General features: G+C 35.7%; 1 protein-coding gene across 1 annotated transcript; it reads right to left on the reverse strand.

Moving 5' to 3' along the window:
* Positions 1-23,278: 23,278 nt before the first annotated feature.
* On the reverse strand, positions 23,279-55,780 carry LOC136030010 (uncharacterized). Its single transcript, XM_065708628.1, has 2 exons — positions 55,689-55,780; positions 23,279-25,846 (listed from the first exon to the last, which is right to left on the reverse strand). Exon 2 carries the CDS (start codon positions 25,844-25,846, stop codon positions 23,483-23,485), a length of 2,364 nt encoding a protein of 787 aa, XP_065564700.1. The 5' UTR covers positions 55,689-55,780; the 3' UTR covers positions 23,279-23,482.
* Between the last annotated feature and the right edge of the window lie 3,222 nt (positions 55,781-59,002).

Here is a 59,002-nt window from a genome sequence, read left to right on the forward strand (position 1 = left end):
AACTTGACAAAAAAGGAAATTAAAAGTTTAGATGAAAAGAAATAAACAGAAAAGAAAACAGAAGAAGAAAAAAGAAACAAAAGAGAAAAAGGAAAAAGAACCGTACATTCAAAATACCATGGTTGCAGCCACTTTTTTGATTTTAAAGCCAAAGTATTTCCCTTTTTATTCAAGCCAAGGGACGGTAAGTATCCTATACAGGGGTTTCGGACAAGGCGGTTCTAATAGTGTACTTCTTGTTTTGGTCTGATTTTATTTTTAGGAGTTATTGCTTATTATATTTCTTAGTACTGGACGTGATTGTCTCTTACTAGGTTGCTAGCTACTACTGCAGCCTGGACCCATACTCTTTGATCTATACATCAAGATTAAATGGTAAAATATATGTATACCATCATTAAATCACTACAATTGAGTTAGTTAAACACAAAACATAGGTGACTAGTTAGGTCTTGGGTAATACATTAATAGCTCTATTGTATATCTGTTATGTTTAATCGTGATATTATTCCCATGAGTTTGTTTTTATTGTTGTTTTAATTTATCTTCTTTTTCTTCCTTGGCAGCAAAGATGCCTTATTGATTGTGCAGACAAAATACTTAGAGAGCATATTTCCTCTATGAGCTTCACTAGCCTTGGACCCTTTTTTCTTTTTTTTTGGAATTCAGTATGCACCTTCTGAAAATATTTTCTTTTTGGTTGTATCAAGTATTATAGTATTAATTTGTCCAGCAGTGAAAACAGTTTGAAAATTAAAACAAAAGACTTTAAGAACTGAACTTTAACTTTCAAAAAAGGAAATCATCATTATGAACTAAAGAGTTCCTACAAGATTGTTGTTAGAAAGTTTGAGTCATATCATTTTCCTTTTGTGAGCTTTTACATTTCTTACAGAAACTATCTTTTATCCAAAAATTTAAAAGACAGAAAAGAGAAGACAGAATTGAGAAGAGTAAAGTAAAAAAAAAGTTTCTCATTTCTAATAAGTAAAAACTTGACAAAAAAGGAAATAAAAAGTTGACATGAAAAGAAAAAACAGAAAAGAAAACAGAAGAAGAAGAGAAACAGAAACACAATGAAAGGTTCAGCATATCTAATGTACAAAATGTTGACAAAAAAAGAGAAAAAGTTGACAAAAAAAGACGAAAACAAAAAAAGAGAAAAAACTAAATTGAAGAGCGAAACAAAAAAAAAGAAATAAAAGAGAAGATTCTTCTTAATTTCTTATATGGCAAAATTGCAAAAACGCTTTGAAGCTAAGCACAATAGTGCTCTTCTCCCTTATACTGTGATGAAATTTTCAAAACCCTTAAAACAAAAACAATCAACACAAAGAAATATTGCAGGATTCCTGAAATATCTTGCACAGCCTAATACAGCCCATGCAAATCAAGAGGCTTAGCAAACCTGTATAAATTGTAATTTAAGGTATAGTCAGATCTTAGATAATCTATCCCAACATTTTCAACTCAAGGAACTTTAATAGGCTGATTATCTGAACTATGGAGGTCTTAATCTAGTCTAATGTAAACCACAAAAACCAAAAGCCTTAGTAAACCTGTATGAATCTCCATCTCTGTTATAGTCACATAATAGGTAATCTTTGCCAACACTTTTATCTCTAGCAACTTTAAGGGGCTGATCAACTGAACTAAGAAGGTCTTCACATAAATCAGGAACAAGGTCAATAAGGTCACTCAAATTCTTCTCAATCTGTTGGGGAGGGAGTCTTCTCATCAAATCAAGGGCTCTATTTAATTGTTCTTCTGACTGAAAGAAAAAACAACTTAAATGAGGAGGCATACATAAATAGGATGATATACCTAATATGCCCTTACCAGTATGAGGCCTACCACCAGAATATCAGGATTTTGGAGTAGTAAATTTTCGGTGAATAAAGTAAGAGTAACAGAAATAACGTAAGACGCTTTGGAGTTGGAGTTATGGAGACACATACAGTCCCCCACTCAAGTCAGTGTTGAAAGACTTTTCTCGGCATTGAAGTTAATTAAATTTGATCTGCAGGCATCTATGAAAGAAAATATTACTAAGGCAATCTTGTTTCAGGAATATGAAATAAACATGATAGCAGGCTAAATAGCCAAGGCTCAGGGTATTTTTTCACAGTTAAAAAAAGTTTGGAAGAATTAGCTCCAAAGTGCAAATTAAGGTAATCTGCAAAAACTCTTCTAAGTTTCCATTGCTTATTATTCCCCATGAAGTTCCTATATCCTTTTGCATTGCTTCTTCTGACCTCTTCCAACCTCATTCAAGAATATTAAGTTTTTGTTTGGCCCAAGCTGGATTCACAAAAATAAGACTGATTTTTAGCAACCAATCATTCTTTTTTTCACATACAACCTAACCATCTTAACCTTTATTTCCTTATACAACTAGAAAGTTAAATTGAGCTGTATTTTCATATAGCATATTGTTTGATATAAGGTTATTATAACAAGAAAGTAAAACTATCCATAGTCCCACAAAGAAACAGCTAAAAAATTCTACTATTTCATTTCTCAGGATATCTTTAAAGACTAACTGAAAGCATTTTGGATGGTTCCATTGCAACTGAACCCCTCTGTAACTGAACCTCTGTGCCACTGGACCCCTTTGCAACTGAACCACACTGCATTTGAACCCTTGTACAACTGAACCTCATTTAACTGAACCCTTGTGTAACTCAACCCCATTTAACTGAACCCCCTGTACTCAGTTTTTCTGTATTCTACAAATGTAAGGTAACATCATGGGATAAATCACAAGTTAGAATCTTTACATGTTCAGGCTTGTTGGAATTGTTTGTTCTTTAGTCATTAAATAAATTCCAGTCAAGAAAATCCTCAAAAAATCTCTGTTTTGTTGTCAACACTGATAGACTCCAGGATATGAATGTGAGAATCTTCTCAGGAACAGGTAAATAATAAACTGGAGAGTTTAAAATTTGACACTATAGAAAATGAATGGAATAATTTTAGGAAACTAGAATGTGAAGTTGCTGATAGTGTCTTAGGGAAGTTATCAACACAGTTATCTTCCTCATATCACCCTTGTTTTTAGTTGTGGTCATAGTAGTAGCAGTAGTCATAATAGTGGTAGTAGCACGCACATTTTCCCTTTTGGTCAGTAGAACACACAACTTATCTAATCCTGTAAGTTTAAACATAATACCCAAAACCATTTCTGAAATGTTACTGATATGGCCTTTTTACAAGGTAAATGGACATAGTGTGTTTTGATTGAGCTAGACACTCCCCTTAAGATTCCCAAAGAGCTTCACTTCAATATCCTTACCCTTTTTTTAACCAGGAATCAAACATACCCCCCATGTAATTAGTGTAATTTGCTATTTGGCAATTTCCACCCTCCCACCAACCCCAGTTTGCCCTCCCCCTCGCTCACCAAGCTCAAATTTAGTTTTTTCAAAAATCTTATCAAGACTAAGATAAGCCTACATAATTAAAGCATCCAGAGAAATGGGGTCAGTTTTGTTTAGTATATATCTCTGTCTTTATGGTACTATGTGGCTCATATTTCACTGTCATTTCCACTTGATTTAAGAAAATTGGCTCCAACTTTGCCCTACGTCCAGGACTTTTACAAAATTATGCCATTTCCCCTTTTTCAAATAATAAATCCCATTTGTAAACAAGGAACAAATTGTATAAACTACAGCCCTTATCTAAGTGTTGTGGAGGGGGGTCTTGCCATTGCCAGTGGCATAGTTATTGGACTTTTCAGCTCTGTTGAAAAAAAATGGCTATCTTGAAATTTGAAATTTTTTACAAAAAAAGGCAAAAAAAGAAAAAGTCTTTCAACGAAAAGTAAGGAACCCTATTAAAACAAAACAAAGAGAAATAAAATCGAATAATCTACCAAGGGCAAAACTACCATAAATCATTCACCACAATTTATTATAAATAAATAAATGAAACCCAAATAAACAGAAATTACAATAAATAACCAATACAAACTAAAAACAAGTAGAGATTAACATGAGTAGGCTAATTAGATCTAAAATCAAAAGTTCTGGTTTGCTTTTGAAGAGTTAAACCACCATTTTTTACCCAAATACATCCAATAAAATTTTGAAATAGCCATTTTGTTCAAAATAGACCAAAGGTCAAATAACCATACCTCTGGAGTTAATAACCCTGCCAGCAGCTCCCACAGCAAGGGCTGTAAGTTAAGCCACTTGCTCATTGCTAACACATAAGATCCTAAAGGAAAAGGTTTTTGAATCAAATTTGGAGGGGGCTCATTTGATTGAAAGCAAAAGTTACAGTGCCTTTTTTAAGAGCCAAAAGTGATTAGAGGGCTTCCACCCCCCTCCCCTTTTACCCAAATACATCTGATTGAAACTTCGAGAGCAATTTTATTTAAAACAGTCTAAAGTTTAAATAACTATGCCCCTAGGGCTCACAACCCTCAGTCCCTGGTGCAAATGGTGTAAGTTATGTAAGTTGTTTATTGCTAACATAGAAGGTTTTTTTTTCAAGAAAAGAGGCTATGTTTGATCCTGGATATCTGAAAAAGCATACACAAATCTGAAAAAGTTTAAACAGCTGAGTTTAAACTTACAGGGTATGTTGAGGAAATGTTGAAAATAGCTGGAGTACAACTAATGCACCTCCAAGATTCTAATATATGTTTTACCCCATAATACTATCTCATATTTCTAAACTGCTGAAACACTAAGTCTGGGGTTTCAGTTGCACAGGGGTCCGGTTGCATAGGAATTCAGTTACATGGGGATTCAGTTACACAGGGGTTCCATTAAATGAGGTTGAGTTGCATGGGGGTTCGGTTACACAAGGGTTCAGTTGAATGGGAGTTCAGTTAAATAGAAGTTTAGTGCACAGGGGTTCAGTTTCATACACACCACTTTGAATATAATATTATGAATTCGCATTTTTTTTGGGGGGGGGGGGAATCCAAGGTGGGGGAAATTTGTTGTTTCTTTTGATTTTTCACTGAAAATTAACAAAAAAAAGGTATTTTTCAATGAGAATTCTAAAAAAATTCAAGATATAGAGGGTGCAAACAAATCTGAGGGGGAGGGGGGCACATGCATCCACCCTACAATATACTCACTCATCTTATTAATATACTCGGTTTAAGAATAATATACTTTCTTTTATGCTGTATGATTAGAGAGCTATCATTCCTATTATTTTAAGCACTTGACATGCTTTTACTCTGTATTACTTCTAATCCATATCAAACATACATGCAGTAAGTGGTTCAAAACACCATAGCATATATCAACAAGGCACTAGTGACAGAAAATTTTCAAGTGAATTTAATTTCTAAGATCACTAAGAATCACTGATTAAAAACAGGGGCAGATCTAGAGCAAAATCTTGGGGGGGGGGGGGCTAATTTGACAAAGGTGCAAATGATTGACCAAATTGACAGATTTGTAAAAGAAAAGGAATGAGGGCACCAGAAAAAAAATCTTCAATTCCTCCCCCCCCTGGATCCACTACTGAGTAAAAACATGAACTGTTTACTGGAAAATTACTTTCATTACTTATAGTTTCATACTGTATATATCTAAAACGCCTTCAGTAATGGTGAAATATCCTTAAAATTTTAGCAATAATTTGCTTTTAGAATATAAAGTTAACTCTCTTTTTTCAATAAGAAAAAGAGCCTGGCCATTTTTTCAGGCATAATGCAGTCTGCCTAATTTTTGAGCAAATTCCTGTATGATGCAGCTTTAAGGAAGTTCTTTTTTGTTAATATAGGCCCACACTCAGAACTTAAACAATACAAAACCCAAATATGGGGATTTTCCTCTCCTAAAATGTAGAAATTAATTTTTATGACTAAAACCATATTTTGTAAAATTTTTACATTGAGATAGTAGACATGCACATCCACAGATACTACAACAACAAGGACAGCCTAAGAATATCTTCCTTCTACCTCTAAATACTCACTATAGGCATTGAGCTATCTAAAGCCAATTTGCTTCACAATTGGATTTGCCAAAATCTTCTTAACAAGCATATACACCACTCACGGTTCCAAATATACTGATGGTAAAATTCTACTTTAGCAACTTCTTACTATTTTGAAAAGTAAGCTAGACAAATGAAACTTTCAGTAATGAATCCAGGATCAGAAGCTACTATGTTAACCCTGGTCAGATTTCTAAGCCTTAGAGATTTTCTTACTTGACAGGTATTGACCTATTGGGATTTTAACAAAACACTATTATACCTTATTTACATTTTGGTTTTTCATTTACATTTTGGTTTTTCATTTATATTTTCGGTTTTGAAAAGAGTAGGGCAGATTCACAAAATGTGAGGGGGGGGGCAATGAGTTTATTTTCAATTTTTTTTTTAGTCAAGAAAGAAAAATGAACAGCATTGAGCAAATATATCTAAAACAGAGGGTGATAATTAGCAGCTGTCCAGCAGCCACAATTCACTAGGTTGAAGCTACCACTATAGCAACAATTAAAATTACTTCTATTTTTTGTTAATTAAAAAAGGCATTAAACAGTTCTCTCTGATGTGTAATGCCCTTCCAGATGCAGAGAAATGAAAAAAGATGCTTTTGAAGCAAAATATTGTTGCTGCAGCCAAGGGACTGTAAGTTTCCTTTATAGGATGTCTTTTAGTCTGTATTTTAGTCTTTCTATATAGGAAGCATTAAGAATGTTCAGTTTAACTTTGTCTGACCCTTGCACTCAAGGGCTGGAGAGAGATAGTTTTATTTTTTAGCTAACAATGGCTGTATTTATGTTGTACTGGCATGTTTTATGCCAGCTTTCAAAATAGATTTTCATTCTAGGCATTCTAGGCTAGTATTCATACCTTATTGTTTTGGATTTTTCCTTTTATATCCCATTGTATATTAATAGTGTACTAATATCCAACAGCAATATGTATTATTAAATATTTCCACTGTCATATATTTTGGATTGGGAAAGGAATTCACAAACTGTAAATGAAAGAACATATTTTTTAGGGGAAGGGGGGTATACCTACAAAAACTTTAGGTTCAGACAAGAAAGTTTTCAGCTGAGAGCTGAAACTGTGAGTGATTCTTTTATTTATTCTGATAGTGGTTGGTTGAGCATGTCTGTTTGAAACTCCAAATGGGATCTGAATCATTTATAATAGGTGTAGTTTACTATAGTCTGTCTACCCTTGATCAATGTATTTCACATCTAGCTGTATCTGATTTCATATCTATGATGAATGCCCATGAGCATTCAAAAATCTTTTTGTTTGGAGATTTAAAATGCCTGATGTTAAGTGGGTTGAAGGTAAAGAATTCCCCCTGAAAGTAGTCCTTCCTGTGTCACTACTAAATCCCTCACTGACAGCCTACTGATGCAGATTATTGACCAAACAACATGATTTAGGCACCAGCAACACCCCTCCTTACTAAGCAGAGTTGTCACAAATGACCCTGAAAAAATCCTTTCTACTTCCTATCACCCTGCAATTAAAAGCAGCAAGCAAAAGGAAAATAAAAAAGGAAAAGCAAATTTCAAAAAGGAAAATAAAGTGAAAAAATCATTTACAGTTTATGAATACACAGCAGAACCTGTCAAAGATCAAATGGGAGAGTATGGTTGACAGTGGTAACAAAGAAAAAACCTGGGAGGCACTTAAGACAGTAGTACTAGCTGCAGACAACAAACATACCCAAGTATACTGGTTGCCCTCACCAAAAACACTCCCTTTCCTATGCAAAGAAGTCATAAAGGCTAAAGGGAAGAAAAAAAGAGCATGGGCCAAATACATACAGCACAGATGTGATAACCACTATGATACATTCAAGAAATGCAGAAACAGGCAAAGAAATTTGACTTAGAAGATTGTAGAAAGCCCATGAGGAGGCAATTGCAGCTGATGCAAAGCAGAATCTAAAGGGATCCTGGTGCCATGTCTCAGTAGCTAATCCCTCTAAAAACAATATCCCAGATCTCATGAAAGAGGATGACATAAAGACCTCAGAGGCTGAAGAAAAAGTGGATTTGCTGAACTCTAGCTTTGTTACAAATTTCTCCACTCAGCCCATAGCAAACACTCCACCCACTTTACCAGAGCAACCAATCAGAGAACCAGTATACATGATAATTATAAGTATAGAGAATGGTCTGAAAAGGCTTAAAAGCATGGATGCAAATAGAGCAGCTGAAGAAATTTGTGAGCCAATAGCAGTAATGTATGGGATGTCACTCAATTCCACAGTGCTCCCAAGTGACTGGAAGCAGACCAACATTAAGTCCATTTTCAAGAAAGGGAGAATGGACCAAGCCAGTTTTATTGCACAGTAAGTCTTACTTCTGTTGTATGCAAGGTCCTTGAGACCAGTCCTTGAGAGCATCATAAATGGTGCACTGGTCTCTCAATTTGAAAGAGATCAGTCACTTTCAAAAAGTCAGCATGGTTTCTGTAAAAGTCACTCAATTGAAACAAACCTCAGTTAATCATATGACTTTGTGACCAGCCTCTTGAATAATGGCCTTTTGGTGGATGTCATATTGCTTGATTAAGCAAAAGTCTTTGAAAAAGTACAGCATCAACTTCTTCTCCTGAAAATGAGCAGGGTGCATGAGGATATAGTTGCCTGGATTGACGCCTTTCTAACTGAAAGAACTCAGAGGGTACTAGTTTATGATACCACCAGTAAAACTGTTTATTCTGATGAAATTCCTGTAATTAGTGGAGTCCCACAGGGCACAATCCTGGGGCTCAAGTTGTTTAGCATATACATTAATGACTGTACAACTCATCTGAAAAACCCACTGACACTATATGCTGACAATTGCAAGCTCTTAGGACAGGCCCAAATTAGCCCTAATCACTCAACAATGCAAAAAAATTTAGATCAACTATCTAGATGGTCATCTGAGTAGGGTTTGCAGTTCAACATGTCAAAATGCAAAGTCCTGTATCTTGGTCAAAACAAACACAACATGACAATGTTACCATATTGGAGATGACCTACTTGAAGCTATAAGTTAGGAGAGGGACATGGGGGTTGCTGTCAAGGACAAACTCAGGTTTCAGAGCCACACACAAGCTCAAGTTGCAAAAGAAAACTGAGCCCTAGGGCTCATAACACAAATATTTACCACCATGAAGCTGTGTGGAGTCATGAATCTGTATGAAGCAATTTTACATCTACACTTGGAAATTGGAATGATCCTAGCCTCTCCCCATTATAAAATGGACATTAAAGCACTCAACTCAAGGGTGTCCAAAGATAAGCAACAAAACTCATACCAGCTTTGCAAGCCAAGCCATATGAGGAATGCCTTGTATCCACCATGTAAACATCTATACATAATGTTGAAGATTACCAGTCTGTTGTCTATGTATAGGAAAGATACCTTTCAAGAAGAGTATCAGGCCAAGATTAGGCATTGACTGAGTAGGCTGCTGGGGGTCTTATCCTAGCCTATTGAATAGGCCTTTCTCAGCCTAGTGCTAGGCCATATATGATCCTAATATGGGGACTAAAGTGACATTTTCATGGTAGCAATTAGTATATCCAATTTCTGTGGTAGCATTTAGTATATCCAATCTCTGTAAAAAAAAACCACATCAAGTAATGTATTTGTCTTTCAGTCTAGCTAGGCTATTTAATTATTAACAAAGCTTACTGCTGATTGTTTCAAAGAAGTGAAATTCTAATTTTTACCAAAGATGATTCAGAAATATCATCCAAAATAATATATTTTCTTATTGTAAAGGAATGGTGAGAAACATAATTACCATCTCTGGAAAGCTATGGACAAGCCCTATAACAAAAATTCTAAGCAACTCCTCTCGATTCTATAATATACGAGTATAATTGTTATTTTGGCCAGGTTAATTGAGATGTAATTATTCAAATACATACTTTATATCTTGTTAAGTGATTAATATGACCATTATTAAACCAATAAAATTTTATAATTGAGTGTAATATCAAATAGTTGACTATTATAATATGTCGTTAAAAAGGTTATTTATCGCCATCAATACTACATCAAACAGTTCGTAGTAACGAACTGTAGTAAGGAGGGACTCAGCTCAAAAGTGATCGAAACTCTAAAAAAATGGAATTTGTTTACCAATAGTTACATCGAAAGAATCGCATTTTAATGCTGATTTTAAATATATAAGTTTCATCAAGTTTAGTCAGGCTCATCAAAAGTTACGAGCCTGAGAAATTTGCGTTATTTTGGAAAATAGGATGAAACACCCCTTAAAAGTCATGTAATCTTAACGGAAATCACACTATGAGATTTAGCGTATCAGAGAACTCTACAGTGGAAGTTTCAAGCTCCCATCTACAAAAATGTGGAATTTTGTATTTTTGCCACAAGGTAGGTCATGGATGCTTGTTGATTTTTTTTCTTCTCAGGGGTGATAGTATCGACCCAGTGGTCCTAGAATACTGCGAGAGGGCTCATTTCAACGGAAATTAAAAGTTTCAGTGCCCTTTTTAAGTGACCAAAAAATTGGAGGGCAACTAGGCCCCCTCCCACGTTCATGTTTTCCAAAAAAGTCACCGGATTAAAATTCTGAGATAGCCATTTTATTTAATTTAGTCGAAAAACCTAATAACTGTGTCTTCAGAGACGGCTTACTCCCCCACAGTCCTCATAGGAGGGCTGCAAATTACAAACTTTGACCAGTGTTTACATATAGCAATGGTTATTGGGAAGTGTATAGACGCTTTCAGGGGGATTTTTTTTGGTTGGTTGAGGAGGGGGGAGGGGGTTATGCGGGGGAACTTTACATCAAGAAATTTGTCATGGGGAAGGATAATTTCCATGAAGGGGTTACGGGTTTTTTTAAGATTTAAAAAAAAACAATGACAAAATAAATATGAAGAAGTTTTTTCAACTGAAAGTAAGGAGCAGCATTAAAACTTAAAACGAATGGCATATGAGGGGGCAATCTCCTCTGAATACCTCGCTCTTTACGCTAAAGTAATTTTATTAATTTCAACTATTTATTCTATGGTCTTTGTGATTGAGGGCTCATTCTTAAGGAATTGGAACAAAATTTAAGCTTTAGTGTAAAGAGCGAGGTATTGACGAGGGGGGCGAACTCCCTCATATACTTAATAAAAACATCCGAATATAGAAGTTTGTTACGTAAGTTTATTCGTAAGTTACGTATATTTTTACTAATAAAATCGTTCGTAAAAAATTAAAATTTCTAGTTGCCTTTTTAAGTAACCAAAAAATTGGAGGACTTACTCCGCCGCTCCTTTTTTCTCGAAATCGTCCCATCAAAGCTATGACAAAGCCATTTAGCCAAAAAATAAACTAATATGTAAATTTCGTTTTAATTATTCGTATGCGGAGAGTCGAAATCAAAACATGTATTAATTCAAAAACATTCAGAAATTAAATAAAAACACAAGTTTTTTTTTAACTGAAAGTAAGGACCGACATTAAAACTTAAAACGAACAGAAATTACTTGGTATATGAAAGGAGCTGCTCCTTCTTCAACACCCCGCTCTTTACGGTGAAGTTTCTTACCATTTTAAGAAGTAGAGATAAGAGAAAGAGTCAAACTTTAGCGTAAAGATCGGGGCGTTGAGTAGGGAACAGCCCCTTTCATGTACGGAGTAATGTTTGTTCATTTTAAGTTTTAATGTCGCTCCTTAATTTCAGTAAAAAAAAAAACTTTTTTTTTTAATTTAACCTTTATAAGAAGCGATTGCGCTTTGACTCGAAACGAAAAATGATAATCAAAGCATATGACCTATTGGTCGAACGCGTCATACCAAAAGCAACAAACAAATAAATTAAGTTGGTGATATGTAAAAGTTTACAATAAAAAAAGGCTTCGTATGGACCTCATCAGGGATTTTGAAACGAACATTCAAAATTCTCTATAGGTAAAGGGGGACACCCCACTCCTTATATCTACTTTCAGCAAAAGTTTTTCCCTAACTATGGATTGCCTTTTAAAATAGGTAATACAATTTTTGATTTTGGTAACGCTATTCTTCAATAAAATGCAAAAAAGACATTTTCTTAATGAACAACATTCCAATGAGACGTTTCCCAAAATCTAAAAGTTTTCCAATTTCTGAATGTGGCTGTCCCTTTTAAAAAGTTGAAACTGAGTAAAAATTCAGTAAAAAGTGAGTTTGTATCTAGTTTTTATAGTCTTGTGAGGTTTGGCCTCGCTTGCAGCTAAGAGACTATTATTTTGAATTATTTATTTATTCGTTACTGACCCGTCATACAATATAAAAATACACAGACGGAGAATATTTAAAAAAAAGGAATGTGAGAAAGAGAGAAAAAGAGTCATCACATCTATCAGATCAATTTATAAGGAGCTGAACAACTTTTACATAAATACAACTTTTAATGTAACTGCACAAGAAGGGGACACCACGGGTGAAAACTGATGTTGCGATTGTGTTTCGAAATACGTTTTGATAGAGCTATTGCTGGGTCGGCTATTTTATAATTATGAATTAATGCTTAATTTCGGGTCCACAGGGGTAAATGGAGTAAATATTTTGCAAATTTGAAGTATAATGAACGGAGTATACGTATATCTGTTTGTGAGAAAATCTTACAAAATGGTGCTGTGTATTGAAAATGTGGTAGTGCTGTTGAATTTCATAGTTTATCGAGGATTATTTGGTTGAAAGGTTTATTTATTTCGGACAACTGAAGCATAAGGTGCCCTACAATTTTTTTTCAAGGCTGGAAATCAGCAACAAACGGGTTTGCCTTAGGGATGGGCCAATTGGTAGACCAAGATGAACAAGTTTTTCCACTGACTTTCCTAAAGAATATCCCAGTTAAGTAAATTTCAAATTATTAACTATTGTAATATGTTATTAAAAAGGTTATTACAGCAATTAGGACGGCATTTATACACGAAGTGATCACACTGAGACTCAAAAAAAAAATCCAATTGGTGATATTTGTAAGTTTAAAATAAAATAAATTAGTTTATGGCAACCATCAGGGACACAATCTAACATTGCTTTATATGTATGGTTGATGATTCATCCTCAATGCTTATTTTGAACAAGCTACCCCGCATTATAAACCGTCTTTAAAAATATTTTTACCGAAACAACGTGAGGTCAAACCAAATGCAATGAGACAGAATATAAACTGATTTCATTTGACATATCTTGTCTAATAAATTTATTATTTTTTGCGGTACCATTTCTCTTCAATGAAAATAAAAAATAAGGCATTTCTAAAAAAAAAAAATTCAAAAGAGCTGTTTCTCAAAATCAAAGGATCCTCCAATTAATGATGCTATACCCTTTTAAAAAGTGCACTGCCATTAATATAATATATTGTCAAGGGAGGATCTAGAGGAAAATCTTGGAGGAGGTCCAATGTGACCAAGGTGCCCACGAGAAAAATCTTTGGGGGCAAAATGTAACAAAGGTGTCAATAATTGACCAAATTGATGAATTTATTCTACAAAACTAAAAAAAAACAGGATAAGAGGGCATAGAAAAAATCTTGGCCCCTGGATCCGCCAGTGTACATTTCGCTATAATTTTAAAGCTCAGGTTGGATTTAGTTTTCAGAGTCTAGTGATATTAGGCCTTAATTGCAGAAAATAGATTAATATTTTGAAAAAACAGTGGCACGTAAAAGTCAGATGATTAACTATTATGATACGTTATTACAAAGGTTATTGCCAGTATCAAGACTGTATTTATATAAGAAGTGATCGTGCTTTGACTCACAAAAAATATAAAAAGTTGGATATATTTACGAGTTTACAATAAAACAGGGCATCTTATGGAACTCAAAAGAGATTTTAAAGGGAACATAAGATTTGCTCTGTATGTATAGAAAGATGCCCCTTACACCCCTTATTCTTATCTTCAAAAAGAGTTTTCCTCCAGTATGGCCTTTGAAAATTTTTGCCGAAAAAGCTAGAGAAAAAGTAAATAACAGCTCATTTCTGATGCAAAAGATGAAATGCTTTTGTTGGAAAGAGTGCCCATAGATTTTACGATTTTTCCAGTTGTCCAAGCATTTTGATTGTGATCCATTTTTTCACATTATGGACATAGAAGAATTATTTGCTTACAGTTATTTTTCGTATGACCATGCATCAGACAAACGTTTTCATCAGTCACTGAAACATTTTTGCTTTGCATTGTTTGTACCAAACATTTTGGTCATATAATTACGTAGCAATTTGATCTCGTTTTGAATACTAATCAGAATAGCTGTCAACTAGATCATCATCCTTCTTTTGTTCCGCTCTAGTTACAGTTGCTAGTTCTACTTGCAATCCTGAAGTATCTTGTAGCTCAAGCTGAATTTCTTCATTAGAGAGATCCAGGTCATGTCTGTGCTGCACATATTTGTGGAAAGCCTTCTTATTATGATCTATATTCAACTGGAGCACTAGCAAAAGATACCATGTCCAACTTTTGAATAGAAATATTTGCAAGATTTTTATTGCGAAAATGCATTTCAGCCATACATGATCCAAGCAGACACATCAAAATTATCCCTTGTTGCAGAAAATATTAGTTTCCTTAAATGTGGGTTCTTGTCTTGTTTAAATGGCTGGCGATTAGTTTTTCTTATCAATACCAAGATAGGATCCGTTTTTGTTGTGTTTTTTTTTAACATGTGGCTGCCTATTTCGTGAAAATCTTGATCTTTTTCTTGGTGGTGTTGGTTGAAGTAGTATCTGGAAATTCTCACTCTGAGTAGCTTAGCTTGTTTTTTTTTTTTCAGCTGTTGGGATTTTTGCTTAGCCAGTTCTTTTGCTTCTCAGTTGAATTAAGTCCAGGTTTCAGTAATCATTACTCTATTTCAAACGCTTCAATTTTTCCAAGGATTATAGGAATAGTAATTGTTTATTGGATCCAAAATAATTTTGAAAATAATTACCTGCGGCATACAGCATAGCATGTTTTTAAGAAAAATAGGTCTTGTAATATTTAGTCAATGGAGGTAATCAATGATTTTCTAAAGATGGCTGATTTAGCTCAAATGCTTGATTGTATTTATATTAATTTTTGCAAGGCATTTGATAATGTTTAAGTACCTCTGTTGTTGAAAAAATACCAAAAATTATGGAATTGGTTGCATAGCTCTGGCTTGGATCATATATTTCCCAACAGATAGGTCACATAATGTTAGGGATGGTAAGGTCTTATCGAAACAATGCTGTGTTTTCAGTGGAGTTCCCCAGGGTAGCTGCTTGTGATCAGCTCTGTTTTGTGTATTTATACATGATTTGCTGCAGGTAAGTCACCATAGAACAATCAATATGTTCCTAGACCACGGGGACCCTTATGTAGAAACACACTTTTAGGTTGGGGCAACCGGCCCACTCGTTAAAATAATTGTTTCCGAATCAGTTTGAAATTCCCTATACTTTACCTTTCGGTTGACCTATACATATATACAGGCATATGATCCCTCGAGCTCATAATTGCAAAACAAAACCTTAATCTAGCTTCTGTTTAGTCTGTGTTTACGCTGTCCTCATCACACAAGTACTCCCCATTGCTACGTCATTCGGCACAGAAGTTTGTTTTAACTAAATGCTCATCAATGGATGTCCGAAAACACCATTTTTTTCTCACTTTCACTCAGAAATTCTATATTAAATTATGTATATCTCCTTTCAAGGCTATTTTTAGGAACCCTCCTCATTTTAAAACTTCTCTTCTTATTTTTCATTTTTCGTGTTTTAATCCCAACTTGGTCTTTTGTGTTTTCTCTACTTTATTTATTTCCGATTATAACTATTAGTATTATTAGTAGTTTTATTTTTAGTTTTTCACTGTACTCTATTGTATATTCTCCCTTTTTATATTTTGTATGTATTTCGTAATTTAGCGTATTATTTATGGTTCTGTGTGTGTTTTACTATTGTATTGTGTGGCCCACAAAAAGCCAAGGTTCTTGGACCCAATTATCTTTTCGTGTTTATAATATTGTTTGGGTGTGAATAAAACAATTGTTGACTGATTGATTGATGGGTTGAATGCAGTTCAATTTAATAACTAAGAATTTCATTAATTGCTGAAATTTCATTAATTGCTGAAAGGACACCTTTGGTGTCCTAAAAGATGAAATTGAGTCCCATAACCAATTAATTAAAAAAGTATAGCCTGTATGGGCCCAGTATGTACATTCAATACCTTAAAAGAGTTCACGAAGATGGCTTCATTGTCTAGTGTTACTATATAATAGAAACTATTCAGTACACAATTTGACCTGTGAATTTTTTTTTACAACATTGAAAAAATTTTACCCGTGAGCCTCAAGCCCCCAACCTCCTGCATACTAGAAAAGGGCTCAGAACCTTGGCCGTGATATTGTAGCTGAGAGTGAACGTTATGATTGTGTTCAGCCAGTCAGGTCAGATGATGTACTCATATAACCTCATGAAAATTGTAATTATCATTTGTAATATCTTTTTCCATGTCATATTGTTTTGCGAAAGCCCATCTTTGTTATTCTATTCCTAGACTTCCTTAACTATTTTTAAAAAACTCGCTTTCTAAAAAAAGCTAAAACTATTCTGTATGATTGTTTTATTTTAGTGAGAAGATTTCTGGGTACAAAGATGTAAGCATTAAGATTTACTATACAGCTGAATTTCTTCACACTTATCTTGGAATAGACATTGAAGACGAAGACCACAAGAAAGAGTTAAAGGATAAGATATGTTTTTCTTGTCTTTTGGAAAAAAATACAATAGACTTATTTTTGTCATTCTATTCCTAGACTTCCTTAGCTATTTTTGCAAAATCTGCTTTCTAAATAATCTGAAACTATTATTCATGACTGTTTTATTTCAATGAGAAGATTTTCAGGTGCAAGGATGTAAGCATTAAGATTTACTATACAGATGAATAACTTCACACTTATGTTGGAATAGTCATTAAAGACAAAGACAATAAGAAAGAGTTAGAGGCGAAGGTTTTGACAGCAGTGTAAAGATCAGCAATGATGATGGGTCCTTAATCAGTGCAGAAGAAGTGAGCGAATTCTTCACCAAGATCTGCACTACCTATCCACCTATTACGGCTGATGAAAAGTCCACCATACTTGAAAAATGTGAGACTGAGAACAAAATCATGAGTTCGACGTTTACGCAGAATTACGGAAGATCTAACCGAATACATCTTCATACCCTGGTGAATTACCTGTCAAATTGCTACGTGAATATGCAGCTTTCATAGCATTGCTACTGTCTTGCATCATAAACGAGGGTTTTGCTTCCGGCTATTTCCCGTCACAGTGGAAACGGGCCTATATTAGAATTATTCCAAAAAAGTGCGCCCCTCGTGCATGCGACGATCTCCGCCCGATCTCACTTACACCTTGTTTGGCGAAACAAACAAAACTTACAGGCTTGTTTCTTCTGAAACAAAATTCATGGGCGTATTGATAAATTCCAGTACGGTGGGCTCCCCAAGTGTAGTACTACAATCTACCTGGCACGGATGTTTGACTGTGTCCTCCAATGGCCCGACATAGGTAGCTGTTTCGTTGACATTTTCGCAGTAGATTCCACAAAGGCCTTTGACCTAATCCGCCACCTGACTGCAGGCATGTGTCTCCAAGAAATGGGTGCCAAATGACGCACCCTTGGTCTTGTACCTGACTTCTTAACTGGCCGAAAATAAAAAGTCTTTGCACTCCACGAAAATGATTTGGATTCATCATGGTCAGATACTCCTTGCGGGGCCCCACAAGGCACGAAATTAGCTGGAATAATTTATCTGCCAGTTATTTGATCAGCTAAAGACCGATGGCTCAAGTCATGATCTTACCGTCAACTAGCCAAGTCGAAGATAATTCGTTTCAACCCTTTGAAGAGGAATACAGATATACCTTTAGTCCCTTTCCCGATTGTGAATGAAATAAAAATCTTTGGAGTAACTTTCACCAGTGACTGTAGTTTCAGTGCCCATGTCAATTTAACCGTCTACAAGGCTAATGCAAGCCTTCAGAAACTTACCAAAATGAGGCATTTTGGGTGTGACACTGAAAGTCTTCTCCATGCCTACATATGTTAAGTTCGCCCGTTGCTCGAATACCCGTGCAAGGTGTCGGGTCCATCTTCTATCCGCAAAGCGTATCTATTACGCGACATAGAGTCCGTCCAGAAAAGAGCAAGGATTATACTCCGAAACCACGACATACCCTATGATCAAGCCCTCGCTAAGTTACATTTATCTCCGCTTAAAGTCCAGCTTGAACACCTTATTCAGCAATTTGGAAAATCCGTCCTGGCCTATAAGAGCCACCGATCACCACTACCCAAACCAGCCCCTCCCAATAGTCGAGCTCGTTTACAAAATAAACCTCTACCCCCTAAAGTACGAACTAATCGTTACGCCAACTCATTTGTGCCTTTTTTCACATCAATTTTCAATGCAGAGTTGTATTGTGTGATTTTTGTATAAATGTACGATTTTGTAAAAAAACTGAATTAAGCTATGCTACGATAATTTTTAAATATACCGGTCTCTATCTCTCTTAATGAATTTTGATATTTAGAAGGACCTCGTGACTCAGAGCTCTTATTCTAAATCCCGACCGGTATTAAGCCTCTGATTTTCCTTGTAAACCAATTTATTAATTCTTAGAATTTTGTTAGAGCTCATGCAATATAAACTCTTGGCTCTTCCGGCCTCGTCAAAAGTACGATATGAGCTCTTAGCTAATGTTATGAATAGGTCTTACCATGTTAAAGTGAATATTTAGCGTTAATTGTGTGGTTTGGTTTATAAAAATGTTGAATGTATATGCTTCAACCGTGAATATCTTGGGTTTCAAATTAGAAGTTATTTTTAAAAATCAATGAACTTGAATTCATTTTACTCCTGTGAATTATTCGATGCTAGGGAATTGTGCTTCGAACTCCAACCGACGCATGTAGTTTTTAAATTACGTGGAGAGCATCTTAGATTTGGGAAGCTTCAGTTACGTCACTCCATAATGGCCTAAACACAAACTATCAATTCTTGAGATGCATCAAAGGAAGAATGAAAAAGATATATTAAACCAAGTAAGAGGACACAGCACAACTAAATTTCAAAAGTCGAACATAATGCCGACTAAGATGAACCGGAATAGAGTTTCAAATAAGATTCAGAATCGCATATTATAAACTCATATAAACTAATACTAACTAAATTTCAAATCGCTTACAAACAATATACCCTTGACAAAATGACAAACAAGAGACGCTATTTAGGAGAGGGGGCATTAACGATTGTCGACATTTTTCATTTCTGCAGAAGGGAATTCAGTCTTAAATCTTTTAAATAAATCACAGACGTATTTATAATCACTAGCGACAAAACAAAACAATTACATCATCTTTTAAAAATATCATTTCACCGGATCATACAATTAAGGCAATAAGGGACGCCTGTTTTATCTGCGGCAAGTCTCTTGTGTACATACAGTTATGGTGTATGGCAGGAATGTAGGCCAAAGTTGTGGAAAATTGAGGAGGCAACAAACCTAGTTCAAAAGGCCTCATGATTTAAAACAAACTCCCATAATTTACTTGTTTTGCTGTTTTCGGGAGAGAGATACTCTCATTTGTCCAACGGCTATGCTAATGGCCTACCATATCCACCGCCTCTGAATAGGTCAACAATTTATGAGATTAAAACAACCTTAACCGTCGGAAAGTTTTCCAATGTTCTTCCAAATGTTCCTAAAGAATAAAAAATATATGACAAATGTATATGACGTGGGTAGGTACATATCCAGGGGGGTCTTTGAGTTCACTTCATCCTGAAAAGCTTACAATTTGTTCAGTAGTATTATATATTTCGCTTCTACCCCAAACAAAGGCGGTTCTGGGAGGGAGAGGACACTTGCATCGAGCACAAAAATTTTTTGGGGTGCAAATTTTAAAATAAATAATGCAATTGAAATTTATTTTTAGTTAAAAAAAAGTAGATGGCATAGTTGACATAGTTGGCAAATTGAATCCGAAATTTTCAGTTTTTCGTATGTTCATCGCCATTTCTTGAAAATAAAAGTAAGTAGACAAAATATGTTGTTAATAAGTTCAAATTTTGTTAGAATTAAATGTAAAAAATTTTCGGCAGTAGGGGGGGGGGGCTAATCAAGATTTTGCCCTGGGCGCAAGGGAGGCCGGAACCATCACTGCCCTAAAGAAAAAAAAACTACAGACAAACGTGATGACGGAATAAATGGTGAATATAATAGTTTTCATAGGTCAGAAATGTTCTATTCTTAGGTCTAAATTTTGGCACTGCTTGAGCCATTAATTTTTTTTTCAGCATTCATTTTTCCTCGTAACACCTTATACAATGAGTCTCCAAGAGTGGAATACAGAAACCCGAGACGTTTTAGATTTCCTATGGAAAGGTTGTGCTACATTGACTGTATTAATGCCTCTTCTCTCTTCTGAGATGACCTCACAGATAGAATAAAACAATTTAACATGATTTGTATTGTGAAACCTTATTGTGATACTTAGTTCGACCAGAGATAAAAGATGGCAGAGTACTAGGAGGTTCAGGGAGGTCATCTAGGAGCAGAGAAAAAATAGAACATGCACTTGAAAGAATATAAATTACAAAATGATTATAAAGATTAGATTATTTACTTCAAATTTCAAGACCCTAAAATCTTCTGCACCCAGGGTATTACACGATATAGAAACCCAAGATGGTTCAGATTTTCCATGGGGAGGATGTGCATGATTGGCTATATCGATATTCATTCCTCGTTTGAAACTTTCACCCACAGGGACGGACGTCAGTATTTAACGAAATCATGGGATAAACACAATATGGTATCTGCCTGTGGTCTTTCAAAGAGAAAAATTAAAATTGAAAAGACAAGAGTTGACAAAATTTCAGAACTTGAAAAGGGAAAAATTAAAACTAAGTAAATGCTTTGTTTCGATGTTTATTATTTGGCTTATAAAATTACTTAAAAGAACATAGTATTATGAGGTTAAAAAAACTAAATTACAGGTGTTTTAGTTCATAAAAATACCTCGCTTTTGAGGTGTATTATTACCCAATAGAAAAAAATGGAGGGAGATCTCTTAAAACGACATAATTTGGGTTTTTACTATTTTAGGGTATTTGCTCCTGAATTACCCCTCCCACACCTCTGTTTGCCCCTCCCCCAGCTGAAATTTAGTTTCATCGAAAACTATGTCAAAACTAAGATAAACCTGCATAATTGAAGCATCAAGAGATAAGTTTTTAGAGTACATATTCACCTTTGTAGTATTGTAAAGTGCCCTTTATAGTTCTAAATAGAACCTTTATGCACCAAATGGCTTATTTTTGACTTTTTACCGTCATTTTCACTTGATACTGGAAAACTGGCTCCAGATTTGCCCCCCCCCCAAGATTTTGACATCACCCAACAGTGTCTTATCGCAATAATTATCTCATACAAAATTTACAACATTTGGGCAGAACTTGTGTAAAAAAAAAAAAAAACTATTACAACTAGCAAAATATCAAGTTTTGGATGGCACTTCAGATACGAGTCAGTGACGAAGGCGCCTGTTCCTCCTAGATATTTCGCCCCCCCCACTCCCTATTTTGAAAATACACTATAGCCTATCTTTATGGGGATATTTTAATTGAAAAAAGCCTTTTTGGTATTTTCATTAAAAATAACAACGAAGAATTTACCACCCCAAAGATAAGACAAAATATGTTTGGCCCACGCCCCTAAATTTCCGTAGAGTGACACCACTGACTTGTATTTTCAAGGACAACTTGGATGGTTTTACTCACTGACCCCTGTAAAGAAAATTACATTAAACTACACTACTTCCGGTTATAAAATTGCTTAAAAAGGCATAAAGATCTCTTCCTTTTCCATAAATGGCACAGTAAAATAAAGTAAAAAAAAGAGGAAAAAATGAAGACTGAACAGCCTTAGGATTTTACAAGGAGGCGTTAGAACCGTCTTTTAGCGGTTTAAAAAAAAGAATAAAAATTCTTCTTATTAGCAATACAACGAATTTCGAGGATTATACGTATATATATATATATATATATATATATATATATATATATATATATATATATATATATATATATATATATATATATATATATATATATATTTACTGCGAATATATGGATACAAAATTGGAAAATAGGAACATTTTACATCTTTATCCATCTACTGAGTTATATTTGCTTTGCCTTTTTTTTTAGATTTAAAGGGTTAAAAAACTGCAAAATATCCAAAAGTTATATTTTAAACGGTTTCAGATCAATCTTGTCCTTTTTATGTAAGTTACAGTTGTAAGTGCAACTTAAGTACAACTAAATCTTGAATAATTAAAATGTGATAAGTATTAAAGCTGTTTTTTAAACATTTATCAATAAAATAGAAGAGCATAGTTTCTGTATAAATATGCTCCCTAAAAGGACAGAACAAACCAGTCCAACCGAAAGATACTACGCAACTCATTCTTTCTTGAGATTTTCAAAGCAGATCAAAGTGTTTATTTCGTTTTCAAGAGTCATGTTGGACCGATGCCGTGGAATTCTTGTGGCTCGTGGAATTTCGTGGACTGATCTCGTTTTCGAGAAATTAACAACACTAGCAGATTAGTTCCCTGTTTTTATCAGCAATTGCAAATTTTAACGTTTTATGAAAGCAGATAATGAATAATCTTCTTATTTCAAAACACCATACAGTAATCAGACACATGCACATATTTTATCAAGGGGGAGGATAATAAAGTAATTTTGTTTAATAATTTTAATGAGAATTCCAAAAATATTCAGAAAAAACTAGGATTTCAAAGAGAAGGCCTAACCCCTCTCACTCGCCTGCATATATTCCTGATAATATCTGTAAATCATACTCTTTTGATGATGCCGATATAGAATCCTTGAAATTCTTTAGTTAAGAAAATGAAACTTATGTGAAATTTGTTATGTTTAACATCTTTATTTGAATAATGTTTAGTTTTAGCATTTAACATTATTTTTTACGTACGCCGTTGGAAAAGTCTTTACATAGAAGAAAGTTCATTTTCTTTCTGGAAAGAGCCACTTTATTTTTTACATAAATACTCCCTCTCGGATCCCATAAAAAAATTGTCCAAAAGAGGCAATAGAGAGGAGAAAATTTCAATTAATTGTATGATTAACTAAATTGATTAATTAATTAACCGACATGGCAGGGCAAGTCCGAAATATGATTAAACTAAAACGCTTCATAAAATATATTACAGTTAACTGCCAGGGTCGGTGCAAAAATTCAGAACAGGATCAGGACAGGGGTGGGTGGGTACACAGACAGAAGTGGGCATGTGGCCCGTTTCCCCAAATCCCAAATTTTGCTGCATTTATGTGTAGTTTTTATTCATCTTATCACATTGATTTTCTTATTATCCCCCCCACAAAAAATTCCTGGTACGTGCCTGACTAGTTCGAAACAAAAAAAAGTATAAAAAAGTAAACGATCTAACAACAAACTGGTGGGACAATTAAACTAAAAGTGACCACAGATAATCGAGTCTACTGCAGAATCCTTTCACCTGCTCCAACCCATTTTGCAATAGTCGAACATTTTCATTATCTTTGACAAAATCAAGCAAACACTGTAGAGACAGTTTCTCAACACCTTCAGGATTCATTCCTATACCTAATCGAGGCAAAAAATTTACAAGAAATGTGAAGAATTCAACAGCACTTAATTCCGCATGCGGTTGTCTAAGGAACATTTCAACTTGTTGCTGAAGTTTTCTAGTCTTGTGTGTAATGGACGGAATTAGCTCCCTCATATCCGATATAGTCACTGGGACAGAGAGTTTTTCATATCCATCGCATGCAACTCCAAGAGTTTCAGAAAAAGAACCACAAATTTTGTGAATAGTTGCCCAAACTGCTTGAAAAAGGCACAAAATTGATGCACTTGTTTTGTCTTCTGTTTTATTTTGCATTTTAAATTCACTGTAATAACTTTCAATCAATGAAATAGCGTCATCTATTGTCATTCGAAGGTCGTATTTGGGTTTGCTTTCTTCCAAAAATCTTAGCAAATTTTTCACAAAGATATCAACTTGAGCCAAGCTGATATTACTACCTTTCGCCTTTAGAAGTAGTTCCTTGCATGTCTTCAGATCAGAATCACGTCCTCGAGGATAAATTTCACCAAACACAGCTATCCAATGTTTCAAATAAACCTGAAACACTTGACATAAATCAGAAAACGGTGGCTTAATGCATATTATTTTTGGCCACAATTCTTCGAAAAGCGTCTCAAATCTTTTTTCGATCATTTGACTACAAACACAGATCATCGCTTCTTCAATCATTGAAAGGAGTCTTCTCGGTGTCATTATTAGTTGCACATCAGGCTTGGGCAGAGCAAAGTCGATTATTTGTTGGGCAATATCATTCCTTGAAAAGGCTTTCATTGAATGACCCATAGCTTTGGTCAAAAGCATATTATCATTAGAGAGTAGAGCCACATCAAATCCTCTTTGCTTCATATGAAGACAACATTTCAGAATTTTATCATCATTAACATTGGAATCAAATAAACTTTCGGCCTCTTTTGCATCTTGTGTTGTTTGAATAACCAGCCCTATCTCTTTGTTTTCCAACACCCTCTGTATATATTTTCCAGCCTTACGGGCAACAATTTCAAGTTCGGGATTTGACTTTAAGCAATCAAGCTCGTGAACAACAATCCACGGTATTAACAAAATCATATTCACCACATTTCTCTCAGCCATCTCTCGAAGTTTCACTAGAATTGACAGATGACTCAGCCACATATTAGTGTCAACAACAATAACAAGCTGATTTTCAGCAATGATATAATTGTTGACAACCATCTGGACACTGGACTCTTGGCAATTTGATGCTTGTCTAATATTAAGGATCGACTTGGTAACTACCTCTTCGGGTATGGGATCCCAGTCCATTTCATCATCACTATCCACAGCTTTTGCATACTGAGCGAAGAGGTTGTTCTGTGAACCCCTAGACAATCTTCTTAAATTTAATTCAGATGAAGGACGCCGATCCATGCTCATCAATGATGATCTACTAGGAGATGATGAAACACAAGTAGACATCTGATTTTTGAACGATGCATTGGGGTATTCAATTCTAATTTCTGAAGAACAACGCCTCTCTGCTTTGACCTCGTCAGCAGCACTGGTATGATGAACTGGTTTGACAATCTGCTCGCCTGTTTTATGAGCTTGTCTGCCAACACTAGTACCAGGTATATTTCTATCTGTATTTGGCTTTTCCCTTTGGTTAGTTTCAAACCTTTTAAAATTATTCCTAGCTTCAGATTTTGGTTTAATAAATCTAGATGCCGTTGGCCTATTTTTATTTATAGTCACTGTGTTATTTTTTGTAAGGTTTACAACATTATTTTTTGTCTCAGCACACTCTGAGTAGATTTTCTTTTTAGGTGGAGCAGGACAAGCTATAGCAGGTCGTATTTCTGGAAGTCTAACTGGGATTTTAGAAGAATTCATAGAGACAGATGGATTTGTTTGAATCGTCTTCCTTACGGCTTTCACTACACGCCTATTATTAGCGGCCGAGAGACTCACAATGATTTTCTCAGGTTCATTATTGTTTGTATTTGCGTCAACTGATCGCTTTCGATTTTCGTCGTTCTTAAGATTAACCACTATTTTTTCCCTATGGTTGTTTTCATTCGCAGCTGTCTCAATCAGACGTCTAGTATCACTGTCAGTTGAAGGTTCACCTGTTCGTATATTCGGAGGATCCCATGAAGATTGACCAGTGACACTGTTGAAATAATAATATACACCTGGCTTTCTTCTCGATTCTACCTTTATCCAATCTGGCAGAAGATCCATCTGAAATAAAGATAATTATATCAAATTTTTGGGATACAAAATGTTTACAACGGAAACTATACATTTTAGTTTGGGTATTGAAAATGGGTCTAGGCACTTACCCCTCCCCCTCGCAGAAAATTCACCCCACACATAAAACTGAGCAGCCAAAGAAAAAGTACAAAATAGGTACTTCAAAATGTCGATCAGATCTCCTAAGGGGTAACAAAAAGACCAGATATGAAAAACTATTTTAGGACAGGGACTGGTTGGTCTCCAATCTCTTCCGACTTATAAAAAAGGACTAGAAATCTCAAGTTCTGATTGAATGAGCATCCTCCAAAGTTCTACCACCATGAGGCGGAGGTGGGGATGATGAAGAGGCATTACCCTCCTATACGGAATAAATTCTGCTCGTTTTTGAGTTTAATGTTAAACTTCCCCCTCCCCCCAAAAAAAATAACCCCACCAAGCAAAAGTCCTGGAGACAGCCTTGGGATTATATGTCAACTTCAACCTCCACTATCCCCTAGTATCTCCCTTACAACTAATTCTGTATTGACCAAAATTAAAGAAAACTTACAATAAGTTCCCCCAGGGACAATCATATCAAACCAAGGGTCTTAGAAGCTTGGGAGAGGGCTCATTCGAACCAGAATTAAAAGTTTAAGCGCTTTTTAAGTGACCAAACAGAATGGCGGGCAGCTATCCCTCTTCCAACGCCCCTTTTCTCTCGAAAGATATACAAATAAAACTCTGGGATAGCCATTTGGTTCATCGTAATTCAAAGGTCCAATAACTTTTTTTTGATATCTGGTCTTTTTGTTACCCCTTAAGACCTCTGATCGATATTTAGAGGTACCTATTTTATACTTTCTTTTTGGCTGCTCAATTTTGCGTGCGGGGAATTTTCTGAGGGAGGGGTGTTTTCCACGGGAAGGGGAGGCTAAACACTGAACGGGAAGGGTAAAAACGAAAAAACACAGTTAGATTGAACGTAAATGGACCACCTATTCAGGGTGTTCCAGCAACAGTAAAGGTTACAACTGTTATTTTCAAGAAAGTGAAGAGGAAACAAAAAAACACAGTTAGACCGAGCTTAAATAGAGCACCTCTTCAGAGTGTTAGTAGATATTCCAGGTTAAAATTCTATTCAGTAATCCTTTAATATGGGATTTAAAAACTGTTTTTTTTTTTCAAAAAGATGTCAGTTACAACCTTTGGAGAAAAAAAAAGCAACAATCTACTAAAACAATTAGGAACTGTTTCCAAATTAGAAATTCCAGTATTTTCTGGATAGAATATAATCCTTCCTTACTATTAAATTCTTTACACTTCTAGGCGTTGCCTATTAAAATTTAAAAACTAGATCCCTTGAAGGGATGGCACAAACACCACCAAGTCAGGTCTTACCCTCCTCTCTGAAAAAGCTCAACATAAAATACTTTCCAACTAAAAAAAAATAACAACAAAAAGACAAAGCTAAGCCAGACAGTGGTTGTTCTAGCTTGTTGTTCGCCCGGGGTGAAATCTTGATAAGACCCCCCCCCTATTTTTCAAAAATGTTCAGGTCAAGTTTTCATTTATTAAACAAAACTTTTCATATATCATCAAAATTGTTCATTCATTTAAATCTTACTTTTCTTACTTTATAAGGGAAACCGATATGGAAAAAAAAGAAGAAAATCTCGGATTCAATATGCTTGTACTAGCTGTCAGCTGCGCACTCTAATTTATTTTGCTCAGAATAAAATTTAAAAAAATTACAAAATAATTATAAATATTATTTGAATCATTTGAAATTTTGCGCCCCTATAATTAAGTCCCCTCCCCTAAAACCTCCATTGAAACCTGGCTAAGTAGGGCACTTGAATAGGGCACAAGAATAGAGTCGACGCCCATCTCTCGCGGCAACCAAAACAGATAAAAGACACAAATATCAAAATAGCAAACTTGATATTACAATATAAATATATATAAACAAAACGAAAATTATAAATGCATGCAAAATATAGTATTTTTGTCTAACAGACTATGGTCGGAATATTTTTTCACCTTTCATTTGTTAGCAAACAATGTTCTGTAAAAGTTTTTTGTTAGGACGGCGGAAACAGAATGTTTAGCAAATAAAAGTTCTTAGAACTTTGTTATTCCAAAAGTCATTACAGATCGAGGAAAAAAGAAGTAATTTTAGAAAAAAATAAAAAAAAGAATTCCTAAAGAAAAAAAAACAGTTTGCAGAAACGTGATAATTGGGCGGGAAATTAAAAACGAAATACAAGTTCTGAAAAAAGGCTTGAAAATTTCAGAGATTGTTTGTGAGCAAAAACATAGTATCTTTTTGATGGGAGGTTTGAGGAAAAGACACTCACTTATTTGGGATGATCTGTGTTTGTTTTAAGGTCGACTTCATTGCTCATTATAATTTCTGTCTGTTTAGGCCTTGTTTTTTTCAATTATGATGATATAAATATATTGCAAATGTAGTATTATAAGCTAATTTATGTCTAAATAAAAATAGAAATTGCTTTTTACTCTTTTTGGAAAGAAAAATTGTGTTTTTTTTTATTTAACTTCAAGGAACAGTGACTGATATTTACAATTGGTGTTTAAAAAATTAAATATGCCAAACATAAACACTAGGAGCCAAGAATATCAAAATATCAGTGATGCAGTGTTGATTGATACTAAATCCCCATAAATTTGGTGCGCTTTTATATCCAGAAGTGTAAAATAATCCACTTTGGGGAAAAACAGGTGTAGCAGCATTACATTACTTCAGCAGATACATCTTAACATCTCCTTTTCGCAAGAAATACTGAAAAGTATATTAAAGTCTGAGCTGAAAATACAGCCATCCTCTTGGAAAACTGCAGCAAGGGCCAAGCAAACACTGAATGTAATAAAATAGACCTTTAGTAGCAGGTCACCTGGTATTATGGACACGCTTTTCAAAGACTAAATCTACCCAGACATGGAGTTTGTTGTGTGCATTGCCACCTGTCTCAACAAGGGAGGCCAGTAGGTACTGGGACCTGTAAAAAGATTTACCAACAAGAGCATAAAAGACGTGAAATATAGTCATTACCTGTTGCATCTTGAGAGAATCAAGCTTCCCATCCTGCACTGAAGAAGGAAAAGGGAGATATTATTTTAGCCTAAACGCTATTTCTAGAGAATTCTCCTTTCAGTTAGATAATTTTTCCAGAACAAGAGGCCACCCAATCAAGCTATTTCAAAGAAGAGCAATAACTCAGTTGAGAAATAACCATGGGCATAGGGAGCATCTTGTCTTGAGGGGGGGGGCAGCCGATTCTTTGATGGAGGGGGAGCTGCAGTTATCTTGGCAGTTAACAAAACATCACATCACCAGTAAGTTCTATCTCCCTTTTCGAAATCTTTATTCAGCCATAAACACCAAAATTCAAAAATCATAGATCATCAATTAGCTTCAGCATTAATCATCTTGGATTATTATGCTCTTATTATCTTCTTGCAACACTACAATATAATAAACCTAATATCACACTTCCAATTTCCAGAAAACATAAAGTCCATAAAAGGGATTTGAAACAAATCCCATTATGGTTAGATATCAAATATGCTTAGCTTTCAAAGCCTGTTGTCTATGCAATCCTTTAATCCCAAGAACCAAAAAGACATAGTGACTCATTGATAATGTCTCAGGTTAAGTCTTTACCCAGAATTCATTTCTGAAAGTGTTATTCACCTAACTCAACTATTTTCCAAGATAACAAGAAGTTCCTAAACTACAATTTTTCCCATATTTTCATGATAGTATGAGTCCCATCCAAAATAAATTCTTGGGCTATGACAAGCCAAGTTGGACCATTCACACTTTAAATAATGCATGGCTCTAAAGTCTTTGCAGAATTTTTGTCATTTTTAGAAAATATTATGAAACAGCTGATTTGGTTGTTGTTGCTTTATCACTTTACTGCATACTTACTTTGTTATATCTGAGAAGAATGGTTGCACTAAAAAGCTTATGACTTCTTTTATTAAATTTGAGTTTCCACTTTGTACTTTTACAGTTGTTAATTTGACTTAGATCTACTTTCTCTTAAATGGTTGGGAATGCTGGGAAGATTACTGGAAGATGGGGGAAAGTCACAGACAGAGATAATAGATATCATACTGGTGTATATTTTTCACCCAGGGAATTTTTCTTTGATTTTTGTTTTACTATGTTAGCACTTTTTCTATCATTATTTCGTAAAGAATGCAACTGTAGCCCACTAGCCCTGTAGATTATAAAGATCCTTTTTTTCACATTTTCATTGAAAAATGGATTTTTTTGGCATTTTCGGTGAAGAAAAATAAAAAAACAACAACAACAACAACAAGGTTGCATTCCTTTAGGTCTTGAAGTTTTTTTTGTCCCCTATAACTCCCACCAGTTTTTTAGCATTGATGAATTTTGCAAGTAAAGTTTAGGATATAGCTTATCCTCTCTCAAATAGGCTTGACATCAAACACATTTTAAATTTTTAGGCTAATTCATGAGCTCTTAGAATAAAAAAATTGGTTTATCGATTTTTAAACACAAAAATGGGATGGAAACAGGAGCTTGAGGAGAACTTCTAAGGATCTCATTTAGCCTGTACATCCATTTACAGTATCATAAAAATAATACTGGAGATATTCTATACATCTATGCTAATGTTGAAAATTATTCTTACATTTGCAGATATGAATGGTGTGAGTATCTAAAGAAATGAGTCAAGTTGTCAATTGTCAAAGGCAAAAAAAGCCCATATGGTTATATACCAAAATCTAGACACCAATTTTAACTCAAATACTACTGAAATTTTATCTGATATTTAGCAAATACTCTCTGAATTTAAAATAGGAGACAGTATCTGTACCTGGGACAATTTTTTTGTTTGCCTCCAACTTCCTCATGTTTTGTGATGAGACCAAAAAAATATATCAGCATCTTTGTGCATTAACTAACAAAGTTATCCCCAAGGTTTGAAACTGGGAGCTCATTCGGTTTTTAAGGAAAGGAATTAATTTCATAGCCCCCATTTTGTCCCAAGTACGGAATTGGGCTCTATAGATGGGACAAGTGGTAACTATACTTAGGACAGACCCTAAAATGCCTTTATAGAATAGAATATGATTTATTGGCTAAAATAGCACACAAGCTAGCATAAGCACATCAGAACAATTACAATTACAATGATAATATAAATGTTAAGGGATAAACATAGTTACAAAGTTAAATCAATTATTAAAATGCAAAACAAACTAGACCTACGTTGCCTGGGCAACGTGAAGTGTTGCGGCAACCTTTGTCCGGCTTTGCCGATTAAAGTGTTGCGAGAGCAACACTTTGGTTTTGTTTCTTCGCTATCGGTTAAATGCTGAAGTTGTCAGCCTATCGAAGCTTTTAAAACAGTATGTTCAAAGAAGAACGCAATCAGTAATCACATGATCACACCCCAGCGTTGAAAAAACAACAACAAAAGAATATTGAAAGAAAGGACTAAATTGACTTTGCAGCCAGTTGAACATTATCTTTTTCAATCGTAGACATCGTAACGGATGAAAACTAGGAACAATATCTTGTATAATCTAGTTGGTATTAATTATAAAACTATCCGGAGCTTTTCAGGATCAAAATACCATAGATGACATTCTATTAATTATTACGAAACTACCTCATTGTTTTGTATTATCGTTTGTACCCGTTGCGTAACATCTTAATTCTAGGTTACAGTGATTGATAGACCATCGATATGAACTTTCTTACCGACAGATTTACAGGGATCGAATACAATGTGCACCAATTTGGACAAATTTCTAGCCTAAAGTGAACCGATTTTTACTTACAAGTCCCTCTCCCGAGATAGACATCAAGTTCAACCGGAAACAAATAATGGGTACACCAACAAGCAAAAGTTGCAAACTCCTCATCTCTGAAAATGATTGTAACCTAACAGCCGATTATTACTTACTAGGCCCCTAAATGTCACTTTGCAGCCGGTTGAACTTTATCCTTTTCAATCGTAGACATCGTGACGGATGGAAACTTGGAACATTATCTTATGTAATCTAGTTGGTATTATAAAGCTATCTGTAACTTTTCAGGATCAAAATACCATCAGGGACCCATAAATTTCCTGCAATGACTAGCCATCCAGGATCGCTTATTATTGGATGGCGAGTCATTACAGGAAATTTATGGGTCCCTGATTCCATAGATGTGTACCAATTTGCACAAATTTGTAGCCCCTCGTGAGCCTCCTCTAGCAACCGATTCTTACTTACAAGTCCCTCTCCCGGGATATACATCCAAGTTCACTGGAAACAAATAATGGGTACACCAACTAGCAAAAGTTCCAAACCCCTTGTCGCTGAAGTCATTGTAGCCTAACAGCCGATTATTACTTACAACTCCCCTACATGTCTTACAATCGGGAACCAAGTTGTTCTTACCATCAATTACACCAGAAACAGATAATAGGTACACTAATCAGCAAAAGTTGCAAACCCCTCATTGCCAAAGACGATTATAAGCTAATAATCGACTGTTGCTTGGAAGTCCCCTACATATCTTACAATTGGTATCGGCCTATTTTTGGTTCAAGTGTGTACCTTACCACTGAAGTTGTCAACCCCTTGAAACTTTCAAACTGGTGTATGTCATGAAGGAATTTTTGTAACAAAAAATGGATGACATATACTTTGATCAGCTCATCAAGGTCTATCGATTGTCATTGAAAAAAAATTCTATCTGTCTTAGTTGAAAAGTTGACTTTTTTGCCGGAGGCCAACTTTCTAACACCACCACTTAGAAAGGAGCAAAGGATAAGCTCTAATTTCTTTAGCAATGAGAGAACTTTTAAAGTTTAAGAGGTATATCTGATACCATATCTCTATTGCAATCCCAAGTAGAAAAAAAAGAATGGTAAAGTCAGCTGAAATCACGAACAGAAATGGCTAGAAACAATAGATGGCAGCACTTTCGGACCCGTGGGAAAATCGCACTTTTTTGTTTCTGTAAATTTTTCTATTTATCACTCAAAGAAGATATATTGGCTGTGGGGCCGGGGAACTAACGCATATATTTAACACTTATAGATTTTAGTCCATCTTCAATTTGAAACTGGTGCCTGCCTGCTTGCCTGCTAGAACGGAGCTTTCCACTCGAAAGCAGAAACATGGTTTGATGAAACGAAAGCTTGGCTGCACAACTTCAGATACTCCTCTCTGACATAGGCTATATAACTCCACTTCACTTCGCACACCATAGGCTCTGGCTCGAGGACAAGCAAAAACCATCCTTTTTGGCCCCAGGCAAGAGTTCTACGGAGCTTTCCAAAATGTAATGTCATATTCATCAATCCGGCCTGAGGTCCACACTTTCCGTAAAAACCGCACAGGTTAGACCCTTACCAGTTTCCAGGAATAAGCTGAGATCGGCGGCATAGGAAAAAAAAAAAACAAAAAAAACCGGGACAAAATTAAGTGTTGCTCTCGCAACACAAATAGGGAATGAAAGAGTTTTTGTACCTCATAGTTACCAATACTTGGGACAGTCCCAAGTATCAATACTTGGGACAGTCCCAAGTATGGAATGAAATATTGTCACAGAAACAAATTCAATTTTAATCTAAAATGGTAAGAAGAGCACTTCAGATCCACCAATTCTTTTTCCCAGGGAACTGATGAATAAGCAAGCAAAAGTAAATGGCCACTTCAAAACCTATGTCTCTCTAAACATTTCAAGAAGTTCACAAAGAATATTTTTGAGAGTGAACCCAGAATTGAGGTCCCATCAACTTTATGACAAAATGGTGATTTTGAATTTTAAACTTCTGCAGAAGTCACCTAATGCAAAGATATTGTTGAGCAATTTCTTTGTGATTTTTTTTTTTTTGCGAGATGACAAGGGTGTCTTTTCAGGCCTGTCCCAAGTACAGATATTCTCTTCTAAATTTATGTCTAATACAAAAGCTAAAACTGTTTGCTATTTAAACTTTCTTATGTTTTCCAAAATAATTTACTTTTAGGCTATGGCTCAGAAAAGATTGAAAACTTGTCCATTTTACAAAAAACTTTTCAAAAATGTTAATTTGACAAGCTCTTGAGCAAGTTGACCACAGTACAAATAAAGGCCTTCAAATATGTTTGTAGGCCTCCATCTGCATGCCTTCAAATAGTTTTGTATGCCTCTAACTCTATGGCTTCAATCCCAGTTATGACTAGTTATTTAGTTTGGGATGGGGGTCAGTGGCGAGACTCTGTAAGCTCAGCCAGAGTCAACCCAGCTCTAAATGGGTACCTGGAGAAATCTGGGGAAGGTAAGCAGGAAGGGTGTGTGAAAGCACAGGATGGTTGGTCCCCAGCCCCCCATTGCACTTCCTTGCTGAAGGGCCATGAAACAGAGATCAGCACCACCAGTTTGGACCTTAAGGGTCTAGTGCCATCTTAATTACTTACTTTACTTACTAACTCTATGCCTTCAACTGTTTTTTGTATACTTTAATCTCTATTTTTAAAGTTTGGGTTAAAGTGTAAACAATTCTGTTATTTATATAGGAACAAGATAGGCACATAATTTGATGCAATTGTTGCCCTTTTTGAACATAATAATCATTTCACTCGTAAATTCAACTTAAAACACTTAAATTAATGCATACTTTTAAACAACAACTAATCTGAAATTTTTTCTATCCCTGAAAGTTTCATTTTCCTAACCTAACCCCTTTCCAAGATAGCAAAAAGTGGCAAAACTAGGATTTTACCACTGGCCTATTTTCATTAGCTTCAAGAGTAAAATGTCATTTTGAAAATAAATCACAACCCTCCACATTGAACAAGAATTTTTTTTTGGGGGGGGGGCACTGATGTTTTTTTTATTTTTCATCTCAGCAGGGCATAGAAACATCATCATGAGTTGTTTAAGGAATAGTTTAAAAGCTGATTTTTACATAAAATTATTTTTTAACTAGCCTACTTTTTTAACTTCACATCATAGTCTAAAAACTATAGATAAAGTACTAAGTTACATTTCTGGGCTCAATTAAAAAATAGCTTTATAATATGCAATAAGTTTTTACTGACCAAATTAGCATATAAAATTTCAACTAGGCTATTTATTCTGAGCTTTCAATAATCATTTCAAATATTATTTTTGGTACACACCCAAAGATGAATTATAGCTTCCTTCCTAAAGCTCAGTAAAATAGTAAAAAGCTACTATATCATATCTAGTGCTTGACCTTGGATTCTTTCCACGTGAGCTTAATAGGAATAGCCATATTTACTACTTTTGAGTGTGTACATTCGACGCTAGGATTGCCAACTGCTGAGTTTTCAATAGAGTGCTGATGAAGGCAGAAAAAATTGGTTTTGCTACAAAAAATGTGTAAGTCACAGAATTTTGCAGCCCAAGAGTGTTGTGATCACTCTTCTATTTATTTTTGTTTAAAATTCTACTAAAACACAGGCTTAGAACGATTACCTTTCTTGAAAACCGGTGTAATGTTGGCTACTTTCCAGTCTGCTGGCAGCTCTCTAGAAGTAAGTGATGTCTGGAAAATTCCCCTAAGCGGTTCTGCTATGATAGCTGCAGTTTCTTTTAATAGCCTGGGGTGCAGGTTATCTGGTCCTGGCAATTTGTTAGTATCTAATTTCTGTAAGCGTCTGAAAACCTCTGTAAGCGATAGAGTGATGCTTTCCATTGGGGATTTTACAATATATTCAGGTGAAGAGATAGTATGATATTAGATAGTATACTAAGATTATAGATGTTATATTCTGATAGTATGGGCCGCATTCAAAATAAATTATTTGGCTATCACGAGTTGGACCATTTGCATTTTAAAATAATGAGAAGACCTAAAATCTATGAAATTTTTTTTTTTGTCAGTTTGAGAGTAGAATTTGAAACGGTTTATTTTGGTCGTTGCTTATTCATCATTTTACTGCATACTCACTTTTTTTGAGGGAATGGTGGCACCAAAAAGCTTTTGACTTCTTTTATTAAATTTGCGTTTCCAATTTACATATTTCTACTTGTTAGTTTGACTTAGATCCACTGCTTCTTAAATGGCTGGGAATGTTAGAAAGACCGATGGAAGACCAGGGAAGTCACAGGCAGAGATAATAAATATCAGACTGTTGCATGTTTTACGGCCTAATTATTTTTTGAATTGTTTCATCTCTTTAGAACTTTTCTATTATCATTTCATAAGAGAATGCAAAATAGGAATCTTGACTAAAAATTGGCAAAAAAGGGGAATTACCGGTCGTGTAGGAAAAGAGTGCAATGAGGCAAAAAAGAATACCAAAACTGTGAAAGTATGCAAGTTGGCAGCTCTGTTCAAGAATCATTTGAAATTGCTTCCCTTGGTCGCATATAGCTTCAGTACAAAAACAAGTAAAGGAATATGTCTTTGTTTCAAGCCAATTAGTTAAATTTGCGCCTCAATCATTTTTCCTTCCTGCGTTCAGTGTAGCTTATTGGAATTAATTATTGAGCATGCGTAACTATTAGGCTCTGGTGTATTTGGTTTGGGCAGCAAAACCAATCTTACGCTATTAATTTGAAAATCGGAATATTGCAGGTCTAGTGGTCTAATTTTTCAATTCTAAAAGTCTACGGTTCTAATATTGAACTAAAAATTAAAGTTGAAATAAAATAAAATATCTAAAACTTCGTAGCTCGATAGACACTTTCAGAAAATGTTTCAACAGTAGGATTTTTAACATATCCTGACAATGGTATGCGTGTAACTGAACCGTCGTTTAGCCCTCTGAACAACTGAATAACTGAACCGCCGAGCCCTCTCATTAAAACTTAATATTGCATCTACTTGAATAAGAGTGTCCTGGCTCACAATATTTCATAATGATTCTCTTCACCTGTGCAATTTTGAACAGGATACTTTACATATTATAGCTCTGATGGAGTTTCTATTTTATGGAATGCATGGATCTGAACATGTTATTAACTTCCTAATATCAGCAAACGCCAGGCATGCTATATCAAGAGTAGCTGCCAAAGCCCTTGCGATGTCATATCCACTCTTACCACCTTCTATCTAGGACCAAATCGCACAGTAAACTTTGCTGATGCAATAAATAATCATTTAAATTAACTGCAAATACTAGCTCGATGGTTCTGTGCCTCTTTTTCGGAGAAGATATCAGATTGGCGCGGCGGTCAGTTTTCCAACGCTGGATACTTTCTAGTATCTCGAAGTACATATAAGTAACTGTCGAGCCTACTTTACGGCCTTTTCCATCCTTCCCTTTGACCCTGTCTATTTACTTCTTTAGCTGTAAGTAAAATTCATCTGAGTCACCAGTATATCCCTCATTCGGTTCTACAGGGGCATATACTATTATGACTGATACCCTGAATTTCTTAGTCATAAAATGAGCGATTAATGTTCTATTATCAATACCCTCCCATCCTAAGCAAGACTTAGCAGCTTCCATATTCATCATGAACCCTACTCCATGTCTTACTCCATCCTTCCTGTGTCGTTTGCTGGGCTTTTCAACTATGATGAATCAAACGACTAACTGAAAAGTTTGATCGGATTTCATTGGGGAATAAGGGTGCGTCTGAGGAGGTCTAGTTACCCTCTAATCATTTTGAACAATTAAAAAGGTCACTAGACCTTTTGATTCGAATAAGTAAATAAATTCTAGTAAATAATAAATAAATCTAATAATAAATTTTAATAATAATAAATTTCTAATAAATAATAGTGAATAAATTCTATATCAACTAATTTCATGCTTTCTACCACTGAGATACGAGTTTCTGACAATCCTAATAAATCAAGTTCGATTTGTCTGAATTCATTAGTTAAAATACCCATACGATAATCATTTTTGAATGTCGTGACGTTTCAAGTTCCAGTTTTCATATTCTTTAAATCTTTGAAATTATTTTGGCCCTGGGAAAAGTAATGGTCCCGCGTATCAGCACTGGACGGGGACCAACACATCTTCCCAAGTCCACACTGAAGTGCTTAAGCCAGCGTAAAACCGGGCAGCAAGAAGTCCCTGGGACTTCCAGTATGAATAGAGACTTTGTGCAATCCTAGGCCCATCTTGGTCACAACATAGTTTTCAGCAGTTGCCAATGCTCTTCTATCAACAATAATCGAGAGGCTGCAGAGACAGTCTCAAGCTTATTACCTCCGACTCTTATTACCTCCGAAAATATTATGCTACAATGGGGGGGGGGGCAACCCATAGTAGATACATTAGCTAGGAAGAGGCTTTTCAGCCCGAAAAGCCCATCAAAATGGACAAAACTCAGAAGAATTATCTATTAGTCAGAATCCCCTGCAAAAGCTGTGTCGTTTACTAGGCTATAATTTCCTAGAGGAGTGCCACACCTCAAGTAGGGATGGAGTTGAACGCAAGATACCTAGTCTTGCTGGTACCCCGAAAGAGTCGAGGTAGCACTTTGCAGAGGCAGCTGATTATAAATCTGGGTCTTACGCCCTGCTGCAGTTACCCTCCCATAGAGGATCCTCCCACAATGGTGTTCTGCATCACCAAACAATTTAACCCATTACTGGGAGAAGTTTTGTAACTCGCGGGATGTGTGCACGCACCGGTGAGCTCTGTTGAGTGTACATTTGAGGGACCTTCTTCCTCCTTCACCTGTGTTTACGGCCCCGTATGAGGGTACCCTAGTTTTTATTATGAAATCCTAAGGACAAGGTCCCCTCTTGATCCCTGCCTCCTATACTCTACATAGGTCCCTGCTCTACATATCTGTGGGATGTTCCACTATCGCCACCTAGGGATACGCTGGGTGCCCCGGGGGAGGCCCCTACCTTTCTGCCTAGTTGGATAATATAACAAAACTAGGACAAAGTATCATCTACCTAGTTAGATGTTGATGCTACACCTAAGAGAAATAATTGTCTAGCTAGAGGCAATTATTTGTCTAGCATATTACCACCAAATGAATGAATGAATGAATGAACTTTATTACCCGTAAAGTATAAAAACACAAAGTACGGAGTATTATAAATAAACAAAAAAAAATACGATAAACAGCGAAGAAAAACAAAATTCAAACTAACAAAAGACAACATGGACTAATTAACCAGTATCAATATGGAAAAAAGGCTGCAGAGGGTCATAAACGTGAATAAAGTTGATAGTCTTTTTACATAAATCATCACTGGAAGTCCGAATCCGAGGAGGTACATCAATTAAACCAAATCGAGCAATTATTTTTTTGTTTTGGTGCCATCTAGGAAGCCGGAGGAGGAATTTGCAATATCTGAAATAAGCTGTACGTAGAGTATGTCGATCTTTCTTACGAAACAGATGAGCCATGCCTGATAAAAACAAAAGCACAGGGGCGCAATAAGCGTTATAAATCATGCACAAACCGTTGTGGTTATAACGGCATTTATTTGGAGATATTTTTCCGTAAGCGACGCGTAGGTTTTTCACGGCTTGATTCACTAGGGATGAATAGGTAGTGGAAAGTGTTGGGCCGAAACACAGACCAAGCCAACTAACTAAAGAAGAATATGGAAGAACTGCAGTCCTAGCAACGAATGGAGCGACCACATAAGGGCTATTAAAACAAATAAACTCGCATTTAGACGCATTAACTGACAGTCCAATCTTAGATAGTTCATTGGTTAATATAGTAAAATTAGAAAGCAATCCACGGCGAGTCCGGGCAACAAGAAGAACGTCATCTGCATATACAATAGAAGACAAACCAATATTACCGTAAAAAACAGAACTTCTAAGGGGACGCAGGCACGAGGCAAGCAAGCATTTAAATATACTAGGAGACAATACGGCACCTTGCCGAACTCCCTTATTAATTTTTACCGGGTCAGATATTTGGCCATTCCAGGTAACTTGAATTTTAGACTTTGAATACCAAGAAGACAATAAACTTAGTACGGAAGGATTAACACCTGAAGACGCAAGGGAAAATAGAGCCTGAGAGTGCACAATATTGTCGAAAGCTCCAGAAATATCAACAGTAAGACAGTATAAAGACATTTTAGTTTTTACGGCATCATTCATGAGTCGGCTTAAAACATGATGTGCATGGGAGCAGCCGAAACTTTTCCGAAAACCAAACTGAAAAGGTGTAAAATCACAATTCGACTCAATTTCTGGTAATAATAAATGTTCAAGCAACTTACTTAAGAAACACGATACTGTAATGGGGCGATAATTCACACATGACATGGGGTCCTTGCCTCGCTTTTGAATAGACGTTACACGGCCACAAAGGAAACTATCAGGAACAAGCGACTGTGCTAAGCAAAACTGGAATATTTGTAGATGGTTAAGTAGAGCAAGAGAATCATAAGCAAAAAATCGGTAAGAAAGGCCGTCACCATCAAGGCTATTTGAACACTTAATTTTTCTTAAAGCCCAGCGAATTTCAGATATTGCTACAGGCTGGACATGAGCCTGCAGGAGACGGTATGGTAAAAGCGGCTTAAGCAACTTATGATAAAAAGACTGAAGAAAACTATTAAATACACTGAACACACGCTTATAATGATCAACAAAATTAGCTAGCTGGAGACAAGATAGGGTAGATGGGGAACATTTCTCACTATTAATAACCTTATTCCAGGAGGCCTTATTGGTGGGGCCTGGCCATGCATTCAAGCGTGCTCTCTTCAAACAGGCCTTATATTCAAGTTTACACTTTTGTTTCACAGAGAAAACAGCTCCGGACGATGGTCGGTCACATGATATCCACATACGTAGCCAAAATTTGGCTTTTTGCTTAGCACCTTTTACTTCAGGATCAACGTTCCAATTAAGCTTTCTTGTACCAATCCTAACTTTATCCACAGGCACTGCAGCTTTGGAAGCTGATTTAAGACAATGAACAATTTGATAATAATAGCAATTTAGGTCAACTCTACTTGAAGGCGAGGAAACTGACGTTTGCAGCAGGTGATATGGCACTTTTATGGTCGACAGTAAAGCAGTTAGGGTAGCAAGGTATAGTGGGACATTAGCACGATCCCAGTTCAACTTCGTACGCCACTTCGGCTGAGCCGAAAGTGTTTTGCCAGATAGCTCACAGGACAAATTACAGCTAAGAATAAGGTGATTGCCATCAATCTTCTCTTCGTCCACCCTGACAATCGATGATATTAGGCTGGAACTGGAAGAGATCACGTGATCCAGGTTCGATTTTGAACAGCCTCTGTTATGAATATACGTGAATGGGAGGCTCTTAACTGCGACGTGATATATGCTAGGAAGTGATTCTAGCAAGAGGATTGATCTATCGGAGGTACCAAGAATGTCACAGTTAAGGTCACCAGCTAAAACCCAATTTAGGTCTTTCAAACGTAGACTTTCGAGCAGAGACTTTAAACTGCAGCAACATTTAGCGAAAGATGTGAACGATGCTATAGAACGTCGATCGCAAGGTAAGTAAACGTTTATAAAGGCGGTACTGTCACATTGAATCGCTAAGATGTTATCATCACAATGAATCACAGAGGGCTTTGATGGGGAACGGAAAAAAATTGCTAGGCCACCGGAAGGGCGGCCTCTAGTTTTCTTGGCCTCTTGTGAAAAAAAATGGTGGACAGAAGATCGCTTCAGGCTAGAAACGTTTGATTTGGTCAAAAGATGTTCTTGCAAGAACACTATGTCATGGACTAATAGTTCATTAATTAACAAGTCTTTGTCTTTTGTGCCGTTAATACTGAGAGAAGCAAAACTTAAAATAGTGGCTTGATTCATTTTGGAGCAGAGTTTAGAGCGCGTTTGATCACTGGGCAATTCATACTATAGGAAACATGAGCTTCGCCGCAATTGGCACATTTCGGAGCCTCTAAGCAAGGATGGTCTTTAGTATTGGAATGGCATCCAGAACATTTAGAGCACTTCATCTCATTCGGGGCACATGGGCAGTGAGCTAACGAATGATGGATACTTTGGCATCTAAGACACCGTCTGGGCAATTCTTTGTATTCCGATATTTTAAAAGACTCGTAACCCAAGCGCAGACCTGTAGCGATGGCAGATTTTAGTGCAGCGGAATCAAGGAACTCTAAACGAAATGTATGAGAAGAGCCGATCTGGCTGGCCTCAACAAGACCAGAAATAACGGAGATGAGTATACTACTAGAAACAGTATCGGGAAGTCCCCTAATTACTCCAAGAGGTTTGCGATCAATCACTTTAGCAAGAATATTTGGATAGCTCGCAACAGCAGATGCGGCAAGAGAATTGGCGGAAATTTTATCCCGCGTAACAACAACCCATCTTTTTCTTACCGGATCGGACTTTACCGACACAATTCCGTCATGTCCGGCGAAAGAATCAAGCTTTTCCTTGCGAGAAACGGGGTCTCTTAGTTCTGGAGGCGGATATTTAAGAACGACGGCGTACGAGGGTTTGCGATTGGTACCCTTACTATCTGAGACCAAAGAACTATTTATAGATGTTGCTGGACTATTGAGGTGAGCAAGTGATTTTAACTGATCAAGGCACTGGTTGACTTTGGCGGTAAGGATAGAATAAGCTGACGCCGGAATGCTAGGGACTTCAGAGGGGGATTTGATTACGAACTCCGGAATATCAATATTTTCTGCAGAGCAGCGAGAAAGAGTAGCGATAATATCCGACAACTGCTATATAAAAGTTTCTTAGCGCCAAGAACATCTTCATACGGGAAAAAATCACTAGCGTATTTATCTGCATTGTTTTATGATATAAGAGAGGCTAGGACAAGGTAATACCTACCTAGTTAGATGTTCAAGCTGCACCTAAGGGAAATAATTGTCTAGCTAGAGACAATTATTTGTCTAGCATATTAACACCAAACTACTTACAGAACACACTTATCTTCATAGTTGTTGAGGCTAGGAAAAAGTAATATCTACCTAGTTAGATGTTCAAGCTGCACCTAAGGGAGATAATTGGCTAGCTAGAGCCAATTATTTGTCTAGCATATTACCACTGCATTACTGAGATAAATCACTTATCTTCCTGTTTGGATAATGTAAAAAAAGCTAGAACAAGATATTATCCATCTAGTTAGATGTTCCTGCTGCATATAAGGGTAGCTAGATATAATTAATTGTCAAACACATTACTACAGAAATCTGGTTAGCAAACAGGTGTGGTTTCATTAGCCCAGGCAATGATCCTTGAAAGTTTCAGAAAAAAAGGTATGGACACGGACATAGTCTTTAAAGATTCCCTTTTATTTCTCCAATAACCTGGTGTAAATATACAAAAAGAAACAAAATATAACTATACTAGCTGTTGGGGTGGTGCTTCGCGCCACCCCAACACCTAGTCGGTGGGGGCACTTCGCCCCCCCAAGCCCCCCCGCGCGCGTAAGTTGTTACGCGCCATATTATTTACGCGCCATTGTAGTTGTGTCCCTGTGTCCCACCTGTGAATCTATATATATATATATATATATATATATATATATATATATATATATATATATATATATATATATATATATATATATATATATATATATATATATATATATATATATTAACTACATAAACTTGCGAATATACAACATTCCTTGCTGTCCCATTGTCTGTCCATATAAACAGATTGTCAGGTTTACTAACTCTTGAACATGCAACATAATAATGTCCATGGGAAAACAATCCGTATTCAGATCTATACCGCATTTTTCTAACGATTGCCCTTGAGCTTTCTTGATGGTGATTGCTAATCGAACATTCCCTGTGTCCCCGTCGTCATTTATATATCCCCCTGTGCCCCCGGCGTCCCCGTTGTAGTTGTGTCCCTGTGTCCGGGTCGTCATTTATATTCCCTGTGTCCCGGTCGTCATTTGTGTCCCGGTATCCCAGTCTGTAATCTCTCTTTGAGTGTCCCAGTCGTCATATATATTCCCTCTGTCCCGGTCGTCATTTGTGTCCCGGTGTCCCGGTCTGTAATTTCTCTTTGAGTGTCCCGGTCGTCATTTATATTCCCTCTGTCCCGGTCGTCATTTGTGTCCCGGTGTCCCGGTCTGTAGTGTCATCTTACAATGACGTCATATACAAAGCCTTATATACTTATAATGACGTCAAATACAAACGCACAAACAAACATGCATATATACAACTTATTTTTATATATATAGATATAGTTTCTTTTTTAGTTTTTTTTTTCTTTTTTAGTTTATTCTTTTCTTAGTTTTTTTCTTTTTTATTTTTTATTTTTTTTAGTTTCTTCTTTTTATTGATTTGTTTTCTTCAATTTGTCAATGTTCATTTGTCAATGTTCAATTTGTCAAATGTTCTGACACTTGGAAAAATCTTTACGTGCCAAGCATGCTAAAGCTCCAACAATTTATAATAAACCTCAAAGTTTTGGGTATCTGTTTTAAGGTTTTCGAATTATTTTAATCTATTGTCAAAATATATTGAAATATTTGTGCAATTCCCAGTTTTTTTTAGTTTTTTGTTTTACCTTTTTTATTTTTTTTTACGTTTTTTCTTTTTAGGTTTTTTCTTTTTTTATTATTTTTTTTTTGGTTTTTTACCATTTTTCTTTTTTCAGTTTTCTTTTTCTTCTTTATTTTTCAGACGTAAATACATATCGCCGAACCTTCTTCTTTTTAACTAAAATCTGGTAGACATTGATGACCTTATCCAAGTCAAAATCCCAAACCCAATCATCATCGCTATCATTTTCAGTTTTGATACGTTTTGACTCTCGCTGTCCAGGTGGATTTTCATCTAACTGCGCGGTTTTGCATTCTTTAGCCGCAAGCCTTTTGGCATTAACCCTTTGAGCAGATTCCTCGGCTGTTTCTTCTGCCATTGTAGGATTTATACTAAAATTTCTCTTTGAATTAACTATTTGAGCAGCTTCCTCGGCTGTTTCTTTTTCGAAATATTTATGCAATTCCCAGTTTTTACATTTTAGTTTGTTTTCTTTTTCTTCTTATTTTTCAGACGTCATATGCAAACCCTCAACACAAAAATACATACAACTTATTTATATATATATATATATATCTATCTATATAAAAATAAGTTGTCTGTCTGTGGATGGATGGATGTGTCAGGTGACGTCACCTGAAAAAACTGGATCAGGTGACGTCAAAACTGAAAAAACTAAAAAAAGGCAAAAACTAAAAAAAAAAACTAAAAACTAATAAAAAAAATAAAAAAGCTAAAAAACTAAAAAAACTAAAAAAAGGCAAAAACTACAAAAAAAACTAAAAACTAATAAAAAAGCTAAAAAACTAAAAAAACTAAAAAAAGGCAAAAACTACAAAAAAAACTAAAAACTAATAAAAAAAATAAAAAAGCTAAAAAACTAAAAAAACTAAAAAAACTAAAAAAAGGTAAAAAACTAAAAAAACTAAAAACTAAAAAAAACTAAAAAAAAGGAAAAAACTGAAAAATAAGCTAAAATAAAGGTAAAAACCAATAAAAAACTAAAAAAAAAACTGAAAAAACTAAAAAAAGGCAAAAACTACAAAAAAAACTAAAAACTAATAAAAAAAGTAAAAAAGCTAAAAAACTAAAAAAAACTAAAAAAACTAAAAAAAGGTAAAAAACTAAAAACAATAAAAAATAAAAAAAAACTAAAAAAAAGGAAAAAACTGAAAAATAAGCTAAAATAAATGACGACACTCAAAGAGAAAGCGACCAGGACAAAAGGAATGTTCGATTAGCAATCAACAAAGCACCGGGACACAGGGAGTATAAATGACGACCAGGACATAAGTAAAAAAAAAAATTAACAAAACTAAAAAGAAGGTAAAAACTACAAAAAAACTAAAAAGAAAAAAAAAACTAAAAACTAATAAAAAAACTAAAAAATCTAAAAATCTAAATAAACTAAAAAAGAAAAAAAAAGGAAAAAAATAAAGGAGAAAAACAAAACTAAAAAACGAATGTATATACAGACCGGTACACCGGGATACAAATGACGACCGGGACACAGGGAATATAAATGACGACCGGGACACAACTACAACGGGGACACCGGGGGAAACAGGGGGATATAAATGACAACCGGGACAAAAAAACTAAAAAGAAAAAAAAACTAAAAACTAATAAAAAAACTAAAAAATCTAAAAATCTAAATAAGCTAAAAAAGAAAAAAAGGAAAAAAATAAAGGAGAAAAACAAAACTAAAAAACGAATGTATATACAGACCGGGACACCGGGATACAAATGACGACCGGGACACAGGGAATATAAATGACGACCGGGACACAGGGACACAACTACAACGGGGACACCGGGGGAAACAGGGGGATGTAAATGACGACCGGGACACCGGGACAGGGAATGGTCGATTAGCAATCACCATCAACAAAGCTCAAGGGCAATCATTAGAATCATGAGGTATAGATCTGAATACAGATTGTTTTCCCATGGACCATTATATGTTGCATGTTCAAGAGTCGGTAAACCTGACAATCTATTTATATGCAAAGACAATGGGACAGCAAAGAATGTTGTATATTCGCAAGTTTTACGTAGTTAAAACCATATATATATATATATATATATATATATATATATATATATATATATATATATATATATATATATATATATATATATATATATATATATATATATATATATATATATATATATATATATCTATATTCACAGGTGGGACATAGGGACATAACTACAATGGCGCGTAACTATTATGGCGCGTAACGACTTACGCGCGCGGGGGGGCTTGGGGGGGGCGCGAAGCGCCCCCACCAACTAGGTGTTGGGGTGGCGCGAAGCGCCACCCCAACAGCTAGTATATATATATAAATAAGTTGTCTGTCTGTGTGTCTGTCTGTCAGGTGACGTCATGTTTCTGTGTCGACTGACGTCATGAAGTTAGTTGTCGTCATTTTTGCTATGACGGTGACGTCATTAACGGTATTTAAGACATTTGTTCACGGAAAAATGTTTAATTGTAAAATGACTGAAGAACCTACAATGGCAACAGCCGAGGAAGCTGCTCAAAGAGTTTATGCCAAAAAACTTGCTGCTGATAGAGAAAGTAAGAAAAGAAAGCGTTCCAAGGAATCACAAGAACAGCAAGAAAACAGGCTTGCAGCTGATAGAGAAAGTAAGAAAAGAAAGCGTGCCGGGGAATCACAAGAACAGCAAGAAAAAAAGGCTTGCGGCTAAAGAACGCAAAACCGCGCAGTTAGATGAAAATCCACCTGGACAGCGAGAGTCAAAACATATCAAAACTGAAAATGATAGCGATGATTGGGTTTGGGATTTTGACTTGGATAAGGTCATCAATGCCTACCAGATTTAAGTTAAAAAAACAAAGGTTCGTCGATATGTACTTCATAGTGACGCTGAAAAATAAAGAAGAAAAAGAAAACTGAAAAAAGAAAAAAGGTAAAAAACTAAAAAAAAACTAAAAAGAAAAAACACTCAAAGAGAAATTACAGACCGGGACACAAATGACGACCGAGACAGAGGGAATATAAGTGACGACCGGGAACCTCAAAGAGAAATTACAGACTGAGACACCCGGACACAAATCACGACCGGGACACAGGGAATATAAATGACGACCGGGACACAGGGACACAACTACAACGGGGACGCCGGGGGCACAGGCGGGATATATAAATGACGACCGGGACACAGGGATTGTTCGAATAGAAATTACAGACCAGGACACCGGGACACAAATGACGACCGGGACACCGGGACACAGGGAGTATAAATGACGACCGGGACACTCAAAGAAAAATTACAAACTGGGACACCGGGACACAAATGACGACCGGGACACAGGGAATATAAATGACGACCGGGACACAGGGACACATCATTAGAATAATGAGGTATAGATCTGAATACGGACTGTTTTTCCCATGGACAATTATATGTTGCATGTTCAAGAGTCAGTAAGCCGGACAATCTATTTATATGCACAGACAATGGGACAGCGAAGAATGTTGTATATTCGCATGTTTTACGTAGTTAAAAACATATATTTATATCTATCTCTATTCACAGGTGGGACACAGGGACACAACCACAATGGCGCGTAACTAATATGGCGCGTAACGACTTACGCGCGCGGGGGGGCTTGGGGGGGGGCGCGAAGCGCCCCACCAACTAGGTGTTAATATTGGGAAATGGTTATGTTGACTAGGAGACGAGCCTCAAAGTTCTAAGGTTGGAGTCCCTTAAAGAGAGAAGGCATAAATTGGTTGCAGATTTCAGTCAAAAAATCCTTGACTCGGAAACAAACCATGATGTTCTTCTGGGTTTTGAGACACGCCCAACTCAACATTCCACTAGGCTCAGAGAGAGAACAAAAAACGATACTAAGCTGGAAAAACCGCCGATCCACTCATCCAAACGGTACCTGAAGTCATTTGGTCAGTACTTCGTCAATCATTATAATAGTGACTTGGAAAATAGTTAAGGAAATAAGCCACGTGTAAGTAATTTAATTTTGTAGGTTTTTTAAATTGTTTTGACCATTTGCTGGTTTTGTAATTGACAAGAATTTTAGGGCAAAATAAAGTGAATTTGAATTCTCTAGGGTATGATGTGAGATTTGGGTGACTCTACCTGATTCCCTGTTGTTTTTTGTTTACCATTCTAAGAGCCAAAGGCTTATTCCTGTGTGTAATCAATTTAATTATGCGAAGGTGCGAAGGTACAGACCATTCCACACACATTCCGTTTTCTTTTTCTCACCTTACTCACCTTTTTTACCTTAAAATTTAATTCAAATCCTTCCAATTAAATTCAAATTTTTATGATAAACTGACGATTCTCTACACAGACATTTTCATAATAACGTTTGATCTTACTCTCCCTTGATCCGATTATAGCTGTTTCCTCTTCCCCTTTGAAAATTTTGCCAGGAAGTAAGGACTTCCTCATACTTCCTCTGTATTTCGGCAGTAACGTTCCTAGTATAACTACTTGTTCGCCCTCTGTTGAATTCTCCATTTTCCCTGTCTCTATATGCGCAATTATTCGCTTTGGCATCGTAAGAATCTCCCTTTAATTCAGTATTGCTTTGAGCGTAGCTTGCATTGCCTCCGTTTGCAACATAGCTGCTTCTTCTTCCTTTTCCTCTGTTAAAATATGGCCTTCTACTGCCACTGTTAAAGTATTTTATTTCGCTATCTCTGCCAAACTCAGACCTTCCATGACCTCGGTTAAAACTAGGCCTTCCTCTATCACTGTTAAATTCAGACATTCCTCTACCTCTGTCATCAGATCTTCCTCTACCTCCGTTAAAGTCGGCCCTTCCTCTACCTCTGTAGTCAGATATTCTTCCACCTCTGTTAAAGTCTGATCCTCTTCTGCTTCTATCCCCATCATAAGTACTGCCTCTATTTTTGTTAGAATTAAATGATTGTCCTAGGCTTCTGTTCATGCCACGCATATATCCCCTCCCACAGGTGTCACTATTTGTAACCCCTCTGCCTCTATAAAGGTTAATTGCATTTTCGGCGTTATGCTTTCTTTCCGGCAAGCTTTCTAAATTTTTACGAGGATTCGTCTTTACCAGATTTTCTTGATCTTGTTGATCTATAACATTTTGTGCTCCGGCCCTGTGAACTGTTTCTATACAAGGGTGACCCCCAACAATGACATCTCGTTTGACCTCCTTCAAAATACAGGTTTCAACGTTACCTGTTCTATCAGGTGCTTTATCTGTGTTAGAATCAACACAACTCGGCTTATTAGTCCTTTTCCTTTGGCGTCTGCGCCTTTTAGTTCTTTCTGTGCTTTCGCCATCTTTTTCAGCAGAATGGCTAACGTCGTTTTGTTGTTTGTCAACATTCTCAGAATATCGTTTGTTTGGTAATGCTATTTGCTTGTCAAGAGTATTTATATCCTGTTCAACCGCATTTCTAGCTCCTGTAGACTCTACTGATTCTTCACAAAGGTTAGTTGCATCGCATTCGACCTCCGTCAAAATTTGAGTTTCTTCACGTTCCATATTTTAAACGGTTTATGAGAGATGAATGGAATTTTTTTTTAATAGCAATTATTAAGTGACGAAAGAATGATAAAGAATTTTAAAAGCATTATTTTTATTATTCTGCTAATCAAAACTTTGGACACTCAAATCTACAGCCCGAAATTATCAAATTATTTTGCTCTTTTTAACATTTTTATTAAAAAAGGTCAAAAATGATCTTAGAAAAACTTGTGCCAAGAGAAAATAATGACGTAATCTGTCAATCGATGTCGTCAATGACGTTTGAATAAGTATAGTGACATCAAGTTTCAGCAGGCCGGTAAAAAAATAAAGTTTATTTCACCTAATCAAGAATGAAATTCCCCCAAGATGGGTTCACCATGCCAAGAGATTAGTTTGGATAAACTCTCCAATTTTGACAGGATCCCTAAGAATTTCAAATCACTCGTTACAAGAAAAAATCTTAAACAAATATGTTACAGTTTAGAACAAATAATAAGGAACCATTGTTTTTCTTGTTTTCCTTTTCAACAATAATTGGTTATTTTTAGCTTAAAGTTTTATTTTTGTTGCAAGGACTAAGCTGCAACCCCTGAGTAATCATTGATGATTGTGAGAAGGTGGGATATGCATAGGGGATGATGTGCTGGTATATTTTATAGTCATTGCAGCTAAACACAGCATTTCACCACATAAAATTTCATTCTGGCACAAAATATGCAGCCATCTTACAGTATATTCCCTTGAAAGGTGACAATTTGCAACCAATTATAAACAGAGGGGTAAATGGGGTTACGTACCCTATATCAGAAAAATAACACACAAATTTGATAAAATGAAAAAAAAAGTTTTTGTTATCCTTAGTCCAAATACCACCCAAGCCCCTTTCCAATGTTTGATTATTAGTGACCTCTGATGTAAAAATGTGCAAATTTATCTTTTAGGGGGACATAATCCACCAGGAAGCAATAGCAATCTACACTCCCTCAATCAGTGGCACATCGGGATTTCTGAGGGGGTTGATTGGATACAAAAGGATTAGAATTTTAATGAGTTTTTTTTTATCAACAGATTAATATGCTCAAAATCTGACGATATTTTTTCATTTGACTTTTTTTTATCAACATATTAATATGCTCGAAGTTTGACAATATTTTCAGTTGACTTTTGTATCAACAGATTAATATGTTCGAAGATAATATCTGTTGATAAAATCTGTAGGCTTTCTAGGCTTCGACTCCCATTGTTGAAGTTTAGTAGACGTTGCAATGACCTTGTAAATGTGTTTCGTATAATTAAAGGAGTGGATGATGTTGATCCAAATTTATTTTTTAAATTTAACCATTATCACTCTACTCGTCAGCATGATTATAAATTATATCCCCCAAAACCACTGAAAAAATTGGTCAAGTCAATTATCTTTTGTTAGTAGAGTTGCCGGACCATGGAATGGTTTGCCTTTGGAGGTTGTCAAGGCAGAGAGTGTTCGAATTTTTAAGAGTGCATTAGTAAATATGCCTTTTTATTTAGACGCTTTTGTTGTGTAGTTTCGTGTTATTTAGACGTTTTTGCTGTTTAGTTTGTTGTTGCCAATTTACTTTACATTAGTATTATGATTTTGTGTTTATGCGACAAGCATTGATGCTTAACGCTATTTGTATTAATAAATAAATAAAATAAATATGCTTGAAGTTTGAAGATATTTTTCAGTTTCTTTCTTTCTTAACAGTTTTGTGTATATGCAAGAGAAAGCTCCTTCCAATCCACGGAGAGGAGGATCTCCTCCTTTTTTCATTGCTTTCCCCTATTCAGTTTGTACCTACACAAAAAAAAAAATCAATTTTATAACATATAGAATAAATATGACAGTATTCTTGGAAAAAACTGTTACAACTATCTGTTACAACCCCCCCCCCCCCCATATGCCAGAGATATCCTAACAATATACTTAGAAATTGAGAGAAGGATTTCATATCCATGATGACTGAATCATAACAAAGTGTGACCATAGTCACACTTATTGAACAAAAAGCTCATAGATGATACGTGTTTCCTCTTGATTTTGATGTAAGACTAAAGATGCTAAAATTAAAATTGCAAGAAGTAGGTTCAATAATATTAATGTTAATTTGTGTACATCAACATTAATTTGCGTGTATCAACACTAGTCTGTTCTCAAGTATTATGTATTAATGTCTTGCATCTTCTAAAATTTATATTATCTTTCTTCTTAAATTTTGGTTCTGATTAGTCAATGACAAAAATAATGCTCGAAAGTTAATCATTGTTCAACTCCCCCATTTTCACCATTATCTGTAAGTGCAACTATAATTTGGCTCGAGCTTAAAGCAAATGGCCTTAATTTTAAAAGCAATCAAGCCATTGTGAAGTCGAATTAACGATGTCCGTAAAACAAACAGTGACCCACGTGCCACCAAGAAAAGTCAGGGTTGATGTCCCACTGTTCTTAAAGCAAACAAGGTGACATTGAAAAGATGAGGGAAAATGAGATATGCTCTCACTTAAGAACTGATAAAAGCAAAATTTATGGTAGTGTCCCCTCCCCCTCACATCGACGAAACTTCTTGGTGATACCCTTGAGCAGCAGCAACAGTTCAAAATGATCTTTTGCTGGTCACTTATTGATTGGCTGAAAAAGTGTCACAAACTTTTTGGTGGGTTTTCATGTTAGCACTAGCATAGAGAAAGAACTATTCGATTGTTTGTCATCAAAAATAGCTTTTCATCATCTTTTGGTGAAGTCTTTATTTTGGGTCTGTAGAAATATTTTATATTGGGAAGCAAAAGGATCAGACACACATAGCTTTTTAGGAGCCACTGTTAGAGTGCACCCATCCTGTGCTTTTGCAAATCTTTCCTGTATTTTTCCAGGTACCTATTTAGAGCTGGGTTAACACTGGCTGAGAAATAAGAATCAAACCACTGATACCTGTGTGAACCACAGTGACACAAAGACTTGAACAACTGTTCATACGGTCAAAAGATCGCAAGTCTAGCTTGCTAGCCACTCAACTAAGACGGCCCAATAGCCGTGAACAAAGCTCAAGGAATAACATTCTTAGAAGTAGGTTAATGCTTTGGTACAAATACTCAGCTCAATTCAGCCATTCAAAAGCCATTCTGACCAAGTCCAATTTACTTATCCAATCCTTATCATTCTGACTTATCTGATTTAGATTCAGTATTCTGGTATATCACAGTAAGAGCTATCTGATCAGATGTATTCCAAATACACCTCTGAATAAGTTTTATTTCAAATTGGTCCAGTCTCCTTTTCAAGTTTTATTTCAAATTGGTTCAGTTTCTTTTTTAAATTTTATTTCAAATCGGTTCAGTTTCCTTTTCAAGTTTCACTTCAAATTGGTTCAGTTTCCTAAGAAAAGACGACTTTCCTCTGAGCAGATGTTTCACAAGGAATGCACTTCAAAACTCCTCTCCAGAAAATCTATTCCAGAAAAGCAATCTTCCTTGGCCTCAATATAACTCTCCATGCTACTTGACCTTACTATAATATAGTCTAATAAGAAATCTCATGAAGTTCCTTTTCAAGATTTATTTCAAATTGGTTCAGTTTCCTTTTCTAGTTTCAATTCAAATTGGCTCAGTTTCTTAAGAAAAAATAACTCTAAGAGAATAGAAAAATTCCTCTAACCAGATGTTTCATAAGGAATGCACTTCAAAATTCCTGCCCAGAAGAACTATTCCTCAAAAACAATCTTCCTCTGTCTCAATATAACTCCCCATACTACTCGACTTCACTATAATATATAGCCTACTCAAATAAAAAATCTCACAAAATTCCCTACAGTACAGAATTCCTGGATAGAAAAATTTATGAACACCAAAAAAAAAAAAAAAAAAAAAAAAAAAAAAAAAAAAAAAAAAAAAAAACACAAAACCTAATCTGTGTTCCTGCTTCTTCCTCTTTTGATTCTTTAACTGTTTCCAAGTTTTGTGTTTTAGTAGTCCATAATATTATGTTATTGTTATATAATATACTGTGTAATTAATTGATTGATTAATTTGATTGATTTTTCAAAATATATCCTTCTACTCTATACCATGCATAGACCTTCAAATTCTGTTAAATGGAGCACCCAGGAAAAAATTCCAAGTTTTGCCCCCCTTCCCACTTCCAAAAAAAGTGTGTTCAAAAGAATATCTGTTGTTTTTCCAATCAATCTGAAGAAAATTTGCTGATGTGTCAACTATTTAAAATTATCTGTCTCCTCAGTTTGGAACTGATATTGACCTATTTATGGATATCTCATGATTTTTTTTTTTATATAGAACCTACAAATCTAAGTTTTTTTATGCAATGATAGACCAATACGACTACTACTACTAGTACTAAGAACTCACTGCAGCACCAAGCCACCACAGCTGTGCACAATCCAGCTCTATCCCATTCTATCAAAAGTTTCCCTCTTTACACAAACCCTATAATTTTCAGTTTCCCTTAAATTGTTGCTTAGAACCTTATCCTACCCTTTTCTGGGATGATGTACTTTTTGCTTTACCATTAACAGCTGACTAAAGAGGATAATTTTTGACAATATGTCATCCATGATCTGTAAAACAAGTTCTAGCCATTTGAATCTTTCTCTCATTATAGCCCCAGAAAACAGCATAGAATCACCTTTTTCACACAGCTTACAGATTTAAATACAGTCAGTCAGACAGGTTCCAAAAATAATCTGTAGATACATCTTTTGGAAAACATCAAACAAATCCCCCTCCACCCTTCACAGTGTCCATGCTTCAGCTCAACAACTTCACCCATTCCCAGTCTAAGAAACTTAAGTCTTCTTAATATTAATTTTCAAACCTATTATTGTAGCATGAACTCTCAAAATCTCCAAAAATTCATTCACTTTGCTAACATTTTCACCTAGGATGCCCTTACTATCAGCAAAATCTAAATCTAGGGGGGCTTTACTTCCCCATTTGATTCCATGCTCTCTCATGACCTTTGTTGAGTTCCATAGAATAAAGCTTGCCCAAATGATCCATAAAAGCAAGAATGCATTGCAACACAACTCTTGATTCAATACAAGACAAGCTACTAACCTCATTGCCTAGCTTAGTCAAAGCAATTTTATTCTTATACATAGCACTAATCACTTTAATGAACTTATCTGGTACACTGAAGAAGAATAGAACCTCTGCTGAAGCTCTTCTATTAGCTGAACCAAACAATTGATAATAATGTTAAGAACTGAGGACTAAAGGGGTCGGATGGCTCAGGCACTTCTCAACTATTAACCTAAGAGTAAAAAAATGGCCAAAACATCCTCTACCCTTCCTAAAACTGTGCTGTTCTTCTCTTAATTTTTTGTCTACAACTTATCTCTGTTTCAAAAGTATCAACATAGCACTTCCAGAAAGTAAAAGAAAAAAATCTTGAAAGGTGCTATTGTACTTTCTAAGTTTGCCTATTTTTAAACTGTTCATGTATTTGGTCTTCCAGGGGACACCTCCATAAGTTACTAAGTAATTTGCTTTCTACAGAAACAGTACATTGAAAGAGTATCTCTATTCACACCGGAAAACCAGATGTCTTCAGCTGTAAATAATTAAATCTCTACAGTAAATTTTGAGAAGACAATAACCATAAAACACTGCCCATTGAAAAATTTTGGGGTATTAGGCATTTAGGTAGAAACAAGATTCTTTTATTGCAGATTCAACAAAGGAATTAAATCTTCAGGTAGGGTAGGCATTCCCTGTATACTCTGAGTTCTCCAATCAGTAGTGTCAATTTGCAAAAATTAAAGAGTTGGAGTGGGGTAAAAAGGTATTTTTTTAAATCTAGAAGGGACAATATTGCTGTTTTTTAATTTTCTTTAGTAAGTGAGTAGTTACAGAAATTTGAAAGAACTATACTTACTTTAAAAGCTTTGTTTTCTGCTTGCACAGTTTTGTTTCCTCTCCTATCTCTTTTCTATTTTCAGAATCTGTTATTAAGCGCCTCTTGTTCTTTTTTACACTCAGGGTTGCCAAAACTTTTTAGGACTAGTGTCAAATTCAGCAAAAAAGAGACACTTTTAGTGTCCTCCTAGAAAACTAGTCAATATACTTTAAAATTTGACAAAAAAAGGCTTTAAATGATTTTCTTGCCACTCCAGGCCCAGATTTATGTTCTCCTTTTTCAAGTAAATGGAAAGCGGTTCTTCAAATAAGTAAAATCACATGTAAAACCTCAAATTGCCTAATATGCGAAGAAGAAAAAGAATTCAGTACAATTTCTCGGGTTCTCTCAAACCTTTGGTTGTACTAGTTGTTTTTCTTTTAAAAACCCAGTAAAACCCTGTTTTATTATGGCGTTCTGCGGCACCAGAGTTGGCTTTGCTGCTTTTTGGACAACGGTTTTCATTTTTGTCGTTTTTGGCAAAACATGTGAAAGCGCAGTCTTATTTCAAGAACTGTAGAAGATGTCTTGTGGTGGCGCAGTGGATTTGACCTTAGCTTGGTAATACGGGACCCGGAGATCGAATCACGCTGCAGGAATGCACTGCAGGGCCGACACAGGGACCTTAGTAGTCAAGAAGCGTCGTTAATTCTTAAATAAATAATAACTGGAGAAGATTCTGAATCATTTGTTCAGCATTTGCGGTGTTACAGGAACGTAAAGAAAAGTTAGAGTACAGCTAAGAAGAATGACAAAATGTGTTGTTTAGTTTTTATGTTTTCAGCCAAAATGATTACTCTGTACAGCGAGAAAACGAAAACGGCAATAAAACCTTGCTTCACTATGAGCTGCCCCAGCCGTCTTGGCTGGAAAATGCCTTAACGAAGACAGGGCTTAAAAGATTTGCGCCAACGGACCACAGATACGATGTCTGTTGCTGCCAACAAGGCTTAATGGACCGAACCAAAAAACCTAGACAGCATGAAGAGACCTTTACAAGGGAAAGGCTATGCTGGATTTCACATATGGCATTTCATGTTATGAAGGCTTAGAGAAATCGAGCAGATACAGAATGAATCGGATTCCAATTCAGAAGCGTTATAAAGAGGTTCAGCTTAGTTGGTTTCAATAATAGTTTTTTGTTTCTTCTCTAAACAGTCCACCAGGTTACAGCATGTAAAGCAAAACATTTTTCACTGCTGCTCTTGCATCGTTTCATCACTTTAGGCAAAAATCACATTTCGTTAGTTAGCGCTTAGTACACTGGATGTGATGTTCAGTCTATGACAGTATTACATGATCTTGACAGTTACCAAAGAATTTTCTAGTGGGTTAGACTGTACCCATATGGGACAGGGTCCACCCCCTCAAATGCATGTGAACCTAAACTGCATATTTACCAAAAGCCTAATGTCTTAATCCAGAAAATCAACTGAGGTTCACCCTCGTCCAAAAAATGATTAAGCAGCAGCAAATCAGATCAGGATCAGATAGTTTATTACTAACTACTATCCAGGCCGCACCTCTACATACTCCTGTAGGCTTCAAGGCTCTTTAGCAAGTCACATGTTTTTGAATTTTCGCGCTTTTGAAAAGGAAATTGGTGCGGATACGATAAAAAAAATCCCTAAGACGAAAACAAACCTGAAAAGCACAAAGCACAAATTAAAAACAGTTGCAGTTAAGAAAAAACTGAAAATAAATACATGTGGTATTGATTTTGAAAAAATGCCAAAAAGTGTCCTTTTTTCACCCAAAAGTGGCACAGTGTCACCCAGAGTGAAAAAGTGTCAAAAAAGCACTAAAAATGTCCCTTCCACACTGAATTCTTAGTTCTTCTTGTTCTTATATCACAGCAGCTGCTCTTTGCTCTGCCATCTTTGCTCGCAAAAATTTTTCTCTTAAAACAGGATCAGAAAACGTCCTCTGCATATAATTGGTCCATCTCTCGAATCTTGAATTCATCTTGACAAACTTTACAATTCAATTAGACCTAAAAGGGAAATATTATCCATTAGATATAACTTGAATTTTTTAGTTCGAATTTGTGAGAAACAAACCATACAGGATTGAATCCAACAAAGAGATTAGAAAAATAAAGCAAAGAAAAAATGTTTCATCTCCTGTGGAAGCAGAAAATGTAGATAGTATAATAAATTAATAGCCACCTTGGCCCCACAAATATAAATATGCTGAGGAGAACTTTTTGGGTGGAATTTTCCGCAGGATATTTCATCGAGGGTAATGGGCTTCCACAAATGAAGTGGGAATTTTAACCGGAAGACAAATTCCACGGAAAAAAAATTTCAGGTAGGTTTTCCCGCAATAATTGATCAGATTGAATATGTGTATCAAAGAGCTTTTTCCGACTGAAATTAAGGAGCAACATTAAAACAAGCATAAATTATTCTGTAAATGAGGAGGGCTACCTCCTCAATACCTGGTGTTTTACGCTAAGGTTTGACGTCTTGTCCCAATCGTTTAAGAGTGGCTCCTGAAAAACAAGGGCTGTTTAATATGAAGCCTTTTTAAAAATACTAAAGTATCAAACAGTTCGTGGTAACGAACTGTAGTAAGGAGCGACCCGGCTCAATAGTAACCAAAACTCTAAAAAATGGAATTTTGATACCAATAGCTACATCAACAGAATCGCATTTTAATGCTGGTTTTAAATATATAAGTTTCATCAAGTTTAGTCTTACCCATCAAAAGTTACGAGCCTGAGAAAATTTGCGTTATTTTAGAAAATAGGGGGAAACGCCCCCTAAAAGTCATAGAATCTTAACAAAAATCACACCATCACATTCAGCGTATCAGAGAACCCTACTGTAGAAGTTTCGAGCTCCTATCTACAAAAATGTGGAATTTTGCATTTTTTGCCAGAAGGCAGATCACGGATGCGTGTTTATTTGTTTTTTTTTTTTTTTTTTTTTCTTTTTCCCAGGGGTGATCGTATCGACCCAGTTGTCCTAGAATGTTGCAAGAGGGCTCATTCTAACGGAAATGAAAAGTTCTAGTGCCCTTTTTAAGTGACCAAAAAAATTGGAGGGCACCTAGGCCCCCTCCCACGCTAATTATTTTCCGAAAGTCAACGGATCAAAATTCAGAGATAGCCATTTTATTCAACGTAGTCGAAAAACCTTATAACTTTGTCTTTGGGGACGACTTACTCCCCCACAGTCCCCGTGGGAGGGGCAACAAGTTACAAACTTTGACCTGTGCTTACATATAGTAATGGTTATTTGGAAGTATACAGGCGTTTTCAGGAGGATTTTTTGGTTTGGGGGAGGGGT

Source organism: Artemia franciscana, chromosome 8 (genome assembly GCF_032884065.1).
Source record: "Artemia franciscana chromosome 8, ASM3288406v1, whole genome shotgun sequence".
Taxonomy (NCBI): Eukaryota; Metazoa; Arthropoda; class Branchiopoda; order Anostraca; family Artemiidae; genus Artemia; species Artemia franciscana.

Bases quoted from the DNA above. Each gene is read 5' to 3' on its own strand.
- LOC136030010 (XM_065708628.1), bottom strand. From the start codon at position 25,846: ATGGATCTTCTGCCAGATTGGATAAAGGTAGAATCGAGAAGAAAGCCA.